This window comes from Galendromus occidentalis, unplaced genomic scaffold, assembly GCF_000255335.2.
Source record: "Galendromus occidentalis unplaced genomic scaffold, Mocc_1.1 scf7180000077480, whole genome shotgun sequence".
Lineage (NCBI taxonomy): Eukaryota > Metazoa > Arthropoda > Arachnida > Mesostigmata > Phytoseiidae > Galendromus > Galendromus occidentalis.
In genome coordinates this window covers 122,818-192,874 of record NW_003805468.1, presented here as the reverse complement: position 1 = coordinate 192,874, position 70,057 = coordinate 122,818, and the positions used below count along the sequence as shown (strand labels likewise).

Here is a 70,057-nt window from a genome sequence, read left to right as displayed (position 1 = left end):
AGTAGAGAGACGCGCTCATTAATTATCCGCCCATATCCATCGACCCCTTTCTACCGACCGTATTGAGAGCGCAGATTCGCTGAGTCGATCCCGATTTGGAGAGGAACCTCACAGGATACATGCCAGGCATGACGGGAGCTTCCCGAGCTCCGGGAACACCGACAAATGCCGCAAGAACGGAAACATCGCGCTCGAGGAGAAATAATCCTGTCGACAATATGCACGGCGACCCGTGGGATCTTCAGGGAGGCTTGTCGCATATGTCCTCATCATGGTGATTCGAAAGGCCGGTCCCTTGACCCCGAGATTGCCGTAGATTCGTTCGGTCGTGTTAAACCAAGAATAGAGCGAGCGAGCATGCCGTCAATGAAGCTTATCATCGACGAGAATTCCGGTTCGCTACCGTACTCGGTCGATAGATCCATGGACCCGATTGGATCAAGCCGAAGAGCTCGGAATTCTGTTGGCATAGAGTTTCGGAGGCTTTCTGTCAGGAACCGTCGCGGTATCCGTCGTGGGGATCTTCTTAGTTAACGATGCCGTCTCCAAGCCGACAGCATTGTTTCATGAGGGGAACCTTTTTACTTCAAAGCGTCATTCGTAAGGAGCCTCAGACGTACCGACCAGTCGTTTATTCGTCGATCGTACTCTGTCGGGCGTTGCATTACCCGCACGGAACTCATTCGGGTTTCCAATCGCCCCAGAGTATGGAAATCCTCCTATGTCTCAAACATATGTCTTTGGATGTGTCACATTGCATATGCACACACGATACGACGCAGCTCGAAGGAAGCGGAAGTCCAATCGTTCTTCCGACAATGTTCCGCGAGCCCGATGAAGCGCGGGAAGCGCGCGCGGAGAGGTTCTTGACACGAATCTCCCCGTCTTTCCACTGCACCATCGGGGAGACGAGTACTCGTTGCCCTGATTTCTTCAGCGGAACGATATCCCTGGGAGCTGGACAGGGTCCTTCCCGAGCGTGGCGCCACAGAGCTCTCTTCCCCGCTGACCTCGTCACACCACCACAGTCCATATTCATATGACGGGTAAATCTCATTTGTTCTAATTTCGAAGCCGGGAACGAGAGACGAAGCTTCTTCTAGATGTCAAAATCATTTCTGTCCGTCGGAACCGTCGGTTCAACATGCTGAGGACGTATCCCGGGCGCTAATCTAAAAAAAACCAAGATGAGGGACACTGGCAGGCGGCAGGGCGACGAGAAGGAGCCGGTCAAGAACCACCTCAAAAAGACTCGTTTAGGACGACATAGTCTCGAAGCGCCGCGAGGAGAAGGAAACCGATGAGGAGAACGACGACGTGGAGAATTCGATGAGTGGGACAGCGGAGATCGGACGGGGAGCCCACAGGGAGGCAGCTGGGGGGGAGAGGACGAGGATTTTCCTCATTGCAGTGCCTTGCGACGTCTTTTGTCTCCGAGATAGAGAAACGCGTCCTGCTTCGCTGCCAGCCGTCCAGACAGCGGTCACCGGGACTCAACGACTTTCGCGGAGAGTGCGAAAGAAGCGGGCGGACACCATCGAGAGAAGTATGAATATATTTCGCTCTTTTTACAAATCTCGGCTTCACCCCAATGTTCTTATCTGACTCGACGGCTGGATGACATCCCCGCATAATCGACTGTACGACGAACCGATCCGCTTCAGCGACGTTTCATTCGATTTTGTTGATCTTGACCAGAGGGCGAGGAACAGGACTCGTTCTTCGGGAAGTCGGCTCCTGCTTAATCGCAATGGAATCCTGTCAGCCCAATACGCGGGGCTGTCATTTTAATTAGCGTTTTGAGGCGCTCGACAGTCGTCGTCGCTGCCGTCGTCCAGTCTGAAAACTCCAATAATTAAAGGAAGAGGACGTGGAGGAGACACGGCGAAAACTTGCTTCGATCTGCCGCCTGCGACATCGGTCTCGGCCGTCCGGTCTGCGGACCGGCTGAATGTCAGCTGGAAGGCAGGCTGCTCGACTGGCCAGCAGCAATGAGATGTGCTCTTTACGAGTGTACGTCGTCAACTCCCCCAGGGATCGAACTGTTCTTCGTGTGACAATTGTTTTCGAATCGACATCTGTCGAGGAACGTTTGAGAGCCCGGGCTTGGGGGACGAACTTTTGCGTGCCCACCGCCCGCGTTGTTGCTCGTTGAGCGGAATCACTTTCGTCCCGGGACGTCTCCCTGCTTGAGAATTACGCATTTTCTCCCCGAAGGCTGGAGCATTCCGGGGGACGCAGAGGCGGATTCTGCAGATGGAGCTCGGTCAGGGAACGGCAGAGACTTCCCGAAAAAACCTCTTCGCTTTCGACAATTCTACCAAGAAGCGCGAATGTCCCAAGTTGGACAAAGTTGCCGCTACCTCGAGCACTACAGCAGCTGCTGGCGATTAACCAAGACAAATGGAACGTCCTCTCATTACGAGAGTGAGCCACGAGATTCGAGAGAATCGCTCCGGGAGATCGACCGACAGATCATGGAGAGGGGGGCGACGAGATGAAGAGGATAATTTTTGATAATTTCTCCCCTGATAAGCGAATTAATGAGCGGGAGGAAAAGCCAAAAGTGCAACAGCGGAAGAAGAGCGAATCGATTCTCTTCTCTAATTACTGGACGGTGCTCATTAAATTTTGTGCTTAATTTTTCAGCCGACGGATCTCTGCCGAACCCAATAACGCCGGGATTCATCCAACTTCGACTGCCAACCCGAGCCTGTTGAGGAAAGCTCCGAGGATATGGGATCGGGCAGGGCGAGCTTCGGATGTCTGAGATCCCCGAACTCGAACCGAATGGCTAGAGGGCTAGAGCAGAACCTACCGACGAGTTCGAGAAACTCCAATCGACGAGGTATAAATAAGAATATCCGAAAAGAGTCCGAACAGAGGTCGAGCTCCTCGCATATCGTCAACATGTTCTAGGTCCCGGGAACGTATTAAAATTTCTCACAGATTTTACAGACGATCATGGTACCCACTCGGGCTACGGGATCGTTTCACCGATGGGTTCGGGGCCGTCCACATTTCCTCCTGTCCTCAGGACAAGCGGGCCGTAAATAAGAGTTGCAAGTGCTCTTTTTCTACTGCCAATGGCCCGATTCCGATTCCAATCAGGAAAACTTGGAGATTATTTACAGTTTGTGGACATACTCGCATCGTTGTATTTACCCATCGATAGCGAGGTAGCCGTCGCCGGCAGATAGGTTGGTGCCGGTCCTATGGTGCTGGAGCTCGTCGTCGCTCTCTATGTAAATGTAATTAGCTGAACTGGGTCTTTTGTTAACTCTGTTGAGTTGAGTTCTGCTTCTTCTGTTCGTGCGAGATATTTATTCTGTTTACTCAGCAGAGCCTTCAGAGGAGAGAATACGCCAAAAGGCATTCGGTAATTCACGCGGCTGCCTTACTACCCGCTCGCCACCCCCGCCCGTTTGTCTGTATGTATGTGTATGCCGTGCTGCCGCCAGGTCTGCTGCACACATCCAAGTTTTTCCACTTGGAACCGGAGCTGTTTGTACAAACGTTGTTTAGAGCGGGGCGAGGAGACAGAAAGGATAAAAGATACGAATGGTGCTCGAAGAGGATTGGGTTCTTTGCGGAGATTATGTATGCGCAGGCGACTCTTCTCCCTCCGACCGACCACCGAAACATTCTAATGAAGACGTGGTCACGTCCCGTGCGACAAAAACGTCCTGTCCTCATAGTCCAATAAACAACCAACATCTGTTGTTCGTATAAGTCTGAGCCTGCAGCAGGCGTGGACTACCGCAGAATGCAGAAGAACCAGACCCCTTCATTTCGAGTCCACGCTCTGGTCATTCTCGCGGCCCTCAATGGGACATCATGCCGGCTGCCTGTCCCTCGTCCCCCTGGAGACCATCGGCGAGCGAGACTAGCCTAATAGAATGGCCTAAGTGAATCTTGAACTTCTACCAGAATCAAGCGAACCCTGTCACGGTACCAACGCGGGGTTCTGATCGGGACTTCAGCTCCGTCTCGAGCAGAACACGGGAGAGCCGGGTGGGGTATACGGATCGCCTTGGACATATCCATTGAGCACCAAGTCTCCGGAAATTGTATCAGCCCGGAGCCCAAATTCAAAACTCAACAAAAATAAAACAAACGAAACCAATCAAAGAAATGAACTAAAAGAATGCCGAACAGGCGACTCCGTCCGTATAATCCCGGAATACGAATCTTCGTTTGGAAGTCTGACCGTCCGCACTGAGCAACATGAACCCTCCGGGCTTCCCGATCTCGAATGATCCGATCGCTGATCGTGCCCAGTTCGAGGACCAAGCTCCCGTATCCGACCAGGAATCCCGGTTTGGATGGCCCACCCAGACTGAACCCTGACCTTCCGGAAGAAGAAAGGGTCGCGCTTGAGCATAGGAAATTGTGACGGAAATCGAGATCAGGTGAGAGTAGTAGAGAGAGAGGTGAGAGTAGTGTAGGGGATCGTAATCGAGTCTTCACAAACTCTCCGGGTAGAGCTCACGCCAGAACGGAGTTTATCTGCCTCTCGGATCACGGCTTGAACCTATCGACAGCTAAAGTCGAGCCGCCCTGAATTTTTAAGCAATCGGACTTCCCTCTTTCGGAGCTTGCGATCACGGAGCAGTCTCCGCTCTTAATCAGGGCACGTCTCATTAAGTACGTTGACACGGGTGTCATTTTTGAAGCGAGAAAGAAAAAAAAACGAGCTGCAGAACACATCTTTTTCCCGGATGATGAGAGGCGAGGTCCTCTGACAAGTCACGTTGCGAGCGAACATCGAGACGGGCGCCGTATCCCCATAAAGCCCAGCGGTCCCTGGCAAGTCGAACATTCTTCCAATCTCAGCCCTAAAGCAAGCCATTACGACATTTCGCTTGCGAGGATGCATCTTGGCCGTAGTCCGAACCCGAGTGTTTTTTTACTTTCCCGACTCGCTTTCCCCTCGATCTGCCCCTATCCGGTCAAAAAAGAGTGATCCATGACGTCCTAAGCGACTGTCGCTTGATTTCCAGTTGTCGTTGCCGTCGTCGGAGCGCTCGACAACTTTGTCCCCAGACATGAATTAAGCACAGCCTCGCCTTCATCGTTGTCGTCGTCGTGTCTCCCTCGGGAGTTTCGTCAAACGCTACGAGAACGACTCGCCGCGATGCCGTCGCTGATGTTGATGATGACGACGACTCAGGCAATAATGGCGGAATCTTATGGAGTCTTCTCTTGATTCCGCTGCGCGATTCTCCTGACCCTTCATCCATCCGCCTGTGTGTCGAGAGTGCGAACAGTGGCCCATCGATCGGCCGACCGGTCCTCTTCCTCTTATTTAAATCAGCTCTCCTCTGACGACTTAACACCGGATACGAAGGCTGTCATTCAAAGCTTCGTAAAGCACGAACGAAGGCCTTGCGCGTCCTCCATCCATGGAAATTGGATAAAACATTGACAGCGGCGGCATCGTCATAACCGTCCCGACTGACTGTGACGGAGTTCTTACGCAGCGGCGGTTTAATGCGTCTGGAAGTCTCGGCATCTCTCAATCGCTGGCTTCATTTAACACCGGCTGACGAAGTTTTTTGCAAGCGTCCCGCTGACCCTCAGCGTTACAATCCATGCCCCCCCCCCTCCCGGAGGAATTTCCAATGCATTCGTTCGACAGCGGAGATCGAGAATTTCTAGAAAAATAAGTCGAATGCATCATGGTCAGGGCGCTTCACTCGATTATCAATCGAAGAATTCAGCCCCCTGCTGACTCCTCGGAACGCGCTCTGCGAGAGGACTCGAGTGGGACGGACCGGATCATTTCCAAACGTCCCGGGCGACTTCCGAGAGGCAATGGCAAGCCCGTTCGAATCTCAGATCATTGGAATGTGAACATGCGATTCCGTCACTCGATGAGGGCGTTGTCAAGCGGACACTAACCGCGGTACCAACGACGAGAGGCGTCGCTCGGTCTCAGATTTTTTTTGAGCTCTGCCAGCATCCTTCGGGAAAGCCTCTCAGTGGGCTCAAGGATCACGATTCGGCCATTCGGTCATCATGTATGGCAAGCGCTCTCAATGTCCCGAAGCTGGTCTCTTTTTGTCATTCGCCTATTTTTTGCGACTGTATCCATGTACGTCCCAAATTATGCTATCATTCATTCTTCCACTCATATCTCGGTATCCACCGTATACGTTCACGGAGTTCACTGTACCGTCTCTGAGAACCTACTGAGATCGATCTCGTACTGAACTCCCTGATCATAACACTTGGGCCAGAACGAAGGAAGTTGGAATTCCAGAACTCGCCCGATGTGCAGCTTGCCAGAATTGGATGTATTTCGAAGTCTTGTCAGGCGCACATGTATTTTATTCTGAAAAAGGTTTCCGCATGAGTCACGACATTAAGGCACCTTTGAATGAGAACAGATGTGCCCTCCCTGCTTCCCAGATCACTGTAGTCAACCGAAGAATTTCGCGAATTCGAGTCAGATATATATCACAACGGTAGTGCCATCCCCATGGAAGTGTCGGCTCCTCGAAGCCTCCGCTCTACCGGGAGGGATGCGGCGAATGAGTCAGCCGTCATCGAGCGGACACTAATCGTCAAGTGTTCCATCGAGACGAGTACTCGACGTTTTCCGCCAGCAGTCAAGTGAGAATCCGGGTCGGATATCTTGGTGGACAGCTCTACGTGCTCATCGATTGATCGAGACCGAGAAATCGAAGAAACCTTCCCTTAGTATTCGGAAGTCTCGTCTGTGGTGTTTCTGGATCCTCGGAACAGACGTAAGTCGGATCAATATATGACGTAGACGGGAAACTCGATATCCCATCTTGATGATAGCCTCAAGGGGAAATAAAACTCGAATCTTCTCGGAGCTTTGCTGGGGTGAGAGACTTGCGGAATGAAACTCGAGTTCCTCCCCTCGATTCTCGCCAGGGTCGCCCTGGGAGGCATCACACGAGCGGTGTCCTTGATCGTTCCAATTGTCTAATGCCGCAGATTACTTGCGATCTCCCGACGGGGATCGTTCTGATCACATTCGTTTCCGCCAAAGAATCTATCCGATGGTCTGTTATAGCCTCTCGTCGATGAAGGTGTCCGAATTCGGTGAAATCGCTCCGGTGGCATCGGCTCATTTAGAATTTCTCTTGGTTCGAGCTCTGATAACTCTCTTCGGTGATAAACAATCTCAAGAGCGTTCCCACTGATTGCCCCGGTCCAACAGATCGTTGAATCGAGTCCTCGCCATTCATCGCTAGATAGCGGCCTTTGATTACTGATTGATGCGTACTTCGATGGGGATTGCTGTCGAGCGCGATCCGAGAGTCGATAACGCTCGGAAGACGATCCCGCACCTTCGGCGAATGAAACATTCTAAGACGAGTGCGGGGTCCAATCAGGACTAGGATTGAGGACTCGTACTCTTTCTGATTCCGAGAAGGGATGTCCGTGGAATTCTTTAGGAAGCATTCAATCCGGGAGAGCACCCCGAAAAATTCGAAAGCCCCTAAATGCGATTACGTCGACCGCCGCGATACTTTTCCCGCTGCTATCGTCCGATAAACGCCCTCCGCCCGCTCTCTGGAAGAATCGGGATAATCCTCTCGCTGGTAGGTTTATAAGATCCCCAAGCGATTTCGAGAAGTCATTGGCGGATCTCTTGCAGAATATCACCATGAAGACCGTCATCGTCCTGTGCTCGATCCTCTCGGTGGCTCTCGCGAGCCCTTATAAGCTGTGCAGTCCCGCTGCAGGTAAGTACGATTAGCCTTGACATTTATTTCGGAAAATTGCGGGAACCACGGCAGGTTGAACTTCCTGAGCACAGACTCCTATGGAAACGTCATCATGAGTGTATCTCTCGTTGGGAGATAGAATCCCTCTCCGATTCCTATGCATCTGCGGAGTGGAAAATTTTCTGGGGGACGTAATTCTTGCAAGTCACTAGATCAAGCCTCACGCCCGACCCGCAAAAGTTTTCTACTCACTCGAAGAGCGAACATTTACCGATATGAAAAAAGAAATCCGCTCCACGACAACCTCGCGATCAACAATACGTTCATCTTCGAAAATTCGTAGCAACTTCACACAGAGATGATCCCCTTCGCCGGAGAATACCGCTTCGCGGAACTCCGGACGAGCTTCGATTTCTCGAGCTCCCGCTGTAATGAAATTCACCTCCACAGGTGAAATCACCTCCGTCGATATCAAGGATTGCAGTAACGATGTGAGTTCATGCATCCTGCATAAGGGAACCGATGCCTCGATCGCAATCAACTTCAAGTCACCGGTAAGCAAACGTTTCCTGATGATAAGGAGAGAGGTCGAATGAGGAGAATTCCTGGAATTTCCGAACAAGACGATCAGAGCTGTATCTGAGACTCGAATCCTCTGCAGGTTGATGCCGCGAGCGTCACTGTGAAAGCCTTCGGAATCATCGGTGGGATCCCTCTCCCCTACCCGCTCAACAATAGCGATGCCTGCAAGGATTCCGGAATTACGTGTCCCGTCAAAGCCGAAACTGGAGTCGCCTACACACAGAGCTTCAAGGTCGAGAAGTTCTACCCTTCAATAGGTCTCAATGTAAAATGGACACTCGTCAATGAGAGTGGGAAACAGTTGCTCTGTGTCATGATTCCCGTGAAAATTGAATAATTGCGACTGCTCCGATCGGTCGATGTAAACCGCGAATTGCGTCGTTCCTCTTTATCATCCCAACCATATAGTATGTATCTCACTCCGAGAAACAACAATAATTATCGGCTATGAGATCGCTTCTCTTCCACAAACGCCACCTGTATAGCCAAGTGTGAGCACACTCCCAGATGAACCCAGATTACCCGCAGTAGCTCGGGAGGAAATCAGTCCGAGCGAGGGGCTTATCAAATGGAATGAGCATGTGCCACGGACAGAGTGTTGGGCTTGCCATGGGCAACAATATCCGCCGTGCCGACGAACAGGGAGAGAGAGGGAGAGCGGTGGATGCACTGCGCGGTTAGCTATCCCAACGTCTATCTATTTGTCTGTCGCACCGTTCATCCGTGCAACCCTCCGAGGCTCGTTGGGATTTTTGAGTGGTTTGGTCCGCACCTCTAGGCTGTTTTGTGGTGGAGGGGTCGGTAGTTAGTAAAAACCTTAGTAACACACAGCCACAAAAAGGCAGCATTGCAGGTGTCAAAATTTACCTGTCACAACCCGATGCTTCGAGCGAAATCGGACGTTCCCCCTCTTTCTACTGGAGCCCCGAGTTCAGGCACAGCCCTCGCTGGCCGGGTGGCGAGCCGGGCGAACATTTGCCCCGCAGTCCTCCGGTGTGCGGAACACGGCTCGAGATTGCAAAACAAGCTGCATGTGTTTGACAAGTAGATTGTGACCGGGCCGTTCGTCAGAAGTGTCACCAGAACTGGCCCAAACAAAGTGGAAAAAAAAGACTTGCTCCGATCTAACCTGTTCAATTCGGAAGCAATCAGAACGAAATTTCAAAAGACCGTGTGTCTGAGTCGGCCGGATGAGAATGTCACCGCCACGCGCCCCAGGACTCTCTGATGACTGGCGTTCGAGGGCTCGATTAAAAACGGAAAACGACGACTTTTCCTCCGACTGACTGAAGGTACGCGGGAAGAACGTTCGGAAATTCGCGAGTAGACTAGCTGATTTCGAGGGATAGCGAGCAGAAGCTTTGTACTAAAAGACGCGAGGGAGTTCGAGCTTCGAGGGAAAAACGGGAACTCCCATCGAAGAAAAATCCAAGCTCGAATGGCAACTATCGGGCGGGTTCTCAGGAGAAGATATTCATTCCCAGGACGGTCGTCGCCAAGAGGTGCGATGTACATATACTGGATTTCAGTAAATTCGGCTCATTCTGATTTCCAGAGCAAGGGGGAGTACGCAAATCCGTCAAGCCAGATTCCTCCCCCGAGCTCGTCGCGGACGACGAGCTCCGGACTATCGAGGAGAGGGATTCGATGGAGGCACTCTGGAATAGCCTCCAGATGTCGCCGGCTGTCTGCCGAGTGACTGGGGGGATATTTTTTGCCCCGTTCGTCCTCGTGGAGTTCACGTTTGAGCACTTCATCTTGGTTGCCTGCAGCGGCCGCTACTGCCGCCGCGGCTGAGGTTGCTGGCTTCCGTTTGAAGCTGACGCACGGCTTGGACGTGTGGCCATAAGCTTCGCAGCACTCCGATTTATGTTCTTTTCGGAAGTAAATCTTTTGTAATGGTCCTCCTGCCGCTCGACTCGACCATATCCCCCGCAGCAGAGGCAGACTCCCCTGTTCCGTTTCCTCCAACGCCTTCCTCATGGGCTCCCCTCGAATTCTCCTCGGACTCCCCCGAAAATTCCCTCGTCCCCGCGAGCGGAGAGCCCTTCTCCTGGAAACCCTCCTCCCCGCCGAGGCTGCCCCTCACTCACTCCTCCGGCTAGTGCTCTCTCTTATCCGACGGACTCCAACTCACTCACTCACACTGATTTAGTGCAGGCCCCCCTTTTTGCCTCAAATACAATAACATACGACACCCCTCCGGACAACTAGCCCAAGCAACGACTGATTCATGGCCACCTCCTCTGTCGTTTCCACCACTACTGCCGCCGCCGTCACTCCCGGCAGCCGTTCCAAACTCAGACTAATGTTTCGCCGCGCGTTTTTCGAAGCTCCCAGGTCATACTGTAACGTTGCGCCTGCGATCCCGCGCAATTCTCCGTATTTGAGCGGTGCGCCGGGAAATCGAAAGACTAATAAATTCGGCGACGGTATTCGTCAAGTCCGAGGATCCCCGGGAGAGTCACGCGAGTGTTCGAGGGTTTCCGTCAAGTGACGCCGGACTGCCGATCTGGAACAGATCTGGAGCCGGCAAAGATCTTCCAGTCCGCAAATCCGATACCAATGATCTGATTTTCAGCTTCTGGGCAAAGTCGCAAGATCCCTCTCTGTCGCATTTTTCGTGCGTGCGCGAATGAGGCGGACGCATCCTGCGTCGAAGTGCTCGTTGTTGTCGCTGTTGATGACGACGTCGTTTCCGTCGTCGGAGCGAGCGATCGAAAACGCTCCCAACTTGCGCAGCGTGACGGCCGAGCGACAGACCGAGCGAACGACGATCGCTCTCCTGAGATGTCTGCCGCAGGTGCTTCCTTGAAACGTTCGAGAAAGATTCTTCATTCTTTCCTCTCATTTCAGAACGAACTGCCGCAGCCACTTCCACGAGCAGCAGCCACGGAAGGCTGTCTGAGCTCGGCCGAAAAGAAAGCGGGGCCGGAGAAAGAACACGGCGCGTGTGTTTACTCTTCAAAAAATAATCACCTCCGTTCTCCGTTGATGCCTCGCCGGCTGGATTTCCGCCGTGGATTCGAGCGACTTTCCCCCATTTTCGAAAGTCCCCAAACTTCACTCAGGAGGAGAGAGAGCCCGAGCCGGAATGCGAGCCACACTGGGCCCGATGTTGCGGTGGATCTTGTCGTTGTTCCCGTCGCCGTAGCCGTCTGATAAAAACGTTAGCGAACATCTCACTCTCTGTCGTGGTGTCTCGTACCACGACGCTCTTATTGCATCGATAGCAGACAGACAGGCAGGCAGGCAGGCAGGCAAGCAAACGAGGGGACCTGGAGCCCGATTTAGGAGTAGCGCCTAGTCGACGAGCGAACTGCACCGGGAGGCAAAGCGAGCGCGACGACACCGAGGATGTCGCCCCCGCCACAAGGACAAGAGACCGAGTGCATGAAAGACGCCTTCGTTGGCCACCGGCGCGGCGCAACAAAGCTGAAAGAGACACATGGCAAGAAGGGTGAAAGAGACGCTCCGGCAACCACCAGACCGACAAGGTTGGAGCGCGCGGACAGGCGGCCGGGCTTGTGGGTTGCCGGGCGGAGAGTTGTTGCGACAACTGTCAGCTTCGGAATCGAGACTCCGGAAACAGGAAACCGAGTAGCGCAGAACTCATCGGCTGGTTTTGTCTTATTTGCAAGTCACCTTTGACTCCACTGCGAATAGACTCTGTGCTGATGGAAAAGGGAGTTGCTGATCTTACTTGTGTGTATTCGTTTTTGGTTGCTCGAGCCGTCGCTCCGGCCCTGCCTCAGCGCCGCGTCCAAAACAACAGATTTCTCTGAGAGACGATTTTTCCTCTCCGCCTGATATTTCGCCATAATCTCGGCTCTTTCCCTTGAGTTTCTTGCAGAAACTTTTTCCTCGAGAGTCCCTCAGCTCACCTGCGAGCGGAGAAGGAGAAGACGAGCGACTGATCGAGCGATTTCAGTGCTCCGTTTGGTTGTGTGTCAGTTTGTGCGCGAGTGTGTGTGTATTTGTCGTGGATCCTGACGGGAAAAAGACGCCACGTGTCATCAGCAGCCGTTCACCATCCATTCTAAAACCATCTTCGGAACCGTTCTCGGCGGATGGAGCTTCTTAATATTGCAAATCAAAAACACCCCCGTGCTCTCATTCCTGCCCTTGTCACCCCTCTTCCACTCATCATCATCCTTCATCGGGCCCCGCCTCATCACTCCCCTCGCCCGTCCCACTAAGACCGCTCAGTAAGTCTGCAGCGGAGTTTTTCGTCCCAGCGATGTTCCTTCCGAACTGCTTTGAATCTGCGGCTTCCGTCGGCCGGCACTAGTCTGGTCTCGAATTTTCATCACCTGCATCCATCGATGATCGGAAAGATGAGCCAATGGGGGAATGAGAGCCAATGGGGAAAAGCAGTCGAGACCGGCTTCTATCGATAGCTTTTTCCTCCCATGATATCAGCCTCAGAAGAATCATTAATGGAAATTCGGAGCGCAGAGTCTGGGTGAACATGTGGGGAATGCGAAAGAGTTTGACCAGGCACTCTAATGAAGGCCATTTTTCTGCAATATTATTGGCAAGATTCTTTCCCTGCAATCGCCTAAATATCCGGAGACCTGACCTCCTGGTTCTCCTGCCTGGTGGAATCCTTCGTCCGGAGAATCGAATGAGGAGAGAACCGGCTCCTCCGCAAGCTAAAAAATCAAAGCAAATGTATCAGAAACATGTTTCCCCGCTGTGCGAGATGACCGCAATTCCCCGAAGTACCGGAGAACGACATCCTATGGACTCTGAATGGATTTCTCAACATGAGCTTCACACAACTCCAAGCTCGCGAGTTCACTGCTTTCCCCTTGGGGGAACCCGTGCGGGGGCGGGGGGGTCATCATTCCAAAATTCCAGAATCGTCAATCGATCTGGCTTCTCGGTGATTTCAGTCAATGATCTCCGATTTACTCTTCGCGCTTTGGTGTATAGGAACCTCTTGCCTAATGTGGCGGACAGATCCTTAACGATCAGCCATCGGAGGGATGGGCTTGAGTGAATCTTCCAACGGCACCCAAGGAATGGAAATGATTCCCCGTCGAAAGGCCTATAATTTCAACGAATTCCCGGAACAGCAATTCATGAGCTGATATAACTCCCTGTATGATAATCTTTCCGTTTGCAATGTCGCGAAGACGGCACCGGCGGTCCGTTCTTTGCGCACAGATTCTCTGAGTTTGGAGGACTGTCTTGCCGCCAGCTCGGCTGCCTCAGCCGACTCCATATAAGAGAATGTTGTTATCAACGATGACAAATTTCTTAAATAGCGACGTATTTGTATCAATTCGAATTCTCACGCCACTGACCACGGCATGCCAAATGTGAGAGATATTTCACATACACCGGCGCACTACCCACACCCGCCCATCCCGTCGTCCACCGCCCTTCTCCCTAGCGTTGCCCCTCTTGTCTCCTCCGCCTGAAGCCCTCAACCTGACTTCGGACACCATCCCTTCGTATACTCTGCTCTCGACCATGTGTCTTCTTTTTCCTCGCGCGTCTTCTCTTGCCTCGTTCCCGATACTCAGCCCCGACTCCCCAGCATTTCGCTGCTCGGCCGTCCATCCGGCCGCCGCCGGGCGACTGGAAACAGCTAATACAAATATTCGCAGGGCAGCTCCGGCCGCAGCTTCGACGAAAAACATCTTTCCTCGCTTGGCATTTCGAGCACTCTGCTGTTCCTGTGACACATCGGTCCGGCTGCGGCCAGACAGTACGATTCGACTGCTCCACTCGCATTCATCCAACTTTGCAGCTAACATGCTCTCAGTACATACGGAGCTGCTCGCTCACCTGCCTTGCTGCCTGCTCGTCCGCCTACCCTTCTCCGCCGCTCTCCCCGAGCGCGTCCCCCCGGCCCAGCGTGGCTTTTTCCATCTGTCTGGGTTTTTAGATAGTTTCTTTCGCGCCTTCCCGATTTCCGCTCGCGTAATTCCGCCGCGATTATGCTTGTCCCGGACGAGCGATCCGGAATCGATCGAGATCATTCTCGGTCAGGTCCCCAGCAGCTCTCTGGGTGGCAAAGTCCTCGTGAGGGACTCGCGGTGTTGCGGTCCTTGCTCGCGGAATGTCGCCTGGAATGAGCAAAAGTGTCCCCTGAGCTCAGAAGCCTAATTTCTCCGAGACCAGCAGGCTGGCAACGTGGACACCCAGACGCCTGGTTGCTTCGCAGGTTGCTTGGTAGGCAAGCTGAATAGCTGGCGTCTTCTCTTTTAAGGTGTGTTGACAGTTCATAATTGATCGCCGACCACAAGGCGCGCTAGTGGCGCTCTCAAAGTTTCTCATGTCGAGTCCGGTTGGCTTTTGCTGACCAATTAGAACTAGTGGCACGACAACTCGAGTTCGTGCCGGGCTTTGGCATATAGCCAAGTCGAGTCTTCGTTTCTCCGATCGCCAGTTCGACCACCCTCTCCGAGAGACTTTCACCTCCGGTCGAACGGTAACGACCCGTGCCAGACAGATGAACTTTGGAGCGACTTCGAGGACAACATACCTCCTCCGGTGCCTACTCGGAAAACGAGGTGACTCTTGCGGCCGGCTTGCCAACTTGGCGACAGATTGACTGACCTCCTGGCTCGCTTTCAAAACAGCTCGTGTATATGTGGACCAGACGAGCGTATGCTGCATATAACGGGCGGGGGGGGGGGTCTAGGGGGAAAGGAGTGGGTGAGGTCTGCACGGCTGGAATTAAATTTTCATTTCATAATCGATTTTTTCCCCCAGTCGAGCTTGCTTTATGCTTCTCAGGGGGCTAAAATTTGCTTCTCATCTGATTGAGACCCAGAGGGGATTTTTCCAAGAATCGCAGTCCCCGAGGACACGTACGGCATGCATGCATGCATGCACCCTCCTCGCGGACGATCCGAGGAAAGGGTTTCGCAGGCTGCATTCAGATGTTACCGGCGTTGTATACCCGACCACTTCCTCGGTCTGGCCGCATTGAAATCTCCATTCCATAATACGAAACAGGCTTCTCGGAATGACCGCGAAGAGGATTGTATCTCGATGCTAGCGGCTTGTGAGCTACTCGCAGACCATGAGCTAGGTACGAGCCGCGTGAATGTTGATCGTTGTCATAATCGTCTGCGGCGGCCTCAGCAAGATAACTTCGGAGATCATCCAAGCTTCGCCATGCGGCGCGCTGTCGAGAAAGGCGGAAACGAGACCGGAACCTCCGGTCAGACCGGCGACGGGAGGAATGCCTTTCCTCGCGGACCTGGCAGAGTTGTTCACGTTAATTCTAGCGCACCACAAGCACCGTCGGGCTCGCATTCGTTCCCATGCTTGGACACCCTCCGGTCTTTCCGAAGCGATCCTGCAAGCCCACCTTCCACCTTTCCCCTCCGAAATTAAGGGTTCTCCGGAAGCCGCGATCGCCTCTTTCCCAGACCTCCGGCTGACTTATCGAGACCTCAGAGCTTCAGAGATATTCTCCTTCTCAAAACCTTCGATCAAATCATCGGAATTCTAATTCCCGTCCACGCAGTCTCGGGTGTCTGTCTGCTCAATTCTTTTTCTTATAAGACGCTGACGGAAGCTGCCGTCTCCGACTTCCGGTTCGCTCGCTCGAAGGCACACCTCCACATCCGCGGTCTATGCATGAGCCGATTTGAACCCTGCGATGTCGCCAGCCTAATTTCCTCAGCAAGCAAAGCCGTCCAGGCCGGGGCGAACACCTAGTTCTCTGTTATGGGCTGCTGCATAACAGCCGGCAAAACACTTCTCCATGCTCGGTATAGCAGTTGACTTCATCCTCGGATGGCGGTGACTCCTATACCGAGAAATCATTAGCGGAACGATTGTCGCGAAGTCGCAGCAGCGCAAACTTGGCGAAAGCGATAAAGCGGGTCAAGAGGTGCAGGAATTCTCGTGAAAGTGTTGACTTTCTCGAGCCTCATGATGATGGTGAAGTTTGTTGCACGAAAGTCGAGCATACGAAGCGCGGGAAAAAAACGATGCGGCAAGAGGGCGGACTTCACCGGTACGAGATCCGAATGCGATCCCTTGGTGCCTTTCTAGCTTCCGTCACCCGGGAACCTGTCTCGGTCAATCATTGTTGCGGTAGCATGATTCCTGAATGGAGAATTGACGCCCTCAATTCAAAACGTCTCCCATTGGTCCTGGGGAATCTCAGTAAACTCGAGACGAAGCTCTCTCGCTGCTTACACCTCCCGGATCTGGACTCGGACTCGAATCGGCGCGGAATATTGCGCCGAATACGACTACATGGAAGCAAGCCGTCGGTTTCGACATCTGCAGACATCTTCGGTCTGGTGTGTGGTGTGTAGTCACTCACCACATGCGGCATTTGCATTCGACACGAGACGAATGAGATCCTTCTCCTCATCCCGGGAACTGCGCTTACTGTCATTCGTTAACTTCGATCTCGAGGAGAACCGAAGTGACAAGAGTTGAGACCATGAATGTGACAGCTCTGAATCTCGACAACTCAAGAAACGATAATCTGGCGTTGCCGGAGCAAAAAGTCGAGGACCGAGCGGACGAGACAAATGAAGTCTCGAAACTCAAATAAAATGAAAAAAAGTGTTAGACTGTCACCGGCATTGCGCAGTGGTCGACACAGAAGTGACGGCCCATCACCAGTGGACATTGGCTGACTGACTGGTCGAGCGAGCGGCCGGCCGGCCCGGCGCTCAGACCGTGCGTCTGTCCGTCGCTCAGTTAGACGGCCTTAGCCTCGTCTCGTTGAAGGGCAAAGAAGGCTGTGACAGATCATTAAAAAGTTTCAAAAGTTGAGAAATATCCCCCGGCATGCCCCCTCGAAGCCGACCCTTCTCTTCGCTGCGGGCGAACTCCGTCTTGCTACTCCCCTGTCTGTCCGTCGCTGCCCCGCTTGGTTTGTTCCTTCAGCTCTGACTGACTGACTGTCTGTCCCTCGGTCCGTTCGTCTCTCTATCTGCCTGCCGGTGTCTCTCTATCTGTCGTTGTCGTCGTCGTCCATCTGACCCCTGTCGTCTGTCGATCTCGGCTCCCCCCTCCTTCTCCTCCTCTGAAGAACAGGAGCAGGATAGTGAGCGTCCGTCCGCACGCTCAACTTTTCTCCCATGCTCACTCACTCACTTCACAATCCGCAAGTACCTGTCAGCGGAACACCGTCAGCCAAGCCCCTCGGCCACAGGCAACAGAGTTCCATGTGGCCTCGGGCTGCCTTTGGAGCAGCTTTATTCCGAACGCCCGCCACCCGTACATCGCGGCAATCTTCGAGAGAAGAGGGGGAACTTGTTCTTGTGGTATAATCTAATGTATCGAAATGATCGAACTGTTTGGGTTTACTTTTCGTGAAGTGCTTGTATCGGGCTTACTTAGCGGACGAGAGCTCGGATCCCGAGAACTGTCGAATCGTATCCGAGACCGGAGCGCCCCGGCTCAGTTCGGGGGGTGTGAGAGCGTGCCCGCCAGGACTTTTCTCCCAAAGATATTGCGGATGAATTATTAGTATGATGAACACTGATTTGAGCGCCGCAAATGAAGAGCATTGGGGTCTCAGCGGGCTTATTTGCCGCGAATGGAGCGAGCTTCGCGGAAGTATCTGGTGAAGCTCGAGGACTTCCGCACCGGAACCGAGGCTCCGGAAATGTGACGGAGAGGCTCCCTGAATGCAGGAATGTGAGGTGACATCTCAGAATAAACCAAATTCTGTTCTGTAATCAAGTTTTGTTCACATTTCTCATGTCGAGGAAGACGTCAGCTGAAGGGAACGGGAGCTCGACAGTCTAATTGGGAGCGGCTGGTGAATTGTAGTCCGGATCCACAGAGCGGGTGTGTATTTATAAATCTGCAGCGGTATGTCTGCATGCATCTGTGTGTATGTGTAAGAGAAGGCGTCGTCTTGAGCCATCAATTGCAGAGACTTGAGCAGCGCCAATTCAAGTCCCGCAGCTGATTGGAAGCCCAACGACTGCAGAGTAGACGAGCTGAGCGTTGCCGGAACGAGGAGCTATAGCATTGTAGGCATCTTCCACGAAGCCCGTTCCTTCTAAATTTGGCAGATGAACTGATTGGAAGGGCCGTGCTGCCTGGGACACCTCATTAGAGTACAGATTCACCGCACTCACTGAGAATACTCACGGGGCATAGTCCCACAGCAAGAGCCTTCACAAATGTGCAAAGCGTTCAGTCCTGCTGCGAAGCTGCTGAATCGCACCATCGGCAAATGGCTACGTTAGCTACAGAACAATTCAAATCTGGAAGGAATCGAGTGGTGAGTGGGTCTACTCGAAGAGAGAATGTTCACAATGAACGAGTTCGGAGCCGTATTTCGAGACCAGGAAGTCGCCGCCGCTCTTAGGAATTCTATGGAGCCTCGAATCCGTTGAGCTCGGAGCATCTTCAAGCGCTGGAGCTCGCATCCTCTGATCAACCCTCTGCTCTAGATGGGACGCTCACTCCACTCGGACGGAACCTTTTCCTCAGCTTCAATATCTCGAATGTAGGAGACAGAAATTTTATGAGTCGGGACCGAGACCTTCAGTGGACTAGAGTTCTCCCGGTATGCGTCGGGGAATCCCCCAATGGAACTTGCCCAAGTCATTTCCCCTAGAATGGGTGGGGAGCCGCTCTGCAGCTCGTTGAGGGGAAATCATTCTCACACGCGATTCGATTAAGGCGATATCTTTATTTCATCTAAATACAATTGATCCCCGATCACAGTAAAAAACACGCTGAGGAATTAGAGTAAATCGAGCAAGTATCCTCATATTATGTTCTTCAATTGATTTTTCTCCGCATTTATTATATGGATCATACTGCTCTACAGAACCAAAACCATAGACTTCAACAACTGAATATCGTCGACCAATGGGGAATAAACAAATATCCATGAACATTACACATTAACGAACGCAAAAATGGAAGTCCCTCTCCGGAAGGATTTGTTGACTTCAAAGTATTTTTGTGTTGTCTCTCTCAAAGATCCAGGATCATCTATTCGTAACGTCGTTGTAGCAGTCCTGTTATCATTGAAACGCTCCTTTAATCTTACTAAATACATCAGTCTTACCAAACGTACCATCGGGTTATGGATTGATACAGAGGATTGATTGATTGAGTGAGTGTCTGCTTCAATGCGATCTGGTCCAATGTAGTCCTGGTATAATTTATTTTCGCTTGACTTCACTGAGCCACGTATCTATTCTCTGTTTGAGTTCGACGTTCGGAGTAACCATCTCAAGAGTCAGAGGTTGCCTATTGAAGGGATCGGTGGGGTCACTTAGTAAATGCCTGGCGATTGTGTTGCGATCGACTGTGATATTCGACGTGGGCAGGATCACCGGGTCGGTCATCAAGGTGTAGAGCAACGGGTCGTTGAATTCTTCTGGAGCGTCTTGAACGAGTTCTTCTTGTCTGGCCAGAGCTGTCTCGGCTTCTGTGAGCTGACGGTTGAACTCTTCAATCCCGACTGAGAGGCCTCCTCGACGGATTTTGCTCAGGACAGCCTGGAGCTCAGTGAAGAGCTCTGGCTTGTAAGATCTCTGATCGCGGACGATGGCCTGGAAAAACTTATTTCGACCCTCTTGACCCTCGGCCAGATTGAGGTAGATTGTCGCGATGCTAACGACTAGTGTTGCCGGATCGAAGTCATAGGCTGACAGGTCCGAGACTCTCAGACTCTTCTGTTCGGGCCCGACCAGATGCACCAAGAAGAAGTTGAGCATCGTCGCGATTGGATCGATTAGGATCGGTTGCAGGAAAAGAGCTCGGATGACCGGTGACGTGGTCAACCACGTCACTGTGTGGATCGTGTCGCGCGACATAACGTTGTGGAATCGGGCGAGCATACCCTGGTGACGGAAGTTCGCTGCAAATAGAACCTGAGTGAGTACGAGGCTCTCTTGGCGTTTCCGATTGATCCGCAATGTATAGAGTCGTCCTCGCAGAAGATTGCCGATAATTCCCTAATCGACTCACCCTCATGTTGGATTCTCTGATCTGTGGGTTGATTGCGCCAATTGGGGCGTTCCTTCTCGAGGGTCTTCAATTTTTGCATCTGCTGGAAACTTTCGTATAGCAGGTAGTTGGCGTCATTAATTAGGAGGTTGGCGAACCTGGAAGCAGGAGGTAGGATTCGAAATTCGGCTCTCAGTTCTCTGAATGATTCCGACGAGCACTCCGGTCAAACAATGTAGCCTGAGAAGGCACAACAGGGATCGAGGGGTCTTACCTGAGGAATAGCGGTTGCACGGGATCTGATATACCCCTGATGGCGATTTCCGAGAGTTCTTCCATATGTTTCCGATGCTTGTCTAACTTCCACAATTGCTCCAACACAAGGTACATCGGTCGTCTATACTGGAATTTTTCTTCGAAGGACACTGCCTGCGGATTCGTTTCGATGCTCACAAAAACATTGATGAGGGTCTCCGCCAGAGCGTCGGACACGGGCTGCTCGAGCAGGCATCGCACTTCTGAATTCGATATTGATGAATTCTGTCCATTCTGATCGGATGTTATCAGAAGAGCTTCGAGCGTTTCTGCCAATTTAGCTCTCAGATGAGGATTCTTCACTCGCTCAGCGGATCCCATGAAGACTGTGATTAGTCGCAGCATCGGGGAGAGATGCACAGTATATAGCATGAGGTTCCTCTCGGAAAATCTGTGGTGGACAATGTACTCTGTTTGAGTCGAAATACTCTCCATTGGATCGCGCGCAGCGTGAATCATGTTTTCCTGCTTCCAATCCGACATCTATGGTGTCGACCATTGATATTGAAGAGCCTCTGCTGCGCGAATCACCTTTTGGTCATCACCAGGGTATCAGATATGTTCTCGAGAATGTACTCTGGTGTGAGGGTGAGTCGATCAATCGGTGCGAGGGCGTGAAGATCAGGTCTCTCGGCAACTTCTCCAAGCCAATGCGCAGATGCCACAGTGAAATTCACTAGCATGTTATAGAACTCCGGTTCGAACACAACTGTGCGCATGCATTGGTATCTGGCGAAGATCGGAATGGTTCGTGTTAGAGTCGAGTGTAGCCCAAGGGGGGAAGGATCAGGGTCCGCAATAGCCTCATGAAAGATACCCCCTGTCTGGATTCGAATTTGATTATTTCTCTATGGTACCCACTTGCTCATGAGAGCGTTGAGCTGTTTTCCCAGGGCTTCGAGGGCTTGTTGTCCCTGGGAGCCCAGAGCTTGTGTTTTCGAGTCGTCGTACAAGGATCTCAAGCGACTGATCTCCTTGTTGAGTTCCAAGAGTCTATCGTGGATGACTCGCGTACCGATCAGTATGGCCTTATGTACTGCGAAGAAACACGCCGTAGGGAACAGGAATGTGGATTTCTCTATGCTGTAGGATTCCTTTCGAGGGAGTAGAGTTGTGTCCTCTTGCAGGTCCCTCAGCCGGACTTTATCGCCGTCATAGGCCCACAACGGATAGGTGAAGTCAACCTTCAGAACTTTGTTCACGTCTGTAGCTGTGCAAAAGGGTTGAGCCAGTCTTAGGAGCACGCTCAGCAGATTTATGGCGAAGCCATGGGAAACTTGAGCTATGTTCGTTCCGAGCTTTGATCGACCACTGCACATCTGGAGTAGAGTAAAGAGAGTCGAGCGATTAGTTGATTCCTGCTGACACAAGCATCGTGAAGCTGGGCATTAGACGGAGCTTCAGGCGGGCGTCTCACACTCGAAACGTCCAAGACCTTGTTGCATGCATTCAGTGCTCGGCTAAAATCGAATACAATAGAGCCCAATCGTCTCGGATTTCCTCAACCATCGAAGAAGGGTCTTGAGACGAAATACCTGTAGGGCATAACCGATCCATTCAACCACCAATGTTCGTATCGTGGGCGATGTCCTCAGAAGCTGATTGGTCATGTCGAACAGAACGCTCTGAATCTGTTTCATGGGGCTCCACATGTTCTTCTCTTGAATAGCAACGTCCTGCATCGTCATGTTCGTCATGCTGAAATTAAACAACACAAGATTGAATAAAAAGTTAATATCGTTGGAGTCCCTCCAGACTAACTTGAAGGGGAAAAACTTAGTCAGAGGGACGAAACTATTGTTATACAAAAAAGCATGGAGGGATGAGCTCGGATAAACGCAGAAGACTGCGAACTTACTTCTCGAAGAAACCCCAGCCTTGAGCGTGGTCGCTCCCGAGGAATGAACAGCCAAATACTGCTCCAAAGAGCGATTGGTTCAATTCGGCGACAGCCAACATCTCCTCCATCATGTTCATACGATTTGCGGCAGGGGCTTTTACTGGTTGACTTCGCAGCAAGGCCAGTGCGAGTGGCTCGTTCTGCATGAAAATCCTCACACGATCCAATAATAAATGGATTCTGGTAGAGATCACATTCTGCTCTTTGATTTCCTTCGCCAAAGCGGTCAATGAAGGTGTGATGATCGCCTGCAACACGGGATATCGGGACTCAGTCAGTCTCCGAGAGAAGGGTGGAACATCTCAATCGCCGGGCATTACTCGGGGCTCACATTAAGACACCCGGGTTCCTAAACAGGGATTGCGAAAACTCACCTCAAGAGTTACTTCTTCACCCCCATTTTTGTATCTCTCGTCGATGACCAGAGACAGATCTCGTATGAAATCCCCTATTCTCACACATCGTTCGTCCATGACCAGAATTTTGAGCTGTTCGGAGTGAGGCGGATTCGTGGGTCCGGGATATATCGCCTCATTCATCAGACAGGTCGCCGCTTGTTCAATGAGGATGTGACGAATTTTGTTACACAGTTCTCCCGGAAGATTGGCTCTGAAGGATCTGTTCCGGAAGATAGCGGTGCTCATTTATATACTCGGCTTGGAACACTGCTCACGACGGATTCGGTCGCCCAGATCCGTCGAAATTTTTCCTCGATGTGAGATACAGCCCGAGCGGTCTCTCAACGAATTTATTTTCTCCCCTCCGCTCTAGCCATCCAAATCCTCTATGAATACCTCTCGCTCAGTTCACCTTTGATAACAACCGTAGATGTACATCACACGCCGGGTGTCTTTCTTGTCCCTGGCAAGAGTTTCCGGATCCATCATCAGTCTTTCGAAAACAGCCTCGTTCATCCGGTCGACGACGAGCCGAGCATTCGATTCGGCCATTCCTAGAAACGAAGCCGTTGATTGAGTTGACCCCCACCGATAAAACAGGCAGGACTGCGACGCTCGTGGAGCTCGATCCTTAGTTCTGAGAGAGCACTGTTTTCCAAGTTTCAAAGGTCGACTACGAAGCTCGCAGAGATCCCCGAGGGGTCATGTTCTACGTGGGGGACATCGAGGAACGATGGCGATTGGGGATCCCCGATCGTCGACCCAAAGCTCGCGATACGATACATGCGCCGACTTCCCGCATCCGAAAGACCAGTCGAAACTACGCGCAGTATGGCGTGATGGATAGCACTGAGCTGAGTCGACACAGGTGGTGACAGGCAGGGTAGCATAACAAGAGGGGAAACAAGTGTCAAGAAAGTTTTACCCTCCATGAATCGAGCGAATGCCCGCAAGTTCTAGCCAAGAGCTTACCTTGCAGGAAGACGCATCTGCATTTGTTCTGGTCCACACTGACGCGCAGGATGTCCTCCAGTTGGATTTCTTCGTCCCCGCAGCGTTCGGCAGCGACGTCGACACCGTTCTGCATTTCCTCTTCGGTGTTGCTGCTCTGTTTTCCAGGCATGAGCGACTCGAAGGGATTCGTGGCCATTTCATGGACCGGTGTTCTTGCTTTGTCCGAGAGCTACTCTCACCACGAATGGAGCACCGTGATGGATTTGAGCGATTTCGATGAATGTCCGAGATCAAAATGTTAAGTCATGAACAGACAACAACAACACAGCATCAGCTGGGAACACAGACAGACAGACCAGCGCTGCTGCTTCCGCCTCTCGCCACTAGACCTGCAGAGGCTCGGCTTTCGCGACTCGGGTATTGTACCTCGTGATTTTTTATGATTGACATATATTCAGGACTTTGCACGATTGCTTGCCCGCTCGCTTGATGGGGGACTCCCACGAGACACTTGTCAAGGAATGTCAAAATTAATATATCGTATATCGGCAGAGTGAAGACCATGATGTCGATGATCTCTGCTGAACATGGGACGAGCCCGACCGAATGCTCCTCTTGGACTCGCCAACTCTCCGATTTGGTTGAGAGAGCCCGTTCCAAAGTTCATGTCGTTCATGGTCGATGCACACCCATCTTTGCAGTCAATCGATTTTGGAACGCGGTCAAGCGATTTCGAAGATCGTATTATCATGTAGGATCGAGCTGGTTCAGGACAGAAGATTCGGGACCGTGGCTTATCGCGGCTCCTGCGAGGCACAAGGGCAGGAGGGAGAGCGCGGAGGAAGGGGGGCCCAGGAGCTCGTGAGCCTTCGTGTGAGATACCTCACGGCTGAGTGTGTTATGACCTGACGCAAACTCCTCAGAAGAAATCGGGCGCTACAATACGATTCTGCACCGGCTCCCGGGGAGGATGCTCGCTACGGACGTCACACTCGGATAAGCCGTATCTGACTCCATCCTTCTCCCTCACCCAGCGTGGCACAATCACGTCGATTGAGCGTTCAATACGTTGAGCGCGTCGGCTTCAAACTCTGCATTTTATGCATAGTACTTCTTATAGTGTCACACCGTTTTCCGACGGGGCTATTCTCAGCTGTCCGCACACAGGAGTCCGAGTGTACTATGGATAAGCCCTAGATACGCTGTAAAGGAAAAACAAAACGCCATAGAGCTTCCACAGATAATGGGTCCTTAATTTCAAGAAACGAAATCTCGGGGCGGAGGTCTCCCAATGGAGAAGTCACTCTGAATTGAGCTCGCTGCCTCGGTATAGCGCTCACGCTCACGCGGATGCTCGATTTGTCTGGATCAAGCATGATTCTTTCGTCTTCCAAGCGGGGACTGCCATCGAGTACGAGGAATGAGATTCACAAGAAAACGGGAGAGCGCCCGATCGTACTCGAGCTTCCAGCAAGGAGCACAGTCATCACTGACACCACTTTCTCGGGGAGTCAGAGATTTCGACCTGCTGATGAGGTTTCCTAATCTATCGCCTCAGCCTCCGTTCCCTCTTTTCGTCAAAATACGAACGATTGAACGGTATCTCAACCATGACGCCCAACGGAAAATCCGCTACCATACGTCGATTAATCCCAGCATAAGACGGCGCCGCGCCGTACACACATCCAGATTCCAGCTGCTCTTCCCGCCAAGATGTGAACTGACACATCCAACACCTAAGAGAGAGGGCGCAGGCGGCGGCGAATTTTTACACCAGACACGCGAAAAACCCACACAGACCCAGCGATCGGCTGCAACGAATTTCCGAAAAGTGATGGCGCGACCGCGACAGAGAAGAGACTCCGATTTCAGCAAACAACCATCGAGATTTATTCCGGAAGACGACAGTCTACTAGACGGTCTGCCGCAAGCTCTACCAAAAACAAGAAAAACTAACTTTTATCTGCACACAATATATGGACATATATTCTATCGTTACCGTATCCTTTCACACATCCAGGAGCTTCCCAGTTGAGTCAATCAATCTCACTTTCGGAACGGTCCCTGTAGTTTCGACAGGGATAATGTACACGTCCTTCGAGAGCCACTCTTTCAAGAGCATCTCAACGGTGTGCGGCGATATTTTCTTCTCCGTCAGATCCATGACCTCGACCGTGAGTCCCTGGAGGAATAATTCGCATCGTTACTTCCTCCAATCAAAATGATGATAATTTAGAGTTTCGCCCGTCTCCAGGGCTACTCGCGTCAAATGTAAATGGGACACCCAATGGGAAATTCGCTTCGGCTTACCTGGGGCGGTACTTGGTAGACTTCCATCGAGTTCTCGAGCTCGTGGATTGAATCAATAGTCACGGCATCTTCGTAATCGATATCCGCGAAGTGCATCATATATGTCTGATTATCGTCGAAGGCATATTGTGCGACAGCCCTTGATGTGTTTCTTTCGTCTCCGCAATCGTACGTCACCGCGTACCACTGACCGATCTCGCACTGGGAAAGAAACAAATACATTGAGAGAAGCGGCCGACGCGGGGTATGTTGTCAGAGAATCGAAATATCGTAATGAATCATAATGATAATAATAATAGAACTTCAGCGCGATCACGGATAATACTCACAGCTTCCACTGGTTCCGGGTTGTAGTTGTAGTCCAGAGCTTTGAATGCTTCGTACCCAGGGCCGTGTAGATTCAGAGTGACGTATCCATCGAACTTGATGTTCACGATCACCGCGCTTTGTAAGCGAGATTGCAGGGATCCTCCGATCCTCGGGGACTCTAGATGATTTCCCTGGTGCGACTCGAGGGCATCCTGTTCTGTCAGGGTTTCAACATCGATCTCGCTCGAGCACGGCTCTTTCTTGAACTCATAACTGTCTGATCCTACCGTCGAAGAACTGGGATACGCTTCGTCGGTGTAGAAGACGTTGGACGGCGCGGTAGGATCTTGGAAAGTCGCTGTCGCATATTGTTCACCAAAGTATAAATCACCAGCGGCTGCTTGATCGCTTGTGGTATCGTCGGGTTCGGAGCTCTCTGGAGCTGTTTGATATCCGTACTTAATATCTGAAGGATATAGCTCCGCGGGCATGCCCCCATAATGGCTCGTAACAGCGCAGATCTCCCCTATATGTGGTTGTTCGTCGTAGTACGCCGCGATCGAGTGAACGTCTTGCAGCGTGACGTCAGCCATCGCATCGGCCAGGGTTCGCTGCTCAGCGCCGTAGAGCTGTGGACTATGACTAGCCTCATCGTAGCTTTCCGTGAGACTCGCTGTCGGGAAAGTTTCAGCGTAGAGCTCAGCCCCCTGCTCGACTCCTTGCGGAAGAGTTTCGCCCTGCTCGTAAAGAGAAGGCTGGTAAGCATCGTCTTGAACGGCATACGATCCTTCTTGAAGCGTTGGGTCGGCTGACGTTTCACTCGATTCTTCCTGGTAATAATTTTCGGTGTATTGGTTCCCGGCTGCCTCGTAGCCTGCTCGATCAACTTCACCGTGAACTCCTGCTTCGAAAGTGCCCCCGTTAACGAGGGTTTCTTGGGCGGCTTCGGGATCGGTGTTGTAGTAGACGTCGACTCCAGGATCCGTTTGCTGTACGCCTTGCTCTTCGTTCTCGTAGATGGCGGCTCCAGCTTGGTCCTCTTGAACCTCCGAGCCGTAAAGTATCTCGGCTCCCGGATCGTAGTAAGCCTCATGAGCGCCCTGATCTGCCTCGTCGGTCGAGTGTTCTGCGGTTTCATAGAGCGCGGCACCTTCTGGAGTGAGCACGCCATCTGTTTGGTCGTAATAAGATTGGAGATCCGGAGGAGCACCTCGTCCTCGAACGGCGTCACTGGATCGGATGAGGCTGGTTTGAGCGCAGAATTGATCTCGATCCAACCATGATGAGTTGAACGCGTCTCCGACGGCACTGGTGAGGAGGGTTCCTCGCGGAGCCCCGTAATCGACCTGACCCTCGACATCTGGCGCTGCGTATTCACCGCCTTCTTCGGCGTATAGCTGCCCTCTAGTCGCGAAGTTCAGTGGATGGATCCCTGCACCGATCTGAGTTGGATCTTCCGAAACATAGCCGGTCTCGGAGGAAGAGGGAGCTGCAGGGGCCTCGCCGTAGAGCTCTGCCTCGCTTACGGTTTCGGCATTGAAATCAGCTGCGTAGATGTCTTGACTCTCGTAAGCTAGACCGAGTTCCTCTGCTTGGACTGGAAAATGAATCAAGGGAAGTCGAGGTTAGGAGGAAATTCATTCAGTTCAGTGGAATACATTCATGACTTGGAATGAGGCCACTCCAAATAGATAACTCTTGAGCCATGTGTTACATCTCCCTTCCGGCGCCGTTGGCGGCCGGGCGCCGATTCTCACCTTGGTAGATGTCGGTGGACGCCTCATCTTCTGTATGCTCAGGATTTGACTCCGGCGCGGGCTCTGACGAATACTCTGCAGTTTGCTCCGACGAATACTCTGCCGTTTGCTCCGGCGAATACTCTGCCGTTTGCTCCGGTGGATAGTCTGCCGTTTGCTCCGGTGGATACCCTTGCGAGTTCTCTAACGCGTATTCTTGAGCCGGTGCGAACCCGTTCTGTTCTGGCTCATACTGTGCCTCGTATCCCGATGGATACTCTTGCGCGTACTCTGGTGGGCCCTCTTGCGCGTACTCTGGTGGGCACTCCTGCGCGTACTCTGGTGGGCACTCTGGCGCGTATCCGAAAGGGCACTCACCGGCGTACATAGGCGCGAGCCCGTCCGTACTTCCGTCCGAGGCCGAGATTGGCATTTCTAGCATCTCGGAGGTCGCGCTTCCTTCTATGTACAGCTCTTGCGAATCCGGCTTGACTTTGGATAGGAAATAAGCTCATTAGTTTCAGAACAGGTCAAGTCGGAAGTCATATAGCGAATCGTTGGCCTCGAGCGAGTCTAAATATTCCAGCGCATCCACAACATAAATCAATCGTGGTTCTCCCGAACCCTTGGATTACTCACACTTTGGAGCGTCGAGGCTCAGTTCGTGGATAGCTCGTGTCACCACGTCGAACTTTGACCCATTCTTGCTGGTGTACAATACGGGATAACTGGAAATTTTGATTTCGCCGATCTGCAGCAGGCTTATGAAGTGCCGGTCCTTTTGCGCCAAATTGTTGCAAGCTCCGATAATTTGAAACTCTGGTTCTGGGACGTTGTTGGCCCGGCACAGAGCGAACAATTCGTCTTCTACGACCTTCAAAGCTTCGTCACTGACATCGTTGGCCTGGAAATGATGAGGGTTAGTTTGAGGTTGGGCATCAATCTCGATTCTCGTCATCCACGAGGGAAGGACAAACTTCCGCTGACTGAGATATGTTTCCTACTACGAAGGAAGAGATCTCCTGATGTCGTATACAGGATAAAAGAATTCCGTCCCAACTTCCAGCATGAGCTCATCATCCTCCCAGTATAAATTACTTGAGCTTCCCGAACCTGAAGGGACAACCTCGCAATGGGCTCGACACACCACCCGAGCCAGTGAATCACGCGACGAATAATCCCAAGTAGATCAGAAGCAAACGTTGTACGCCAGCACGATGTGATCTACACGTGGAACAAGCACGATGTGGCGATCATATTCAGAAACATCGCGCGAGGCGACCGGAACTTTATGGCCGACGATCACCGCGCAAAAACCGCTACATGCGCCGAATTCAAATTCGAAACCAGTGCGTGATAGACGAATGTTTTCAGGAAAACGCCGAGAATATTAGTGGGGAGCTTCGGAGACTCATCAGGCAGAGACTCGATCCGTTGAGCGCGACCCATTAACGGAGCTCAACGGATATATTCTCGACACACCGGAAACTCACCCCGGTGACATCCACGCTCAAAAAACTTTGTTCACGGGGCCTGCTTGTCTGCGCCCTTTTTTCTGAAATCCGATTCATTTCTGAGCGTGGAATCGCCAGATTCCGATAGATTTCAGAAACCAGCTCAGAAATTGGAGCACGTCATGCGGCCAGTCAAACACGAGAACTCTGTACCTCTCTCCAAGAAAGAATGTTTTTGTGGCATGTCGAGTGACTGTTGTCGAAAGGTGTCGTGTTCGCGCGGTACGCGGCTTCCAAACGAAAGAGGGAGAGAGCTCTTATGAAATCTAACTTCACACAGAAGCGAAATTTGCCAAGTTTCCGACCGACGAAATCAGTCGAGATTCAATGACGCATCGCATGGTGCTCGCGTTCTCAAGGGGAATCGGCGTGGGAAAAACTGCTCTAAATCTTTTCCCGGGAATCGTGGGTCCTAATTCACACCTGAGTGAGACTTCTCGCGAGGCGTCGAGCTCTGTGCATATCGCCTTAGAATAGGAGCTAAATGACGCGAACTGCTGGCGTAGGTGAAGTCGATGATGTTTTCCGAGAGTCATATCAGGAGGACGAGCCGAGTCATTTCGCGCAAGAGTTCTCCGTCCTCAATCGATGTTGCACCGGATTGATTGAGAGAGTCCGAATTCTTTCGCGCACCGGCTTGATCCCGGTAATCTTGACCTCGTGATTTCGGGGAACCCAGATATCGGAGCTGAGTTTGTCAGAGCCCAGAATCTCCGTGGGAGCAATTTCTCCTCGAAAAGCCACGACGGTCGACTTCGTCCCCCATCGGAGCCCTCCATGGAATGAAGCTGCGATGACCACGAAGCGGGCCCATCGGACACTGCAGCGGGGTCTCCAGACGGATGAGGTTCGCCCTTAGTTCGCTCAAGATTTCGACTTGACTTCGACGCGAGGATTCCGCGGATATATCGCCGCAGGCGATTCGAGAGATATCGACCAAAGGCAAAACGATCTTCTGAGAGAAACGGCCGCGAATGTGCAAGAGTAGTCACTCCTATCGTTCTCTGCTTGGATAGTCTATTCCTGTATTGGTACGCTTCGACGCACTCGAAAGCGCCTTCGCTTAGAAACTTACCACGACGATCGCCGCAGGATAGACGTGTGCCTTTCTGCACACTCCGGCGACTATTGATGCGTATCTTCGGTTCATCTTCGGGCTGATGTTAACGAACGGTCGCTCGGCAGAAACTCTTCAGGGTTATTTGTCGGGATATCTCTCGGGATTCGCGACAAACAGCGATTGACTTCACAGGGCACGAAGAACTTGTGAATGACTTCATCCTCTAGATGTGTTGCCCTCTTATCGAGAACCAGACCCCTGTAAAGCTCTCTCCTTTCGACACTAGACTCCAGAGAGAGTCGGTGATTCAGATCTCCTAATTGGTTCGGGACCCCGGACCCCACAGAAAGCTATCGCTGAGCCGGTTCCGAAGTGCATGAGATCGTGAGATAGTCGCACCCACCCCATTTCGAAATCGGAATTCGGAAATATTCAAGAAATGATTTTATGAGCTTAGAGTGAGACATACTTAGCCCACCCGGTTGTCGAACCCCGCGTTGATTCGTCCCAATAGCACATTCTCTGGACGATACTGCTTCGCGCTACCGCGTCGAGATGATTTCGCGAAACTTTCATTGCCGAAACGTCTCATGTCCTCGGATGTGAACGACGAAGCATGTCCTCAAAAAATGAACCCCTCCTCAAACCGTCAATGCAGATCCCTAAGCACGTAGCCGTGACCATTACTGAGCGTTTACCGGCAAAGGGATGTCAGGCCAAGACCGCGGTCCAGTTCTCCGCGCAGCCACCCCCAGTCATACCTGATCTCGATTCGGGTAAAAAAATGGTCGTGACCACGAAAGGTAGTAGGATCCAGATTCCTACGCTCTCGTGCGAGACGAAGTCTTTCGACTTGAGCTACCAGGAGCCCTTCAAAATTCGACTGCCCCAAATAGTTACTAATGGACCGAGCCTAATCACTGCCAGTCTACACGTCATGGTAGAGCCTCTGTCGGCCGACTCCTCATCAAAGAGTGGTCTTCCACAAATACGGATCCTTGAAGGAAAGAATCATGTTCCGCCCGATCCACAGTCTCCCCACCGAGAGTTTCTCTATGCAGAATCGCCGATGATTTTGAACACCGCCCCCAACCAACCGGGATATAATTTCAAAAACACTACTGTCCCTGAGAGGTGGTATTCCAGAACGTCTCCGCTTCTCGCCAAGGGTTTCCCCTCCTGCTGTTGCGTCTTCTGTCGGAGAGAAAGCATAAACTCCAAGTATCTCTACAGCCTGTACGGTAGGCTGAATGTCGTACTGATCGTTTGTTTGAGTCTCCTGACGTTCTACGGAATACCCGCCATCGGTTTCGCCTACAGCGACAAGCTAGTTGCTCATACCGCTTGGTCCCAAATGACATCACACTCCTTTCTATTCTTGTACAAAATGTTCAGCGTCTCCGAAGCCGCAGGTGAGATTCGGCATCAGCTCATTGTTAGTCGAGCACTACTATCTTACCTGGTGTTTCTTATCGAGCTTTGAATCAGTGAACTTTGATTTGCAGCCCTACCGCGGATCTTCGGGGTACTCCACATGGCCGGGACGTTCTTCATTATGCTGGTTTCGGCGATTATGTTTTTCGGCGTGCATGGTTTGCCAGCCAACTCGTGGCACATGTCACTCTTGTCTCTAGGAATTGCTGCAATTGCATTCGCGATGCTGAGCAACTCGTAGGTCATGTTCAGCATCTCTTCATTCTTTGAAAATAGTAAATTAAGGGAAAGCCCGAACGCAGCATCGCTAGCGATGAAATCATTCTTGGGAGCTGCTCCCGGTCGCTACTCCACATATCGCCCCGAAGGGGATCGGAACGGCGCTGTGGTAGGATTCCGTGATTCTCAAGCTCCGGATTGGGGGCTTCCGCCTCAGGGTCTGGCGGGATATTTGTGAATCTGGGGAACTGGGCCTGCATCGCATCGGGAATTCATAATAACACTCACACTAAAAGCTTTATTTGTAAAGACGTGAGGGATGAGAATTATGTACTGATTGACGAGATAACGGCCAACGGAATCATGAACATAGGCTAACGATGAAAAGACGGTCTGATGGCGACTCCGGAATTCTGTGATACTCTGTTAGAACGGCTCCGATGTGAAGGATCCTAAACGTACGGTGATGCCCCAGGAGCTCATCGCCAGCTGCGGTGGGCCTGCTCGAAATGTTCGCAGGTTTTGGGTACTTGGTATCGGGGAATGGGGGATCATCCGTAGAAACGATTCTGCTTTCCGGTATCACACCGGTTCCGAGCGGAAATGTCTCGCCAGACTCTCCTCCGATGGAGTGGCGCTAAGGGAGATATCCGATAGAGATCCGATGAAGGAGATTGTTCGTCATTTTTTCCGCATTCAGGTTCTCTGAGCCAGTCTTTCCCAATCTGAGCGCCGTTAGCCTCCTATCGGTCTGCCGGAAATTTTTTATTGCTCCCGGACTGAACTTTATTTTTGTGTTCCCATGCATCCTCTGTACCCCATCCGTTGGAAATCCAAGGTTTTGCTGCGTTAGAGGAACACGCATTGGAGAATAACTCAGGGAACGATGCTGCGGGGCTCTCCCGAACCCTTGTGGACCCTCCCGTTGAGCTCGATTTGCTTCGCGGATCAGAACTAAAACGAAATTGAGTGCGATCGGCTCGCGGACCACCGGAATTCTCCTCGCGGTCCAGTTATGGTCCGAGAGTGAAAGGAATTTCTCGTCGAGGTTGGAGAGCGCTTCAGTCAGACAGCCCAGTCGAAGTCGCGGGCACCCGCGATCCCTTCGAGAAGCGGTATTGCATCGTCGTGACCCGCCCTGAGCAACCCCTGGTCTCTTAACGCCAGAAGAACTCCGCTAAGAGTTGTAAACGATATATCATGGCGTCGATGTCTTCAGCTCTAGCGACAAGCAATGAAGCATCTCGAATACAGAGAATGGCATCCGAGAGTTTACACGATGTACTCTTCGCGCAGTTGAGCATATGATTTGGGAGTTTACCGACATAGTGATCCTCTGTGTATCCGCACAAGTCTTTTGGAGCTTCCTGAGACCGGCTTTTCCGGACCAACGAGCCTCGCTGCGAGATTCTGTTGAGGGCGTGCGCGATGCCAGTGGCGCACAACTCTGCTAACATCAAGAATCAAATGTGCTCGCTCCTCGCTACGCCATTCAAAAGCTGGTGGAAACAGTCTACACATTATTACGAACGCGAATGAGTACAGACACTCACACGGGCTTTTCCTCACGCTCGATCGCATATGTAGAGTCGTGATGGAACTTAGTCCTTCAGTAGATGACGTGACTGATCAATGCGCTTCCCTTCCATCATGTTCGAGCGGCAGACTCGCATTCGACGCTAGAGAAACGTTGGAGGACTCTGGCCGACCTGATACCGACAAGGTCGAGAATAGATGATATGGGCCCGCGAAGCTCTCCTACCCAAGTAGCACCAGTTCTCCACTCGGCGACTCCGGGTTAAAAGCGACCGACTCGGATGTCCGCGCCCGGATCTCACCTATCGTCAATCTCCGACGACGCTAACGATCCCTCACCGACCAGTAGCGAAAACTGAGTCAGTCAACTGACAGTCTGAGTATGAGTATGAGTATGAGTACTCAGGGGATTCGGAATGAGCGGTCGTGCTCGGAGCTGATGAGAGCCGGGACACCGTTCGGAGCTATCAATCCGAAATCCTGACCCGCGACCGTCGGGGCGGCCCTCGTATGCTTCCGTGCGTCGGAATCAGGGAGGGAAGTTTCTCCGAGGTACTCTTTGCCGCGGTCATCACGGCGATCGGAATCATAGCGCTGATTGTCGGAAATCGGTAGATCCTCTGAAGCGTGTGTAGGGGCTCAGCTGTAGCGGCAATCGTGAGGCCCTCAGGACCGGTATTGGTTTTGGTATGGTATTTATTCCTCCTCATTTAGTTCCAGATGACTTTCTCTTCAGTGGCGAGTAATCTCCGCGGATACTGATAGTTTCTTCCTCCCACCGCTGGAGGAGTCTCTTGGTGTCGCGTATCATCCTCGTGGAGGGGTCACTGTCGAGTTCCTGTCGTTTCAGTATCTCCTCTTCCTCGAAGAATGCTTCGTGGCATTCACAGATGCAGAGGCTAGTTTTCAGATTCATCGAGTCTCTCCACTTGCTTCTTTCAATATCGCGAATTTAAGCTCGGCAGTTTTCCCCAGTTGGCTTTCTCCCGTGAACATTCGCAAACTCCGCTTTCGATCCCCTACAGACACGGGGCGGCGTGTTCCACCGAAGATCGGCACGAAAGATTCACATCCTCCTATGATGAATGACGCCTTCCAGGAAAGCAAGGGTCACTCTCAGGAGAATCGACTGCTGAAATTGGGAAACGTGCAGGAAATCCCGACCCGGATACCTCATCGTGACTCAGAGGGAGGGAAGAAGGGCTGAGTAAGGTTCCCTCCTCAGCAGATTCCTCCATGCACACGTGTGCATAACCAAACTTCTTTGTCAGTGAAGTGAGCGCCGAGCGAGGGAAGGAGGGACCCGATATTTTCCCTGCGAGTAGAGCACTAGCCTCCGCAGATCGCTGACTATTGGCGCCTTGATTAGGCCGCAGTTCTCCATTGATTACTCGGAAGATAGCTCCTTTTGACCTGTTTCTCAGAAGTCATGGACAGCGCGTTCATCTCGTCTTAGAGGTCGTCAAGGAGGAACAGTCATCATCAGACCCCCCTGAAGGAGTCGGAGAGCAGGGAATATTCTGTCAGATTAGAGGGGAAATCTTGAATCATCCGGGCTTCAGCGCTGACGCGAGCTTGTCTCCTGAGAATCGTACGGCGAAGGGACGGATAAAATCTTTCTGGTGGCGTGCATGACGACTTCGTACTTGGTACCTAGCGGAAGGAGGAGATCGGATTTTCCCCCGCATAAGGAAAACTCAAGGCTTCTGTGCACGGGATCGCGTACCCTTTCTCAGGAGCGGCTTTCTCAGAGCCCTCACTCCTTGTTTCGAATAGAGGCCGGCAAAAATGGCGGCAGTCTCCCTCAGACCCACAGTGGAGAGCACCTAAGGGGCGCGAGCCCTGCGTGTTCAATGGACCGCATGCATATCGTTAGCTTTGTTCCGATCGATCTACTGTTCACTCAAAATGAGAACGACGAGGGCGTTCGGAGTCAAGTGGATGGACTTCAGTGGCAGGCGTCAACGTCAATGGTGAGTGGGTATTCTCCGCAGCGAAGAATTTCAATGAGGACGACAACAGCCGGGACCTGTTTCGCGCGCGAAAATCAAATCAAACCAATCTCGACTGATGCGCTCTGATTCTCCTCGCCTTCGTCTTCGGCATTGCCACATCATGAATGATCAAAGATCATTGAATATATCTATGGGAACCCATTAAACAGCGCATTACCCATCTCATGGAGCAGTCAATCCCAAACTCTGAGCTCGGAGTTCTCATCGGGACTGCCGTCTACGAAAAATCGCACCAATCAGGGACTTGAATTTATGGCGCCGGAAGTCCAGCAGGTATTCTCGGGGAAAAACATTATGAGCTTTTTCAGTCCTCTCCAGACAGAGTTTCGGGACCGAGACATCCTTAGCCGGGATGTTCCGCCTTGAACGGTAGCCGTCTCATTATTATGAGCCTGCGGAAATGTAGCGCTAGTGGGAGATGTACGAGTTCTGTGAGCGCCGATGGAGAACTCGATATATCTCAGATCTCATCAGCAATGATACTTTATGATTGCATTTCACTCACAATCACCTCTCAGGTCGGCACGGTTCCTCATGATACCATCGAGATTCGCGTAATCATTTCCACGTTCTCTCACATGACGATATTGTGTATGATGCGTTCCCTCCGTTTCCCCCTCTAAATGCTCGAATTTACCCCAGAGGAAACGCAGTGGCGCAGCCTCTGTCCGAAGAGATCGTTGAGCTCATTATTGGATCTCGGCCTCGCTCGGGGGAGGCGGCTTCTGAATTCGAACCAGCTAGCTCCCGTTAGAGACACCGTCTCCGTGGCCATACGACTTACGAGTCCTTTTGTGTTCAAAACTCTACTCAGGCTTATTCGGCTATATCGGTGGTCACATCGTGGTCAATGCGGTACTTAGAGAGAGTTCCCGCATCCTGACGGGATCCGTTCGGAACGTTAAAGGGAGCGTCGCTCCTGTAATACGATGGACATTTTTGCTTCTCGAGCATGAGACCAGGAGAAACCAGGGGACGAGGAATTCATGAGCGCCCTCGAAATTATTGCAAGCAATTGGTTCCGATTCGTCTCTCAGCAGGAAAACACTCGACCATGCGTCCGAGACCCGTTTCGGTCATGGTCGTGTCACTGTCAACCCGGAGGAGTAACTTATGTTCCTTGAGAGGACTTGTTTAGCCGCAGTAATGTGAACCGAATCATCAGTCGCTAGCGGGGCGTTGCTCGGCTGCTCCCGTTTGTCTTCTCTGAAAGTGGAGAATAGGCGCTTTTTGTGTCTCGCAACTCTTGCGAGAGGTCGGACGTTGTTTGTACTCGTCGGTTTTTCTGCAGCGTCATTCCTCCTGAGACTGCCCGGGGGAAATTGGCTGCTGTCTACCGGCTCCGCTCCACCATAATAATGCTGCCGACCGCGCCTCTAGTCTTCTTTACGAACGAGCTCTAGTTTTGCCGAAACAGCTCTTGTGGCGGTGCAGATGCATTGCTCGCAGTTTCGGCAACAGTTAGTGTTATTCCTCCGCATGCGTAGGCTGCGGTGATGGAGCGCTGAGCGATCCGCATCACGTTCCAAGTTATCGGATATCCGCGGATTGTGCCTAAGCAAACCGGGCAAACGATAGATGAGATGAAGCGAGGAGGACTCCGCCAGAACGGAGAGTGGGAGGAAACCTGCCTTCGACGACCACCGAGAATCGTCGGAGACGCGTCGAACTGAATTCGATAGAATATAATCTCCCGGGGAACGGGAGAATCGGCACTCGGGAGACCGCTTCTGATCTCGCCGCTGTAACGGTGGACAGTCCTCGGAGGAGTCTCGAGTGGTTTTCCAAAGTCGTGAGGAAGCCTTCAGTATTGGTTCTCTGAAGATTGGATCGCCCTTCGATTTCGTCGCAATCAGATTGTTCTCGCGGAACGTATACTTGTTTACAATGCCTTTGATCATTGTGAAGCGAAATATGGCGTGCTGATCGATAGCATTCGGACAGGTCATGGCTCGCTGTCGCGGCGGAAAAAATGCGTTCGGACTCAGAACGAACACGTCTACATCCGGGGAGAAACGCGTCGAATTCCGGCGATTCCAACTTCTTGAAGCTTGCATCGCACCAATCGTGCCCCAACCTAATATGCAATATTCCCTCCGGAATCATAGGAATTCCATAACTGAATGCTTCTGGGGAGTCGGAGATCCCGTCATAACTCCATGAGAGTACACTTCACGACCGAGCGAGACTATCTCCATCTGTGTTGTCGCTCACTCTGCCCGAAAAATGCCTGTGGGAGGATCCGGACAGGACCACGCAACCATTTCCTGATCCTCATGATGACCTAGAGAATCCTCAGGACGACCAAGTCATGCCCCGGCCCCCTCCCCCTCAATTTCCGATGTTGAGTTACGATGCTTTGGCGCCGGCGCAGTCAGCCGCGTGATCTGCTAGCTCTGCGATCGAGGGGTCCGATTGGAAATCAAGTTCCGCGACTTCAACCTCCGATGGCCCGTCCAAGAAATGCTGCCAGGTCTCAATATTCTTGTGCCGGCTAGACAAAAGATTCATCGAGCTCTAGGTGCAAACGACCGCAAACATCCATCGAGCCCGTGATTCAGCAATCTTGCGAGGTCTCGGTCTCTTCGAGATACTCGAACGTTCCCAAGCCTCATCGACGACAGTGTCGAGAACACTCTCAGCATGAATCTGCCCCGGTCAAGTGAATGCATGGCCGTGGCGCTAATCACGAGACAAAGCTGAATAATTCATCATCTATTTGAAGCTCGTAAATTCGGAAGAAGTGAACGATCGAGCCTCCGCCCGCCGATCAGGAATTAATCGCTGTCGGCGTGACATAGGAAGACGTCAACTTCCATTATTGTCATAATCATCATCGTCGTTCGCTCTCTCGTTCGAGTTGTGCTCCGGTCTCCCGTTCGTCTCTAGCGCCGTCAATCAAGTTGTCGCAAAACACAATCCAGTTTGTAGTAGGAGGCACCTGCGGCCAAATCGGGACTCCGGTCGTTCCTCTGTGACAAATGTAGGGTGAAATTGTAGGAGGAACGAGATGGGGTCTACCGCCGAACCGAGGTCAATCTCAACTTGCCCCTGGCTGGAGGTTCTACGCAGTCGGTCGCGAAGCGCGCAAGCTCATTACACGCTTCCGGGAAGCTCCTTGGCTATTGAAGAGCAAGCGCTCGCAACGAACCGTTGCGCAGGCATAAAATTAAGCGATTTTTAACGCTTCGTAGCTTTGCTGCCGCTGGGGAGCCTCTATCCAAATAGGATCGAAACTGTCCCTTTTCTCACGCGTCTCGTTTCTTCGAGCCTGACAGCTCGGAACGCTCTACGAGAGATGTGTTTGCCCAGGAGTGTAGTCTTTCCGAGGTTCAGGTACTAGGGGCAGGACAAAGGAAGAAATGCTCTGCCCTACAACCTTGATTGATCCTGCGCCTCCCGGTTCCGGGAACATCGACCACATATTTGATGCCAGGAATCTGATGATTCCGGTCCGAGAGAGTTTCGACCGTCGCCAAAGCTCGCGATCTGTGAACTCTGCATTTGAATCTTTCAGATATCGTTCGTAATCCCGAACCATGTTTCGGGCCGGAGCGATGTCGGGATCCGACACAGATACGACTCCCTGCTCTCCCCTTTTACAGGACATTTCATTCCGGTAGCGATGAATTTGTTCGCCTCGACGTTCCCTGAAAGCTTGTCATTCCATGTGTGCGATTTGGGTGATCTGTGATCCGGGATCAGGCTTTGCAACGTGCGCGGAATCGCAAGGCATGGATCGGGGAATTGACTGACGAGCGACAAGACGACTGCCATCAACAGCCGATTTATTTTCAGCCCAAATTGTGCCTTCTGCTTATTCGAATGCCGACTATTGCTCTCCAAAAGCATAATATTCTCAAGCGTGGCGAGCTCGGAGTTTTCCGGAGAAACTCGGGAGGGAAATTACGCAGCTGGTGGATCTGTTCTCATGAAGTTCGAAGTTTCGGGCTGCCGCCTTGTCGTACTTTCTGTTTTGATCCTCATTTCATTGAGAGAAACATTTGCGTCTGTCTCTCTCGAAAGCGGAAAGAACTCGGAGCTCGATATTCATCGATGCAGGCCTGAAAATTTCCGGAGGGACAGAAGGAGACCTTCAATTCCCCTCAGATTCGCAGATTTCTCGATGTGTCGCACTTGTGTATCCGCCGTGTTCAAATCCGGAGATCATTTCCATTTGAGTGGATTCCTAGTAATACACCACGAGGGAAACCGAGTGTGCGGAGGATATGTGGCTATGCGGTTCTTTTGGTTCAGTAGTCTGAGCTGGCTGTAAAGACTCCACTGGATACACACGAAACGGGGCGGGCTTGGGTGCCGTCCTTTCATCCTTCGAGCCCGGGCGGGCGGCAGGCAGCCGCTCCCGATACGGTGGCTTCCGAATTGCTCCCGACCCGTCTTCAATGGTAAGAGCAGGACGAGCTGGCTGACCTCATCCGCAGTCGGGCGAATGAGCGGGCGAAGTAACCACTGACCGACCATGTTAATTTTCTCATCAGTCCGCTTCATTAACTATTTGCTTGTTAGGTTATCTGTTTCGTTCTCTCTACCGCTACTCTAACACATTGTAATTGTTTTCTTGACCAACACGTTCCTCTTGAGGGTATAGCGTGCATTGGATGCCCTCGGAATCGTCATTATTCGGAGAAAATTTTCCTCGCGGTTTTCAATTTTGAGGTCGTAATGGAATGGGTGAGTCTGAACGCGACGGCTTAGGGCCGCTCTTGACGACCCTGCTGAGGGTTTGCGTTCCCGTGGAGCTCGGGCGTTCACGAGGCTTGTGCGAGGTCACTCACGAAGCTCAACTTGTTAGAGATGAGCAAGATGACCTAGGTATAAGAATGAGATATGAGTGAGGAGAGCGAGTGATGTTGGGGACGGGAGAGGGGAGAGGTCGGGAAAATATTGGGGATCTCTTGCGTTCCTCCCTTCATTTCAAATTTTCGAACCGCGCATCTGGACAGCGAGCGGGCGTGATCGACGACAGGGCATCGATCCACGTTCGGGTGGTGTGTTGTCGGACTAGCCAGCGAAATCGTCGAAACGTAGAGATAAATATAGTCTGCATGCGTGAGCTTTATATAAATTGGGGAAATTCATGCAATTCAGATGATCGAATCCCCGCGAGCACCTGCTGTGACAAAAACAATTCGAAATGAATCGGAAGCTCTGCGGTGACCGAGTGGTGAGTGAATGCAACTCGTTGTGTGTGAGACTGAATGATGGAGCCACCGGACTCTTGTGCGCTCGAATCGGAAATGCAAAAGCCTGAATAACATTGTAAATGGATGGCGGTAGAACCGAGCCATCGAGGAGGTTCGGGAACTCACGCTAGAGGTTGGCGCTTCCATCCGGGGCTGGTACCGCCCGGAAGAGAGGGAGTGATGGGCTCTTCGTAGGTTTACCGCAGGAAGATACCCACCTCGGGACTTCGAGGAGGTCGCCTGCGTCGATTTCGAGTCTCTCATGTCAGTCGAGCCCAATGCGTCACAGCGAGGTCTGTGCTCGCAAGCGCTCGGGCGCAGCGTCGCGACGCATCTAATTCGAGTTCAGAGCAACGTATTAAGGATTTGATGTCGTGCAGCGCTGCTCAGAGCTTATTTTCAACTTTTTCCGTGCTGTCTGGTAAAAGCAGACGGTCGGCCGTCTGGTGTCGTCGTCGGGCGGGAGGCGAGCAGGCTTCGCGTCGAGCTTGCATCTGTTGAATGTCCAGATCCCCGTTCGAACTGAGCTGTTTCAGGGAGGCCACTCCTCAAATCGGAGTCTGTAGCGTGCACCCGGTCATTAGAGAGAATGTTCGTTCCCAACGGGAATCCCCCAGACCTCTTACACGAGTATCTGGTTGTGGCCTGGCGTGCCGCTTGGAGTGGCATGAGTCACTAGATTCCGATGTGATCCCTTGTTTAAGGTTCGATCCGGAAACTGATGACACCGTTGCGACCAGGAAGTTTTTTGTAGGAGGAGCGGGGAACTGAACGCAAGTTCCATAGGGGTAGGAAGACGGGGGCCGAGGCCGCGGGGCACACCATGCTCGACTCGAGATCAAAGTCGATACCCCTTGTGCGATCATAGATAGGCCTCTCGATGATCCTCTCGGAGATCCCTCGCAGTCAGAGGGTTCGGCGGGCTTTCGTTCGATGAGTACCGACTCCAGTACTACAGACGCAGCGGATACGACATTGAACAGCCCCGAACAGAAAAGGAGTGGGGTCGTGCGCAGTGTACTGGGGAGTTGAGACGAGTTTCTGGAACCCTCCTGGAGGAATTCCAATCCCTCTCCCTCTACACTGTCCCATCTCTCTGATCGATACGCTAGATTCTGATCCTCGCGACCTTCATTCTCGAACGGATCCCCTTTCTGGAAGCGCAGTTCCCGAACACTCAGTCAGACCCTACCCCGCTCGTCGATTCCCTGTGTTGGCGCTCACGCCTTGGGCGACGGAGAACGGAACCGAAGAACGAGAACCTCGTCTCCTTGTCCGGAAATCGAGCGCATTTGTATTCAAAAGGTGGATGCCCGTAGCGCATCCCGAGTATGACAGATGAGTACCGCCGGGGATCCTCATCTCCATCGTATCCTTCAGTTTTGACAATGCCTGATTCTCCTCCCGCTACGAAACTGCAATATGTTGAATAAAGCAGCTGGGTGTCGTCGTTCGCGCCGTGTATGCCATAATGAATGTTTGGTGGTGTGTATGCCCGTACGTAGGTATTCGGGTGTTCCGAGAGTGGAATTTTGCACACGCGGAACCTCGGCGTTGGAATCCAGGCAGGTGAAGGGAACAGGTGCCATTGTCTCTCCGTGCGTGTCTGCGAGGCGTCCGTCAGAGGCAACGACGTCGCACCGCGAACGAGTGAGCGCAAGAGGGAAGGATTCGAGCGACGCATGGCATGGAAGGGATTGAGCGGGAGCAGTCGCGGCCGCGGCTCACCAGCCATCCTCAGTCACTCATACCCAAACGGCCGCTCGCTCACTCGCTAGTTCGCTCGCACATCCGACCGCCCGCGCATCCGCACGGGCCGGAATACGGCACGCCCTGCACCGTTTTGTCCGCACCGAAGTTCGGGCCAATGGGCGTTCGAGACCGAAGGCCCTCCTTCGAACGAGACGCCAGTCTCTTGCCATTGGATGTGACGTCATCGGCTGTGCGGGCCCGACTGGTGGAGTGCGGGTGGATCGAAAGAGCGAATCTCTTGCAGCGTGCTGCGAGCGGGAGCGCCGACCGTCGTGCCACCCGTTCAGCCCCACCAACTGGCTGGCCGCCTGCTTGCTTGCTGGCTGCCTGCCTGCCTGCCCGAGCGACTGCCTGCCTACCGAAAGGGGCCAGCAAGCAAGCAAGCCCGTCTGTCGGACTGCCGCCTGCCTGCAGAGCGAGTCGCAGGAGCAGCGGGATTCACCCGCAGGAGGCCACGCAAGACGGCTGCCATTCTCGCTGACCAGAGTTGAGGCAGACGCAGAAGATGAGCACCAGCTCCGCACCTCCCTGAATCCCGCAAGCCGCCACATCCAGAACATCCGGACCATAACTGGACCGAATAAAACGTCAACAACATCTCCCAGCTAGCCGGCGAACCCGTCAGTTGAAGGACTCAGGGAACGGACCCCTCGATTTCTCAGGTCTCCACAGCATTCTACGGTGAGTTCGAATTTCGAAGTTGAGCTTTGGAGTTTCGTAGAGAGTATCCTCAGGTTCGATCGGGAAAGAGATAGTTCGGATTACGGTAAATACGATCTCTCGAGGTAGGAAGGGGGGACGCGCTAGAAATTAGGCGAGGATTGGTGCTTGGAACGAGGAACTCCATAGATTCCCCCCTCAGCCGCGTTCGTGAAAGGTTCCAGTGAGGAGATGACGAAAAACCACGTATGAGTATGCTCCTTCAGAAAATTTAGTCGTTTCTCCTCCCTCCCTTCCGAGAGGTGTGGTGGCCTGAGCTCAGTATCGCGTTGGGGGACAGTTATTCTTATGCGGATCAATGATCGACCAAAAGTTTTCCATGAGATCCCTCGAATCCCTCGATCACTGAGCGGAAGCGTTTATCCCGCTTTCGCTCAGGAGAGCATCCGAAGAATGCTGAGCATATCCCTGTTTTTTTTCGGCGTCTCGCACGAGACCTCTATATCCTGAGGACATGCAATGACTCGTGTAGTTCTCATATACAGAGGGTAGGCCACGCCTTTCGTGTCTCCAGGGCTCACACAAGCACCACCGCTCCGATGGGCGCTTTCCCCGGAATACAGATGCAGAATTCCTTCCGCGGACCCCCAGTCTGCGTTCACGTGACCCTCCCTAGTCTTCCGTTCGAAACGTAATCCCCGGGTAGGTCCCGGATCGGATATTTACAGAAGCTCGCTCAGAAAAAAACAGAATAACACCGATGAGGAATGAATCGAAGAAGCAACGCTTTACGATAACAAACTCGCAGCTCAAACTGATGAATCTTAATAAGGGATTTGAGCCCGCCGTTTGCTCGCATTATACAGGAGTTTGTGTGAGCGGCTTTGAAGACGCTTCTACCCGCGTGGGGGTCGCGTGCTGCACAAGCCTCGACGGCTGTACGAAATCCGAGTGACCCTTAGGTAGAGAGACGAACCGACCGACTGTGCAACCGATCCACCGACAGACAGTGCGCCTCTGTAGTGAGTTGGGCCGACAGGACTTGAGCCCCGCAGGATTACAGGACGCCCTCAGACACCTGCGCCTAGAGGAGATCTCGAAAAATGAGCGATAATTGAACCACGGCACACGACCAAGGCTCAGTTGGTAGGATAATCCGAACGACGATTGGCATGACGCACACAACAGTCTTTGAGCTGTTTGCCTTTTTCGCTGTTCCGTCGTCCGAGCTATCGGACTCCTAATGAGCCAAGATGCAGATGATGTTGCGCTGGCAGGGATCGCGGCTAGACCGGAGAACACATCCCACCCCAGATCAAGGCGCCGGGATAATTATCGTGACGGTCGCAGGGATTCATATTTGATGGTTGTCCCGGCAAGGGAAGGATTCGAGACCGACTTTCGAGATTTCGTCTCATGCAAATTCAAAAGTCGATTGGAAGCCCATGTCCCAGGAGAAGATGCGCCGCACACGCCTCGGCGTGACGATTTCCATTGCAAACTTCTTCATGGAAAGCCGTCCCCGCTCAGAAATATTTGAGCTCCGGCATTTATTACCCTGAGGATTATTGGCGCAACTCGACGCTTGCTTCCCAGAGGATACCGGGATTCCTCCGCGGCTCCCTAACTGTGGTACGTGGTGAAATGTCCCAGAGCTTGGATGCGGCTCTGAAAGCTCGATTGACCAACCTTTCGAGGAACTCTCACTGAATGTTCCGATTCCGAACTATCTATCTGTGGAGACACGTTCCGCATGTCCGCGTGGGGATCGAACCCCAACAATGACTTGCTCCTGCACGGAATGATCAATCGGACGGAATCGACGTTCTTATTGCTGCAGTTACTTTTGTTGTGATTCTCTCCGACGCTGCCGAGGCAATCTGCAGATTGTGTGAGAACTGTCGAACGATTTAGCATTGCTTTATGATGTTGAGCTCATCAGATATTCTGCTTCGCGGCGGAATGGGAGCGCAGTCGCGACGAGTGTCTTCGTACGGACCGAGAGATTGAACGAGCAATCGCGATGGGCGCTCAGTAGCTCCTCTGCGGCACCGACAAACAACAGACCCTATGTATGTATGTACTGCAGAGCGCTACGCGCAATCGCTGGACACTGCGGTACATCAAACTATCCACGAGTCGCGCGCTTACTGTGGCCGGGACGATTCAAGAGAAGAACCTACACCTCCGCCGAGATGATGATTATGATCCATCACTCTGGCTCCCTGAAGCAAGTCCCTCTTTACACGATGATTCTCCCTATTAGGCGCTCAGTGAGGTGAGGGACATATGATACAGATAAGTGGGTCGAGGGCTCCCTCTTCTGCTCGCCGCTTGTTCTCCGCTCGCTGGGATGAGGATGGTGACAGCAGCGGGAGAAACCACAATGCATTTTAGCACCCTAGGATGTATGTACTCAAGAGGTGGAACTCGAACCGATGTGGCGTCAGTCTCGGGAGTCTCCTGAGAACGCGGGCGTCAGCGCGGCCGACTCCGAGCCGATTCGGTGCGGTATGCTAGTCCGACTCGACTAGGACACCGCCGCGCAGACAGCGGGGTTGGGCCGGACTTCGTAAGCCAGGTCCTGCTCTGTTCGACTGACTGAGATCTCGGATGAGTCCTGTCACGAAAGGCCCTCAGGGACCGAGTCCGCTGACAAGCCTAGAGGAATCCTTATTCGCTTCCCTTCAAGAGCGCGATGACAAGTTCAAGACTTCCTCACACGTTCGACTCCTCGGTGTCATCTCCCCCTGCATTTCGAATTGACATACTGGCGGGCTCGTCGACAGGCTGCAACGCGTTTTGAATGTTAACGCGAGCCAGAATCCTCCTTCCTCCGCTGAAAAACATATTCAGCGTGTATGGAGATATTTCGTGCTGATAACGCTGACTGGTCGGATGGCTCAGGAAGCCGCCAGGTATTTGAGAGCGAGGCTCAGCGAGCGATTTGTGAGCTCTGGAATCGATTTGAGCACAGCGAGCTAGAACTCGTTTCGGTCCCGGAGGAGGTATAGGCACACGGCGTTCAATCAGCTCGTGGATCAAAGTCAGCCAATCCAGGGATACGAACCCGGAGCTTTCGAAATGAAAAACCGCCTCCCTTCCCCTGATCTGCCGAGGAGAAGACACGAAAAATTTGAGGAGCGAGCCGGAATAAAGAACTGAGCGTCGATACGATTGGGAATCGGCGAAGCTATACACCGGGGATAACACACGCGTTCTTAGCTCCGGGAGGCCGGCTCGTTGTTGAGGTCGTCGTGTGTCTCTGTTTGTATGTAGTACGATGAGCCCCGGGATGCTTGTACCTGCATCTGGCGGCGGGAAGGGGGCGGATGAGATCCTGTTGGGTGTTCAGCTGCTCACGCCCCGGTACCTTATTTCGCTCGTCTAGCTGCTTCCCCGTCTCTCGTTATTTCTCCAGCAGATGGAGGACGAGGAAGTGAACTTGCGGGTCGAAGTCTTTAGACGACAGTGGGGAGCATTTCAATCATTGAATGCTACATGCTTAATAGCGACAACCTGCTGGGTCTCTTCCTCCCGGTACTCGGAGGGCTGTGCAGCACTGCGCAAATCGTATTGACAGAACCAATGACCCGATCAGCTGATCGACTGAGGTCGACATTAAGTCCGAAGGCTGGACTGGCCCGCTGAGATGTCGTGCATAGCGATTTTCATCAGATGGCAGATCGTGTCAAGCAGAATCTCGGGGGCAGTTGTTGTCGCCCGTCGCTGTTCGCCACCCTGGCCAACTTCAACAAAGAGGGAAAAAAGATCAGGGGAGAAGGAGGAAGCGCTACGATGAGGGAACAGGTTCGGCCTGTTCGAATTTCCGCTTCCGTCGAGAGGTGGCTCAGCTTCCGTCCATGTGAAGTCAAGTCAACTTCGCGCTCCTCGATCGTTTCCCCGTCTGAAGTGTAGATTGCTCCGGGGTAAGAGCAAATTGATTGGACGCTCCCGTGCGCTTCCTCATCTCATCCGGATGAGCTCGAAAGAAAGTGGGAACCAATTCTCCAAGTGTTTCAAGTTTCGCTTCGCAAGCGGATACTCTTTGCTCAGCTCGTTCCGCCGTTGGCGTTCTCATCGATCCCTCCGAAGTTCAAGGAGATCTCCAGTTCACCGATTCAATTGAGAAGAGATCTCACGAACACGCCGGAAACCCCTCTCTCCGGATCGCTGCATTCATCAAATAAGAGAATCGGAATTACCTTCCTCGTTTGCCTGGGCTTTGGGGATAATCCCCGACGATTGGGAGCCCTACGTGGCCGCGAGGGTGGTGCCTTTCTCTTTGCGTATGTGTATTTGTGGACTTCGCGAGCTCTGAGGATTAAATAGCCGAGAACACACTCGAGGAGCGCCTCCCGTCTAATGGGGCAGGGAACGTGGACGGCGGGATTGTCGGTGGAATGGCTGCTCGGATCGCTGTCTTCGGGATAGCCCGGGCAGCAGGGGAGCTGGGAGTGAGCCGAGTCTAGTTGGGATAGTGGCTGGCGCACGTGACTTGAGGTAACTCTAGAACTTGAGTTAAAGCAATCGATTCAGCTGGCTTTCTGACTGACTAGCAGGCTAAGCCGGCCGAGCGGTGAGGGTGGCCGCGAGAGAAGGTGAACGGAACTTCGACAAGAGTCGAATACTGCCACGAACACACGAATATATGAATCACTCCTTCGACCGCTTGTTTGTTCGGGGAAAAGTTGAACGATCTTCATCGGTTTCCCCTCTCGGCGGCTTGTTGTAGCCACGAATGGTGTGTCACGCAGTATACAAGTCGAAATCGAACCGAGAATCCGGAGAAGGGAAACGCTCGAATCGAGTCCGAATTTAGTGGAGTGTCGAGGCAGATTGATCGGGAGGGGTCTCGGGAATCTCCTCGGACAGTCAGAGGCGAGAATCATATCAGCCAGACCTTCCCGGTGAAATCCGAGACAAGTTCGCCAATCCGATCGGAGGAAGCACGAGAGAAGATGCGGGTATTCCCCGACTAGGGTCGATGACGACAGCATTCGACGACCGAGCCTGCGTCATTGCGTAACAAAGCAGGCACAGCGGGTTTCGCATTGCCGGACAACTCATTTCCTGTTTGTCGTGCGAGGATCATCAGGACATTCAATCGGTCGACCTGCCGGTCAGAACTCCTCGCTTGGAGAGGATGACTGGACGAGCGGTATACGCATCAGGAAGACGAGCACGTGCGAAATCTTCTCGATCTCGATCCAAAATTATCGAGAACTTGGCTCTCATTAATCTGCAGTGCTCGGATGTCGACTCTCATGAATTTGCCACGCCATGGATTCGATTCACGTTCAGGCTCATTGAGATATTTTTCCTTCTATGTTTCCGTCCTTGGATCCAGAACAATGACGCCGCTCGAGATATTGTCATGAATTGACAGCTCGGAATTGCTAAATTGACTATCGAAAACATTGGCTCCTACAAGGGAGCGTGAAGCCGCGTAGGCGAACGAGCGAGCTCGTGCTCTTCAGATAGCGGCGTGTCTATTACGTAGAGCTCGTGCGGTCGATACGTTGACTCAGGAGGAGTGAGCGGGCTCCCATCGATCGGGACTCACTCACTCGAGCCGAGCGACCAGCTGAGCAGAGGACGGCGTGCGGCCTGTGTGGCTGCCTCTCCTCGACAACAGCCCCCACTGATCTTACTATGTAAGTGCGTATGAATTTGAAAAGGTGGACGGCTAGTTGTGGTTCGCCCCCCTTAGGCCGGCTCGCGTGTCGAAAACGCTCGTCTGCACTCACGCACGCGGGCACGCCTGCAGGCATACACACCGCACCAGCCTGTATGCACACTCTCACAGGCCTACTCAGTCACACGGAGAGATATGCGCCGAACAAGAACAAGAGCCGACTATATTCGAGGACACATCCTCGACAACGACAGAAGCAAAACAAAGGCAACGACGGAGACGAGAACCTCGCACGATTCCGGTTGAAGCGCGGCTCGAACGACTCCGATTGCTCTTCAGTCCATGCGTCTGTCCGCCTGTCGATGAACATTATGTCTGTATCAATTTTGTTCGATCGTCGGGTCTTTAATCGGTAGGCTGATCTGTTCCCAACGTCATCCGAGGCGAAAATTTCGCCGACAAGAACGAAGACTCGATCAGGTCTCACGCGACCACGAGATTCCTGCGTCCGTGGGATATGCCTGAAGGCAGTGAGCTTCCTATCTCGCGGCCATTATGGTGACAGTACAGATTGCCGCGATGCGAAACGTGCCTCTGAATGAAAACGTCGGCTAGTGAAGAAGATTCTGGACGAAGATAGTCTATCGTCAACTCTCTCGCACATGCGAGCGGGCTTCTCGGCGAGTTTTATGGTCGGAACCTTTGTTTGAGTTGAGCTTAGTTTCGCTCGTCAGTCGGTCTGTGTGAGAAAGGATTCGAGCAGCTCGTTGAAATAATTAAAAGTAAACTCCCTTATTAGATTTGGCATTTAACAGCGCCGAAAGCAGCATCGGATCCCTTGAGGGAAGAGCGCGGCTGAGGTAGCTCGAGATGTGTTGGGGAGGCTTCACGAGGAGCACGCTAGCCTTGGGCAAATAAGAGCGAACAGGTAAATGAACGAAGCTTCGATCTACAACTACGGAGGAGAGAATTACACATAACGAGCACAGCAAACACTCGCGGGATCGAGTGGCTTCGAGAAGTAGTACTCGAAAACTCTTATTTCTCGACAGTCAAATGTCTGACGCGGAGAGTGAGAGAATCGATCGTCTCGCGAACCTCATACTCGCCAGCGCGTCCTGCTCATTCTGGGAACATTCTCAGCATCGTCTCAAACTCCTAGTGAGAGGATCAATAATGTCGACGGCTTCGCTGACCGCCACGGTACTACGGTACACTCAAGGAAGCGCGCCGAGCACCCAATGAGGAACTCGGAGGAAAAGAAGGAGAAAGAATCGGCGCGTAGGGATGAGGGACGACTTGAAATAACAGCGACCGAATGTATGTTTTGTATGCATAGGTGTTGTGAACGTGCGTAAGTGAGCGAGTATTTGTTATTATGTAAGAGCGCGGCGGCTTATACAAGCTCACCAGCAAGAACACCGCAGCCACTTCCACCGCAACCACAACTGGCAGCAGCCAAGGCGGCTGCGACCGCGAGAGCGGCTGTGGCGACGGCGGCTAATTCAATGAGGCCAGCCGTTTGTAATCCAATTTGCCACTGTGCTTTGCCCGAAGCCATGGCAACGTACTCTTCGTAGACTTTTGGCATGCTCAGCATCAGGCTTCAGATCTGGAGCCGTTTGATTTTTTGAGTTTCGTTCCCTCCTCGTCCTATTTGCGGAGAAATGCTTCTCTGCTGTTAGATACTTCCCGCTGTCGATTCGACAAAAGAAACGTCCTCCCCACGGAAGAGGAAGCCCCGGGAATGACCCCGACTCGTTCCGCTCGTCTCGTTATCTCGACTTCCACCGAAAAATATTCCGCTCCTGTTCTGTTCTACGCAGAGGAATAGAGAAACTCTCCAGAAGGAGCGAAATCTCGCTGTTCCCAATCCCGCTCAATCATGTGGTCTGTGGAGGATTGCGTATCCACTACTGCCGTCCCTCTCGGACGCTCGATGAAGTTTCTTTGAATTGCCACGCGCTGCGCGGTCACGGGGGGAGATCTCAGACCAAAATACGGTTTCAATGATCCCGAATCTGTTCGTGCTCGGTGTTTTACAATCGCTGGCTTCTCTATTTCACCGCCCGAGCAGTTACAGGGTTGGGCGGTCCTCTCTTACCAGCACACTCAAATGTCTGGCTGGGAGAGCCAAGGTTTTTCATTGCGTAGATTGCCAAGTTGGCTTACAAGATGCTGTCTTGAAGTATGTGAGGGTAGAACGGGGAGGAAGCCAGGATGTGCCTACAGTGGGGGCTGGGAGAAAAAGGAGATCCATAAACATAAATCTCACTCGCCACTTGTCTTTATGGCCTTTCTCGGAGCGCGTGCCTTCGTCGTAAACGAAGTTACCTGAGGGCCGCCACTGTGAGTCGACATTCAAAGACTAATTCTCATAGTGCGAGCTCTGGCTTGCCCGGTCAATCAAAACATCCAATCTTGCTGCTTTGCAATCGTCATGGTCTATGCCCGGGGATCGATGGTGAAAAGGTGGCCGACGGTGAGGGAGGGAGCCCACGAATGAATGACTTAGTGCATCGCACGAATGTGAGACTCTGACATTTATGAGCGACGTGCGTAGAATCCCCCTTGTCGCCGCCACCACCACCACCGGGGGAACACAGGCTCCGCAAACGTGATCCCTCGACGGACGGTAGGAGAGTCGAAGGAAAAGAATTGAAAATAACCATGGACCCGCTAGCCCGCCGTTAGCTTCGGTCGGCTCAGAGATTCCCTTCAGCCGGGTCCTTGTGCTTCATATTTCTCCTGAACGGGAAAGAGTCCATCAAGCTATTCGATATAGGCGAACAAGGAATTGTTGTCGCTGATGTCCCTTCTTTCTCTTCTGTGTCGTTGGCATGCGGTCAGCGTCCAGCGGCAAGTAGAGGGAAATCGTACGGCAAGACGTACCGTGTACTCATTACCTCGTGTGTTCGCTCACAAAAACGAAGACGAAGAAAAACACCCAGGAAAAAGCCCCGACCAGTGACTGATGAATGCTGGGAGAAACAATAATTTGTTCTATAATAATCAAGTCCGTCTACATTCACTTCGTTTCCTCTCTCATTTGTCCCCTCTCTCGCTCGAGAGATAGAGTGATGCGTAGATTGGGGAGTGGGGAGAGAGGTAGCGGGAAGACCGGATCGAGCTTGGGACCAGGAGGAAATTCTCTTGAAGTGGGATCCAGACCATCTGAGCCGCCAGTGCCGCCCTCGTGCATATACATACATATATCTTATGTACACACAGGCAGCCTGGCAGACAAGTAGGCAGACACGGGGAGCGGGCTCCTTGTTCTCTGTTGTCCCTGTTCAGGAGTATGAACACCTGCTACTGCTCTCCTCGCTTGGCAAGCAATGCCTTTTTGCCTGGGTCTACCATACTGCGGGCTCTGCCAGGCGATTGACCGCGCAGGTTTTCAAACATCCCCTCTCAACGGGCTATGTGTCTACTTGTCTGTTCAGCCGCCCACTTGCCTGCCTCCCTGCACAAGAGTTTCCCTCGTTCGTCAGATGAGCATCAGTCAGTCAGACAAAGCGAAGAACGAGGTAGTTCTGAAATCGAAAGCAGAAAACAAAGTAAATGCTCTTTTCTCTCAACTCGTGCAAGGCTTAAACACCAACGGGACGAAGCACTGCGTGCTCGTAATAGGAACGAGAATAGAGAATCCGTGATAAATAATGGAGTACCGAGACCTTAATTGAATAGGAGGCGTCACTTTCAAGTAGCTGAGGTAATGGAAGAGATCGTTTCTGGTGCTGTTAGCGAGGCGAGTCGTCCGCCGGTGCTATGAGAGCACTTTGCGAGAACAATCGTACAAGCCCATACATAGTATCTGCGGGACTTTCGCTCCCCACCATTTGATGGAGTCGAAGATTCACCTTGACAAGGACGGTGAGGTCATCGCGGTTCTCGTAATGCGACGCCTGAGGATGCGAGCTTCCAACTCCTCGCTGAGATTCGTTTTTCTTCCCGATTTTTGTAGTTCAGAGTCTAGATACAGAAACCCAGAGCTCGGCGTCGGCCGGTTCTGATCGATGCTCGCGGACCTGGAAATCTCTTGATGGGCTACGACCACGATCACGATGCCCGTGACGAGAGGCCAAGACTCGAACCCTGAATTCACTGCGTTGGCCGGGAGCTGTGGGGCACCAGACGTCTGACCTGGCAGAGAGACATGGGCTTCAGAGATGCTTGCTCCCAGAGTTGGAGTTGAGAGACCGTTAGCGGTGAATTCAGGGTGAGGTCTGCTGCCTCCCCTAAGAAACTTACGAAACAAGCACTCTCTGAGCTCATCCTCTCTTGCAGACGCCGTCAGCGTTGGCTCGTTCGTCTGTCGACCAGCGTACGTGAGTCAACTCAACCACAGCCGCACCTTCGCTAAGAGAACAGCTCATAAGACGACTCTCCGTACGAAAGTACGCGATAAGGATCGCCGTATTACCAATAATTGTTGTTGTTGATCTCCCGTTCGACCCGTGAATCGGAATCCACTCGAGCCATCATGCCCGTTCCCGCGATTCCGATCCCGGTGCTGAACACGGACACGGCGACAGTATGGAAGACGTTCCTGGAGAAGGCGGAGGACCCCGTCAAGCAGAAGAAACTCATTCTGATCATCGTGTGTATCGCACTCCTCCTCGACAACATGTTATACATGGTGATCGTTCCCATCATTCCTCAGTATCTACGCGATATCGGATCGTGGACCACGCACCAGGAAGGCGGCAACATGAGCGTGGTTACCTTCAACAAGACCGGACGCACCGAACGAATTTGGCAGAGAGTCGGAGGCCGAGTCGTGTACGAAGGCGAAGAAAGTTTTGTAGGAATGCTGTTTGCCTCGAAAGCCATGGTACAATTACTCATAAACCCGTTCTCAGGAGCCGTCATCGACCGGATAGGCTACGACCTTCCGATGATGTTCGGGCTGACGGTGATGTTTCTGTCGACAGCAATATTCGCCTGCGGTCAATCGTATAGCGTTTTGTTTTTCGCCCGCTCTCTACAAGGTATCGGGTCGGCGTTCGCCGACACAGGCGGACTCGCCATGATCGCCGACCGTTTCACCGAGGAGGCCGAACGATCCAGGGCTCTGGGTATAGCTCTCGCATTCATATCGTTCGGGTGTCTTGTGGCACCGCCCTTCGGAGGACTACTGTTCGAATTCGCGGGCAAAGAGGTCCCGTTCGTTATTCTATCGTTGGTCTGCCTCATCGACGGGATTCTCCTACTGTTTGTGATGAGACCCGTCAAACAGCAGATGAGAGACATGGGCATGGAGCGACCGAAGGGAACTCCCATTCATGTGCTTCTCGTAGATCCTTTCATCGCAGTCTGCGCCGGAGCGCTAATGATGTCGAACGTGTCTCTAGCCTTCCTCGAGCCCACCATCGCTATCTGGATGAAAGACAACCTCCACACCGAGGAATGGCAAATTGGACTCATCTGGCTGCCTGCGTTCATTCCACACGTGCTCGGCGTCTATCTAACTGTGATCGCCTCGGAGAGATATCCTCAATACCAGTGGGCCATGGCCGCTTTCGGACTCGCTCTTGAAGGAGTCAGCAGTTTCCTCGTGCCATTCGCCAAATCCTACTGGTTCCTGTTCTTCCCGTTGAGCGGGATATGTTTCGGCATAGCAATGGTCGACACATCGCTGCTGCCGACGCTCGGCTTCTTGGTCGACTACCGTTACGTTTCTGTGTACGGTTCAATTTACGCCATCGCCGACATCTCGTACTCCATGGCCTACGCTATCGGGCCCGTTATCGCGGGTGGAATCGTCGAGTCGATCGGCTTCACGGCTCTCAACTTCTTCATCGCGATCACCAGTCTCGCCTATGTACCGCTCCTGTGGCGGCTGAAGAATGTCTACTCGAACAAAGTGGGCGAAAGCATGGCGATGACTGAGGGACCTGGAGCAAAACATCAGCCGGACTACAGATCGTGCGAAGGCTCTCAAAACCACCAGACCTCATTCCAGGATCCATGCGCCGAGGCGCCAAGGCCCCTAGCGGCAGCACCGCCCGCAGAAAAACAACTACCGTCGTGGGACGATGCCTGGGGAGACAACTAGACGACAAGCTCGTCAACGGTCTGATCGGACTGTTTCCATAAAGTGTACGCCTCGGAGCGGGAATTCCTATTGGGTTCAGGGAAAGGTCGCGTCACTTCAGAGGGACAACTACAATTCGTGAATGAGCATCGACTTTCATATTATACAGCTGTAATTCGAGGAAGGGAATAAGTCGGCTCCCCGAACCGGAGGAAAGAAACTTTCCACAATCGCTTCTCGAGCAGCGCGTAACGAGTCATCTAGGGAACACGAGAGTTCCCGGCTTCCACAATTGATTCGACATTCGGGTTTGGCGTGTTGCGGTTGTATCACTCAATATCAACGTCGATCTATCGAGCTTTTCTGTAAACATGATGCACTTAGATTACGCTTCACGAGACCATCATCCACCTACCGACTTGAGTTGATTGACATGGAGCATTCCTCTTTCAATAAGACATACATCGGGAAACACCATCTCCCTTAGAGAAGGGAATATGCCCCGATCCGCGTAGATCGGAGAGAGAAGGAAACAAATATTGATAAGAATATGGATGATAATAATAATGATGATGTCATGCAGAAGAAGCAGGGGATTAAGCATGGAAAGGCGCACTATGTGTCCCAAGAATTGCAGAGACAATCAAGACTTCTGCGAACGTTTACGAATTCTCCCTGTTATCGCATGGCCACCGTTTCGACTTGATTCGGAGAAAGTGATATCATGACTCAATTCCGTAGATTCGCCTTCTTTCCCTTGGTGATACATCCTACGGTGTCGGGACGAATTCAGTATCATGAGCCCATCAGTCCAGCAAGAGGATGAGTCGCCTTGAGCTAAAACCGTCGACCGATATGCCTCGTTTATCTGATAGATGACAGGACCGTGTTTCACTCATCGAATGGGCGATCCATAGCATCCAAAACTTAGGTTTTCCAATTATCATCTTGCTGTTGATCCTGTGGCCTTAACGGGTGTTATTGTTAATGAGTATATAATGACGATCATCTAAACATCAACCAATTCAGAACCATTCGTGCAATAGTTAATCGTCTAACTTCCAAGGTATGAGTCAGTCACTCGAATCAATTTTTCAATCGATCATTCTTATCACACACAAACCTCCTAAGTAGAAATTTTCTTGCGGTTGACTCCCCCCACGAGATGAAGGGAGCGAAAGCTGACCTCGACCCTCTTCATATACTCGAAGCTTCTCACTCAATCAGAGCAGATGGCGTTCCGGGCCGATGATTGAGTCGATTACTACGACGATGAGGATTATGAAAATAATCTCCGCGTCAGAGTTTCGACAACTTTTCCAAAAGTCATGAGGCAGACTGGGTTTGGCCCCGTCCTTTCTGAACGGGTAATCTGAGCGTGTAGCGAATCCGATTCACTGATTCTACTTCATAGTTGGCGTATAATACAAGGACACAAGCCGATGGAACTCTGGATACATTTGCCCCGTAGCCAAGGTGTCACAACTCGGAGCACGTACTACCTCTCCCGATCCTACCCACGAATAGTCTCAGAAGTGGACTGCCAACTACTGTAACGGTGAAATGGGCGCGCTTGTAGTCTTATTGCGACCGCGGATCAGTCAAGGAGCGATTAGTCTGTCGTTCCGATATGGTGTGGCCTACCTGACCAACTACCTTCTTGCTGTGTTTAGTTCTATCGAGTTCGGCTCGAAATCAATGGAGAGCCGGAGCAACGAGACGATTTGACGCTTTCCCATCACTACATGCGCTTTGGTTTTTTCTGCGCGTCATTCGGCCGAGATGTGATCATGACGATGTGACGCCAATTTTCTATCGCTAACTCCGATCAGGGTGTGATTTAGATAGTGCCGCATGACTGAAAGTGAGAGGAGGGAATGAGCTCCGTGATGAGATCGAGGGAGACGACAAGGGAACGGTCAGATAAGGCAGGTCCTTGTAAATGACGATCAGAGTCCCGAGTGGATCTTGACGTGGAGAGATACGACAGCCTCTCTCTGGGATCTCGGCGCCGGCATGAAGGGAGAGAAGGGCTCAACGGTGCCCTGGAAACTCTCTGAAGGCCTGAGGAGACGGATGGAGAAAACATGAATTCAATATGGGCCACTCGACGATTACGATGCGGTGGGCCTGCTAGATTGCGGTCACGTACTCTCGAATGTGCCCGTCTTTCACGCGCGGCTGCAAGAGAAAGTCGTGCGAAAGCCGCTCAACTTCTTCGTTTCGTAACTCGTAACCTCCCTGAGGCCTCTGCATCGATTTCACTCTTTCGGTCTGCATTGCGGAGAATCTCTTGCGGAGCTCTCAGTGTGACTTTCTGTCAGATCGGTTGTCCATAGTCTGCCTGCTGCCAGTCATTCGTTCGTTTGCATGTGTGAATATCAGGAGAGGTTGGCTGAGTAACTGCATTTTTCGCGCTGCCTCAATTTCGCGTCGAACATCGGCTCAGAGTATGAACATACCAGATCTTTATGAGCAAGCAACAACTGCCCACCATTGAAACCAGCCCCTCCCCCTACAACACTGAGTACTATCGATACTATTGATCCATTAAACGATGTAGAAAGAGCGATGTTTGGTGCTTTACTGTATGTGTATCTAGGTACGAGAGAATTCCTGGACTCGAGTCGAACCTCTAACGTATGATTCTGGATTCTGGGCCACGGAAGTTGAACATTCCACGTCTCCGAATCCCCGGTATGTTTCGACTGAGGGCCTCCGTACTAGGGCTCAAGAGGGCTCGGAGTTGAGTGAGGGAAAAGAATGGAAGCGTTTCGGTGAGGAAACGCAATGGAGAGCTTCAGGACAGAACAATAAAATCATTTGGAATTCAGAGCGACTCGTATTCATTGTGGACAAGAATACCGAATCCTGTCCTACCAGAGCGGCTCATGTATTTCTGTCTATATCTCTTTCGTACACCGGCAGAGACGAAAACCGACGGCGGCGGAGGGCGCACATGAGGATTTGTATGCTATGAACTCAAACGCCGCTCTCCGTTGCTCGAGGTGGTGCTTTGAGGGACTGTAACGAGCTACGTGACCAAGTGGCAGGGCGAACCCTCCTCCTGAAAAACCCGGGTGGAAACATTTAGACAAGCTCCCGAGCACGGCAGAAGCTCAAGAGGTTATGAGACGGAGTATTTGAAAAGGGAATTCTCGGAGACAAACGCTGGCTCTGTATTCTCTTTCGAGCTTCACGATGTTCGAGACTCGAAATTCGTTTCTGCCCTCTATCTCGCTGTGAGAGGGCACGTCGAGGAAAACCTTCGAATGGAAGCCCGAAATAATTTCTTCAGGCCTCTGATCGAGATGCGTATTCCAGTGGGATGCTTGAGTTTTGAGGACAACTACAATGGTAACTCGAGAGCTCTGCCGCGGGCTACACCTTTCCTTCCGATACATAATACATGCTTCAATCAGTTGTTTTCCCGCCCTAGGGGAACTTCTGCGAGCCTGTTGCGATGCTCGGCCACAGTGATTCTGTCGCTTCAATCCGGTCCCAATGATTCCGTACCGGAAACCCGCGAGTCGAGAGTTCTGGACAGGTACACATTCGGCTACGAGATTTTGATCGCGCATATCGATCCAACTTCGATCCCTCGCAGTGACAGAAATACTGATGAAGTTGCTCCGCTGCCCTCCTCAACGACGCTTCAAAAACGTCACGGGCTCGCTGGCGGAAATATGGAATTCGAGATGAGAGGCGCAAAGAATGCTCGTTCATGATCGTATCTGCCGAAGGGGGAGCGTCCTCGAGCGGGATTATCTGAGTTCTCATCGGATCGGCAGCTCGGATGCATTTCGTAACGAATCCATTCGTTCGGGCTCGCAAGACGACTCGCACTCGAAGACAGACGATCATCAAAGAGGGGAGAAGACAATGATGCGGGTACCCGTGTTATGAGTGGTGTTTTGTTGGTTGTTAAAGCAGCCTCTTCCTTTCCCTGGCTGCCCCATCAGTCCATCCCCGATCGTGAGTTTGAGGCTCGGGGAGGAAGAAGAGGCGGTAGCGGCGACCGAGAACATCAGCGAGGAAAAGCTTCACAAGCGCTCGGATCGTGAGAATGTTTTCACCTGACTACTACATACAATACTAGATTAGGAGAACGGTGCGGCGCAGGCCACGACGAAGATGGAGAACCAGCCGAGCGGGGGAGAGCCCTGAGAAAGTTTCCTCCTACCGCTCAAAAAAATATCACAAAGGGTGTTTGGGAAAAGCGCCAGATCAGAAAAGGGAGCAAAATTTAAGAGGGGAATGAGGGGAATCACCAATCGTTCATCTCATGCGCTACCGAGCGTTCCCCAGAAGGTCATGGAGGATGAGTTGTAAATTCCCTTACCGTCCGTTTTTAGCGGGAGCTTAACTGACTCGTATCCTCGAGCGACTCGATGGCATCGATCCTCGTCGAAATTAAAGCGGCGATAGGTATCAATTCATTTAGACCTCCGACAGTGAAAATAATTTCGTGGAGGGAATTCTGCGGAGGCGAACTCGTCGTTGGTGTCTCAGTGATGTGTCCACAGCTCACGAGAAAGAGTTCAATCCCTGGTACGCTCCAGGAGAGAGACTGCATCGAGGTGAGGAATCGGTGTCAAAAGAAGGAGACCGAGAAGGACACCCACCATTCGGTCGGACTGGGTAGACCCCGAGGGTGATCGAGGTAAGCACACTGAAGGGTGCGGAGGAGAGAGAGCGAAAGCGAGGGAGAGAGAGTGGGTGAACGAGTGGTACTCCGGTCGCTGGGCTGATTGTTACAGGGACTCAGGTGTAGTCGTCTTGTGAGCGCGGAATACGCTGCACGCTCGTTCCTTCGGTCGGTCGGTCGTTTGTTCGTTCGCTCGCCGACAGTGTAGGAAGAGACGGCAGAGAAATGCTATGTACGGGCATAAGTGCCGAGGGTGGAGCCATTGGAGCATCCGGGGCGGGACTTTGCCACATGGATAGACGGAAGTATGGACGGGGAGTAAGCGACTGACAACTGGCACCGAGCAAAACGTTGAATAGCGGAATTGTTGAACTCGTTTGCCTTCCCACCGCTGCGCGGGCCAATGGAGCACGCAATCAAACTGTCAAAAAACTATCACTTGCTGCTCAGCAACAATCGATCGAAGCCCCGCTCCAAGAGCCGCAGCGCCGGGAGCTCCGCTATACAATGATCCGGACGCTTTGAGAGAGAAAAGCAAATGAATGAGAGGATGCTGTCCCATCAGATGCTTAGAGATTTTTGAGCTCCGCAAATAGCGATTGCAATAATTATGCGATTAACATTCGCGCCACGCGTCCTTCGAGTGATCTCCGAGTGTTAAGGTCGGAGCTCTCCCCAAATGCGAGAAGAGACCGCTGGTCCCGGTGAATGCGGCTCAGCGCGCCTCGTCCTCCGACAAATGCCCAACACAATCGCTGGGATTGCTGGACTCACTCAGAGCTGAAAAGATTTGCGGGGAAAACCAGAGATCCGAGGAACCGAGAAGGGATGCGGATAGAGAGTCGCATCGGAACGACGATCCTCTCGGCGGCGTAAGTTCTCGAAATGGTGAGGGTCCTCCATTGGGTGCACCATCATAATGAAGCATCCTCGCGTGTAGGAAAGAGATGAATCAACCGACAGCTCGGTCGAGTCTGCGCAATCGAAATCTCAAGGTACGGTGGCTACTCCACTGAAGCGGGAAGAGTCCTGTTCCATCGCATTCACATTCCATGCGTCGAAGGCCCCGCTACGGAATTCGATTGGTTGTGGAGCTACTTATGTTTTCATGTAACATATGTATATTTATGTGGGGATACATCGGCCTTTCGAATAGGCTGCGAAGGATGAAGCGTCAATTGCGTGCGTGAGGGATGCACGTATATCGACCATTGACATAATAAAATCTACCCACTCTCGTGAAACGAAGGCAGCCGTGGCAGCAGCGGCGGCAGTACATCGAATCATTCTGTGTTAGCGTACATTGTTGTTCTCGAGACAGCTGGGCTCCATTATATCGGATAACAAAGTACCAGAGAGCGATTCAGCACATTCATTCACGATACAACATATCTCACACTAAGAACAGCTTTTAGCCACAACCCTGTGGTTTGGGATTGTCCGCCCAGCTCTCATCCGGCCGCGCCATTTCGCGAGGAGCTCTCACACAGGTTCTCTCGCCGTGTTCTCCCTGGTCTTCGTCCGGCCTAATTTCGGGAAGACGCTCTCACATTCTGACCCTGTCCACAGAGCCGGAGCTCAGTCCAGCCAGTCGTCCCGCTTCTCACGATGTACGCGCATGTCCTTGCTTATACACCAGAATCGATACCTTGCGGTGGGCCGTAGAGAAAGTTTCCGTGGTATCGATCAATCCCGAGGGGGAAGCACGCCTAACATCATGTATAGTTTTCAATCGTTTCATTCGACGCTTCCGACTGTTCGAAGTTCAATGGCGATTTCGACTTGAACGAATTCGTTGCCCAGCACCACCGCTAGTCTGGGACCATTATTTCTGCAGCGGGCGAGGAACACCCGGAGTAAAGAACGAAGCCCGTCGCAGCCTCGTTGAAATTCATGGCGATGCAAATTACGCCGGGTGCAGGTGGCGGTGCTCTCGCACATCAGCAAAGCTTCCCACCAACACGCACACAGAGTCCCGGGGCACCCTGACACTCGCACCCTCGCGCTTCGACTGAGGATTCCCCTCTACCGGCGATTCTGCTTACACCTATATTCTCCTCTTACGTCGACGTTTCAAGAGTTCTGTGCGCGCGGGACGACTAAGTGTGACGTTAGTCTGACCGATGGCGGGGAGATTGTCCTTCCAATGCCCTTTCATCTCCCCTTGTCTTGTCCGATTCGTCGGTCGGTTGAAGATAGGATTCTGGATAGAGACGCATGAGGCCACGGTAGGGGGCGCCGACTTCGACGGTGTCTCCGGGGTCCGGATGCTGGCTAGCGCTGTCTCGCGGCTTCTTCTCCTGATGAGGATCTCTCCTGTAAGCATTCCTCGGACGTCCATCGTCGCCTCGAACACGGAATCGCGTGAGCTCGTTCGTTTGTGCTCGATGGAAATCGATCCTTGCGAAATTTGCGGAAAACCAGTCGTCGTTATCAGCACGGTGAATGAGATGTCCTCCATCCGGAACTCCTGCCAAAAAGAGAGTATTTTCATTGCAAAATTCACAGAGGAACATCCATTCACAGGGCAAATTGCTCTCCGTCTTGTGTGTCGCTCTCTTCACCTGCTCTCGGCAATTTCCTCCTGCTTGGAACAGTTTCCCCAGCGCTCACTCGCTCTCTCTCCCTCGGTGGTAAGTCCCGAGAAGAGAGTGAGAACACGCACGACGTCGAGTGTTCCTGGGTCACGCAATCCCGGCATTAAGTAGCTTCATAGAGACAAGAGTACGGGAGCGGCGAAGATAGATCTGGGAGAGAGCTCAGATTCGCCTGTGTGGGACCAAACCTCAGCTCACTGGTCCACGATTTTCTCGTTGCTACCGTACAATTTCGTTGACGCCACCCAAGTCTTCGAGTGGCCCGAGCACATACGAGATTCCGAATTCCACCATGAGTGAGATCTTCTGACTGCGCCCAATGGCAGCGATGGCGACTGAAACTGCTGTAAGGAAATGAGGTGGGAGGCCGACTTCCACTTGCGTGATGGAGTGATTGAGATCGGTCCGCGCTTGAGCCGTCAAACTTCTCGGAGTCGCTTGAGAGACGACCCGCTAAGTAGGGGACAAGGAAGGAAGAATCAGTGACATGGGAAGAGAGCACGACGTTATTAAAAAATTGGTCGTCCAGTCACGTAGAGAGCGCAGGCTTTCTTGAGGTTCTGGCCCCTCAGCGGGGCAGAGCTCAAACATTCGGACGGTGGCAGGTCGGCGGCCCTCCTTAGTTTCGTCGAAGTAACCTTAGTTGGTTCTCTTGATTTCAGGCTGAGCAGCCATGGCTTCGAGTCCGCCTTCGCAACACAAGGTGAGCACATTGGAGTCGATTTCGCTGATAAGTCGATCGTTCCAAAGAATGACTCGACTCCCGGCTAGTATTGGAGGAAGTCTTCAGGGACTTTTCCGGAAGGAATAGGTTGAGCTTCGGCTTTCATGATGAGATTCCCCGAGGTTGGGTCGGAATCCGGAATCTAGTATCGGGGGTGCTTTTTCCGGGCAGCGGTTCTCATGGAAAACGGTGGATCCTTGGAAATCGCTCCCGCAGAACGCTGCGAGTCCTCCTATCGGAGCGATGAGATATTCTCGGAGCTCAGAGTCCACCGCAACACAGGTCAGACTCGGAGTCGCTTCAGTTTTGTGCATACACATGGAGGATCAGGAGGCATTCCTGACGTCTTAGAACGAGACGTGCCTATCGCAATGGCGCGTATTTGTGTTTTCGCATCACCAGCGCGAAACACTACGAATCGGGCCGCAAGTGAATGAAAGGTTCTAGCATCCGAGTGCATGAAGCCGGGGAAAGATGACTTTGAGGAATCCTGAGTGGGTCGTTCCGGAAAATTTTGTAGAGGCCGACGAGAACGGCGAACGGTCGAGCCTCCGTGAGCGAAACGGCAGTTGTCAGAGCACGTGGAGGAGGATCAACATCTTTAATTGTTGTTTCTCCTCGTGTATTCCTTGGGAGTTCGATCTTTCCCAAAAAAATTGACTGCTCAAGTCTGATTGGTCGACCCATCTCCTGTTGTTCGGGAGCGTCGTAAGTTTCTCGTCAGCTCGAAGACCCACAATCGAAATCAGAATAGGGCCTCCGTGAGAGGAGACTCATACAAGCATGGGGAAATAAGCTGGTTCGACCATTACCTATAGGGGAGCGAATCAACTGCTAGACATCCCGTCCTACCAGACGCAGGCTCCGACATTCTTGCATCCTGAAATATTATACGCCGCGATTTCCCGGTAGAATGGAGAGGCCTGACCCCCGACGGCGCGCCAGACTCCAGAAGTGAGATGACTCGAGATAACTGATCCACTGATGAGTCTCGAGATCGTGACGGCGAACGACGTCGATGACTTGACCGAGCGAAGTTGTCGTAGCCATCGGTCGCCTCCCCATCCTGTCGTGTCTCCCTTCGTTCTCTCATCCATCTCATCCATCGGTCCTGAGGTAACCGCCCTAAAGACCCTCAGGGCCAATCGAGTGACTATGTCCGAGTGTGGAAAGCGAGTGAGTGTAGGGGAGAAGCCCGTTGCAGGGAAGCTGCCAAGCAAGCGAACGCAATGCGTCGACGGCGGAGAAGACGAAGAGCCAATCATCCACGAAAATGGGAAGAACAAAACGGACCCCGGGAAGAAGAAGCCCAGAGCCGAATGGAAGAGAAGGGTGGCGGGAGGGGCGTCGGTGGCGCAGCTGAGAGAAGGAGAGGAAGAGCAGTAGCTCCTGCAGGACGACAAATTGGCTTTATCTCGTTCTCGTCTTCCCTGCCCGTATGTCAGCCCGCTCAGTAGCCCGACTAAGATAACACTCAGTGTCCTCTGGTCGCGCGTTCATTCGTTGCTCGGTCCCTCCAAATAGACGGCTCAAGTGCTCCTTTGGGGTTTATCCTCCTACATGTTCCGTTTCTTTCTTCGTGTCCTGTGGCTCTCATCGTCCTCATTGTCGTGAATCCATGATTACGTCAGCGAAGCGGGACCACCGTTCGATATAATAGGGAATGAGCTTGACGGCAGAGCCAGTTCAATCGATTCGATAAACTTGGTTGAAATCCGGGTCGCGGTGATGGTTTACAGGTTCCTGTCAAGTTCGAAAAAATCATCGACTGAGTTCCTTACGCTTCAGGCTCGGAGAATTCACGGGATCTTTCCGCTCGGCTGCGGGTTCAGGCGGGCGCTTCATTAAGAACTGCCGATCGATGGCTCCATCTAGCGAATCACACAGCGTTCGAGCAAATCCATTGTCATCGATCCGCTGGACTGTCTTGATGAAATACGGCGTCGGGCGGTATTGTAACGACTTTCAGCCGGGTATCTCACGATTTCAAGTTCCTTCGATGGGAAATTCGAGCTCCATGTCGTACGCCTTCGCCACCGAGCGCCGCCTTCCGTCAGTCGATCTGCTCGATCTGCGACTCTTGTTATTTCCGATTGATTGGATTCGATCGAAGAAGAGATTGAAGGCGTTCGTCGAAGTTCAGAATTCAACTGTACTCCCGAGCATTGAGATGGTTCCAGAGGGTTAGCCCCGTGGGGCCGGCAGCGGTCTCTCCGCCTCTGTCGATTCCTCGTCGGTCTGCGGAGAGCCCGACCAACTCTGAATTGAGTTGCGTGCGTTCAATTGAAAGAGGCGCGCGAATTATTCATGAACGTACGAGGAGAGATATTTTCAAAGAAAGTTCGACCTCGCCGAAATTGGTTCGTCTTCGCTCCTTCTTTTGCTTCTCATCGGATGCCTGTCCCCCGGCCGGGCGGCCAACCAGCCAGCCACTGAGTCCGCCCGTCTCGCTCGTCGTGTGGGGCTCAGCCGTCTTCTACATCTCGTTCCCTGAGGAAATCTCTCCCTCGGTCGCTCCCCTCTCCCCATCGGGAATCTTTCATCCTCTCGAGAATTATGGAGCCTTCCCACCGCTGCCTCCGAGCCCCTTCCTCTGCCCAACAGTTTCCAGGGAGCGAATTTGGAAACTCTCTCGGAAGTCGATCCGAAAACTTCGACGAATATTCGGGAGACAATCGGGAGAGCTGAATTATGAGCAGCCGTCAGATTTTCTCCTCGTCCGAAGGCTACCTAATTTCCGTCGCGTCTCAGAATTGTTGCTAAGCCTCCGAAGAGTCCGGATATTTCGGCTATATAAATCATTTTCCGGCGGATCGTAATCTCATTTTAGTATGTTTACTCCTACGGAAAACGTGAACGTGGGCTGATCGTTCAATTCGTCAGTTCGTACGGCGATCGATCGACTCATCGATCTGTACACCGGTCGTCTGAGAGTTATATCATCTCGAAGAAGGCCCTGCCAGACGATCCTGCCCGATTTCACCCGAGGGGGTTTTCTTTTCCTCGCGCGGTCGGTACACCCGCCGCGCCGCCGAGGCTGAATGGGGAGTGGAACGTGCTCTGGAATATCTCTGCGAACAGTACGAGCCATCGAATCATGGCCAGGCTTTATTTCCTTCGCGTGGAACCCCGATAGAGAGGAAGATCCATGCTGCTCAAACACAGAGCGACGTTCGGATCTGCTTTGCTGAGCTCGTAAAGAGGGCGAAAAACGAATCTTCGTCCGGATCTCGAGCCTTTATTTGCCCGGAGATAAGTTCAAGTCCCAACGAAGATATCTCGTGACTCGGAAACAACTTTCCTTGCCCTCGCCGCGAGGTCCTCAACGTGTTTTCGCCCTCTCCCCATGGCGTTCTTCCCGACTTGAACTCTTCGGGCTCCCGTCGGAATCGTAGTCTGAACTCATGGACGTCGCGTCTCGGGAATCGGCCTCGCCTCCTCCGAGCTCGTTCGCTACAATCCGGACTTCGGCCTGTTCGGCGGAGGAGTTTCTCCGCATTGTAGCGGAGAAAGTACGGTGGGAAGTGTTTTTGGATGATCCGAAATCGGAGGGAGCGTGAAGTTTCGTTTATTGAGGCCGCCCGCCTGAGGTCATGCTTCCAACTGAGTGCTTCCGCCCCAATCTCCCAACAGGAAGACAGGCCTGTCGCTCGCTCGCCCGCCCGCCCAACCGCCTGTTCGACAAGTGTCTGGGCTCGGGCTCGTTTGCCGTCGGCTCGCTAACGAAGCGGAGTCTAAACACTCTGCGACGGGGAACGGGCTAGCTTGAACAAGAGGAGAGCCGAGCTAAGGCGGATTTGAATTGCACGTGCCATTGTGCAAGTTTGCGAGAGTCTGCCAATTGGGCGCGAGCGCACACGCACGCACGCCCGCTCGCTCAATCGTTCCACATAGTGAGCCGGCTGATTTCAAAACAAACATTTCACGAATCGAGTTCGTGATGCCGGATCTTACTCGTCGAGACTGAGCTCCTGAATTTTCCGGAAGAGTCCAGATTTTTAATTGATACCATTCTGGGAACAGAAGATCGGATAGCCTCGCGAGATCTCGGACGGAGCCTGCGCGAGCTCAAAATGAAGTCCCCCGCAATCGACCGCCGCAGCGCGGCTTGTGTTTCTCCGTCCGTCATTCGTAGGCTTGCAGGAACGCTGCCAGCTCGAAAGTTTTGCAACGCCGAGATTGTCAACGGCAGATCCTTGCGAAAGCCCCGAGGCTCGCTCGAGGCTCAGCCGGGGAGCTCATTTTAAATTTTGGCCCCGAGCGGAGACCGATTCAGAATCGAGGCCCAGGACCGAGATGAAGGAGGAGGACAACGCGCTTTCGCGATGCCCTTTCGTTGGAGATGTCCCCCGAACTCGAATCGATCCTCGACATCTTGTTTTCCCAGCGAGCGTCCGCCGGACAAACTGCTCCGTCCATCTAGAAAGCGCCTCTTATCAGCAACGCGTTGCTCCGGAACGAAGGAGAAAACATCTCGCGAGAATTTCGATTTTCGAGGGCCTCACGAGGGTGATCCGAGAGGTGCTAAGAACAGGATATCGAGCGGTCTGCGCAAGAACAGGTAGGCGCGTGTTAGTCGAGCCGGTCGAATACGGCATCGATCGCGGGATAAGAGAAAAATGAGTTGCCGGACTCGGTCTCATACGAATCAATTCGGGGCAACACCCCTCGGTTTCATTTTCTTGACGAGACTGGCTTCGTCTTTCGGAAGAGGCATCCCGAGGAAACAATCACATCCAGTGCGCCGAGACTGTCGCTCGGCGTTAGAACCTGAAGGGCATTCCTTCATTACCGGGTTTGGGCCCCGAGGCAGTCACACGGGGGGCGGAGCGCACGGTAGAGTTTTTTTAGGGTAGGCATACCCGCCATGGTCAATGCTCATAGAGGTTGTGTTTTCCGACGTAATTTTTTTCGACGCGGTTCCTATTATAATTTTCTTGATTATATTATAATTTCTTGATATTATTATTATTATTATCATCTGCTATAAACACGATGAACTTTGGGGGGGTATTGTTCGGATCAGGGACACGGGCTCTGGCATGATGTCCGCAGTTATGAGAGCACAGCCGCCGTGAGATCACAAATCTCCAGTTGAGATCAGGGCCGATCCAGGCTCGGGAGTCCGACAGATCTCGTCCGGTGTGAATTCCCCGCCTCTAGTCTCAAAATCGAAAGTCGTCCCGGACTCAATCACGACGGACGACATTCGATCCGCCGGGTCGGCCCAAACATCGAAACAAGACTCTGTCAACAAAGCTGGCGACAAGGAGAAGGCGGGAGCCGAGGGCAGAGACAGTCGGAGTCCGCTGTTCCGGAGCACCTATTCAGGATTCCCGCAACGTTCCCCTTCGAACAAGACAACGTGACCCATGGATTCGGAGCACGGTGCAATCGGGAAGGGGGCGGCAGAAAGCGGCTGCGGGAGAGGGAGCGCTCCCACCGGAGTCCGCTGTCTGTGCGAGGCGAGTATAGTTTGTGTCAGAATCGTATTATTCATACGAATGAGGCCACGATGCGTGTTCTGAGCCCGCTTCCACTTCTCTCGGATTGGGCGGACTCTGTGCCCGCCTCGGGGGTAACGTCGTGACCTATGCAAACGTACGATTTTGATGAGCCGAGACGTTCATGAGGTTTTGCATTTCGGAAACACCTGACAGCGGGGATGACCTTTTTGGATTCGAAATGCTTCCATGTCGCTCGCTCCCTCGCTAGCGGAAACGATTCCCGTTTTTCTTCGCGACTGGCCGAGCGTAAGATCGAAAGACCGACCGACCAACTGAATGATCAAACGAGTGACCGCGTTGCAGGTTGAGGCCGCCTGTCAAACTCCTTGCAAGCATTGCCGACTCGCCACACCGACTGCTTGTATTGAGCGGTGGTTGCTGCTCGCAAGAGAGAGAAGTCCCTATTGGCTCGTAATTTGCCACACACAGGCAAGCATACACACACACACAGAAGCTGTCCAGAGCTGTGAACAAAGTCTTAAGCAGGAAGCTTCCCGGGGGAGCTGTCTATCGCGGCGGCGGCGGCGGCGGCGGTCACAGCAGCAGCACCAGCGGCGGCCGACCGCCCGACCGACCCGAAGACCGACCGAGCAGGCTTGTTGGGTATATGGCCGGCTGGCAGGCTGGCTGGCTGGTCGACCCGATCCCAAGTCCCTTGCCAGCGCCCCTACCGTCGCTTCCTCCCCAGCTGATTTCCATACATAAACTCGTCTCTAACGAACAGCCCGGGGCAAGAGAAAACTCCCAATTAGGGACCTGCTCTTCGCTTGCTCAAGCACTCGCTCGTTCTCTCGCTGTTCCGCTTATTTTCTCCCGCTCTCTCCGCCCGAAGATCAGACGGACCGACGAATGAACGAATAGACAGCGGGACGAACAGACTGACGCATCGACCGAAGCAACGGGGAGAGAATCGGAGAGCCCATAGAAAAACCGCGAAAATCGAAGAGACAAATAAGCACCGCGGACGCAATCCTTCAACTGTGAGTCAGGGCCTCGGGACCGGGTTACCTCACCGATTCCAATTGTGTACATTCTTCGGGGTCGGTACTGGAATAAAATCGAATCACCATCTTCCTCGATATTCCCGAGGAGAAGGAGCTGCCAGTGATGTTCTTATCGTCGAGATATACCGTCTGTGAAACTCGAATCATGCTGAGGCATGATCATTAGAGGGAAGTTACTCATTGACCGTAGTGGGGGTGATGTCAGGGGGTAAGAACAACGGAACAACTGGGACGATCCGCTCGACTGCTAGTGACAGCTTCAGACTGGGCCGATTTCGACTAAGCGAGCAGACCGCTGCTCCTCCGAATCCTCGTCCGACAAACTCGACACTGGATATTTCCGAAGACTACAGGACTTTTTTCGTCGATGAGTTTACCATGA

At 52.5% G+C, this 70,057-nt stretch overlaps 4 protein-coding genes across 4 annotated transcripts; 2 read left to right on the top strand and 2 right to left on the bottom strand.

Moving 5' to 3' along the window:
* The first annotated feature begins 6,567 nt into the window (after positions 1-6,567).
* LOC100902559 (NPC intracellular cholesterol transporter 2 homolog a) lies at positions 6,568-8,661 on the top strand. The gene is made up of 4 exons (XM_018640306.1): positions 6,568-6,752; positions 7,637-7,724; positions 8,157-8,260; positions 8,368-8,661. The coding sequence occupies exons 2-4, from the start codon at positions 7,646-7,648 to the stop codon at positions 8,623-8,625; spliced, it is 441 nt and encodes a 146-aa protein (XP_018495822.1). The 5' UTR covers positions 6,568-6,752; positions 7,637-7,645; the 3' UTR covers positions 8,626-8,661.
* Positions 8,662-19,340: 10,679 nt separating this feature from the next.
* On the bottom strand, positions 19,341-24,086 carry Ube4A (Ubiquitination factor E4A). The gene is made up of 10 exons (XM_029112010.1): positions 23,787-24,086; positions 23,227-23,368; positions 22,791-23,034; positions 22,375-22,664; positions 22,052-22,214; positions 21,378-21,835; positions 21,048-21,245; positions 20,476-20,907; positions 20,223-20,359; positions 19,341-20,112 (listed from the first exon to the last, which is right to left on the bottom strand). Exons 1-10 carry the CDS (start codon positions 23,962-23,964, stop codon positions 19,412-19,414), a joined length of 2,943 nt encoding a protein of 980 aa, XP_028967843.1. The 5' UTR covers positions 23,965-24,086; the 3' UTR covers positions 19,341-19,411.
* A 1,690-nt stretch (positions 24,087-25,776) lies between these two features.
* Positions 25,777-29,767, bottom strand: LOC100902136 (uncharacterized). Its single transcript, XM_003745263.1, has 6 exons — positions 29,617-29,767; positions 28,763-29,027; positions 28,145-28,615; positions 26,408-27,984; positions 26,079-26,279; positions 25,777-25,950 (listed from the first exon to the last, which is right to left on the bottom strand). The coding sequence occupies exons 1-6, from the start codon at positions 29,692-29,694 to the stop codon at positions 25,777-25,779; spliced, it is 2,766 nt and encodes a 921-aa protein (XP_003745311.1). The 5' UTR covers positions 29,695-29,767.
* Positions 29,768-53,641: 23,874 nt separating this feature from the next.
* On the top strand, positions 53,642-55,216 carry VAChT (Vesicular acetylcholine transporter). The gene has a single exon (XM_003745262.1). The coding sequence runs from the start codon at positions 53,642-53,644 to the stop codon at positions 55,214-55,216; it is 1,575 nt and encodes a 524-aa protein (XP_003745310.1).
* Positions 55,217-70,057: the final 14,841 nt, after the last annotated feature.

Excerpts from the sequence above, each read along its gene's own strand:
- LOC100902559 (XM_018640306.1), top strand. The coding sequence starts at position 7,646 with ATGAAGACCGTCATCGTCCTGTGCTCGATCCTCTCGGTGGCTCTCGCG. Across the intron at positions 7,725-8,156 it reads GCTGTGCAGTCCCGCTGCAG|GTGAAATCACCTCCGTCGAT; the intron begins GTAAGTACGATT and ends TCACCTCCACAG. Across the intron at positions 8,261-8,367 it reads CAATCAACTTCAAGTCACCG|GTTGATGCCGCGAGCGTCAC; the intron begins GTAAGCAAACGT and ends AATCCTCTGCAG.
- Ube4A (XM_029112010.1), bottom strand. The coding sequence starts at position 23,964 with ATGGCCACGAATCCCTTCGAGTCGCTCATGCCTGGAAAACAGAGCAGC. Across the intron at positions 22,215-22,374 it reads GGCTGGGGTTTCTTCGAGAA|CATGACGAACATGACGATGC; the intron begins GTAAGTTCGCAG and ends GTTTAATTTCAG. Across the intron at positions 21,836-22,051 it reads GGATCGGTTATGCCCTACAG|ATGTGCAGTGGTCGATCAAA; the intron begins GTATTTCGTCTC and ends ACTCTACTCCAG.
- LOC100902136 (XM_003745263.1), bottom strand. The coding sequence starts at position 29,694 with ATGAATCGGATTTCAGAAAAAAGGGCGCAGACAAGCAGGCCCCGTGAA. Across the intron at positions 28,616-28,762 it reads GAGCCTCGACGCTCCAAAGT|TCAAGCCGGATTCGCAAGAG; the intron begins GTGAGTAATCCA and ends TCCTATCCAAAG. Across the intron at positions 27,985-28,144 it reads GTCCACCGACATCTACCAAG|TCCAAGCAGAGGAACTCGGT; the intron begins GTGAGAATCGGC and ends TTCATTTTCCAG.
- VAChT (XM_003745262.1), top strand. The coding sequence starts at position 53,642 with ATGCCCGTTCCCGCGATTCCGATCCCGGTGCTGAACACGGACACGGCG.